This window comes from Caloenas nicobarica, chromosome 1, assembly GCF_036013445.1.
Source record: "Caloenas nicobarica isolate bCalNic1 chromosome 1, bCalNic1.hap1, whole genome shotgun sequence".
In the NCBI taxonomy this organism is placed as follows: domain Eukaryota; kingdom Metazoa; phylum Chordata; class Aves; order Columbiformes; family Columbidae; genus Caloenas; species Caloenas nicobarica.
Genome location: NC_088245.1, coordinates 186,341,833 through 186,413,921, shown reverse-complemented (window position 1 = coordinate 186,413,921; position 72,089 = coordinate 186,341,833). Strand labels below are relative to the sequence as shown.

The window sequence follows — 72,089 nt, the reverse complement described above, 5'->3', positions numbered from 1 at the left end:
TTAGAGTGCCTGTCTTTATCCTTTGACTACAAAGTGAACTTAGAGTGACAGTGTTCCGTACATTGAGTGTGATGACGTCCCTACATTAAACGCCTTAATCTAGCATCAACAGTGCTGATATAAACATTGACCCCCTGAGATCTTTCCTCAAGAATACAGTACCAGCAAGGCCTTCTCTCAAAGTCGGGGTGAGAAACAGGGTTACACATCATCCAGTGTGTCTTTTTTAAAAAAATTATTTTCCTGTCTCACCATTATACCAGTCTTTCCTTGTCTCCCCCATCCACACTCATCTGCAGACACTCGTTGTGGCATTATCTTATGTTCCTTTCAAAGAGGGTTTTTTTAATCTTTATTCATAACTTCCCTTCTTTCAGCTATGGATCGAACAAGCAGATATGAATATTCAGAAGTTCATATAAGGAATATGGAACCCAAGGACCCATTTAAATAAATATTTTTGCCATCATCCATCTACCAGTTACCTTCCCCATTTTCAGTATGAGAAAATCCATCATCAAGATTTGTTCTCAAAGCAAAAGGAGAAAATTTATCTAAATTATGGAGAAACCAGTCCATGTTGAAGCTCAGAGATATGCTTTTACTTTTCTCTTTGTGGAATGAAAGCAGGGAGAGGACAAGATACACAAACAAATGAGCAAACTCAAAACTAACAAACAAAAAATTGAGCAACTTAAGCTTTTATGAATAGATGTTTATGGAAAAAGAAATGCGATACAGCTCTGTTGTTGTTCCTAACAGTTTCTTTTGAAACACCTTGTCCACCTCTCCATGAAGATGACAGTTGTTTGTTAAAATGTCTGGAAAACATTCCAAATGTCCTTCATTCTGCTCCATGAAATCAGTTCTGCATTTGTTGTGTCATAGGGCAGGGACTGGAGATGATGTGTTGCAGCAAGGGTAAGATATGTTTCCTAGAAAGACTTCTGGATGTAGAGAGCTCTTCTCAGATAGCTGGTTATGGTCTTCTCATATTCTGTGGTCAGATGCAACAGCCGAATTCATAGGGAAGCTGATTGTCTGCATCTAAGGCATGGAAACAAGGAAGAGTGTGATGAGAACAAGCCACGGTTGTACCTCAGCCTGTGCAGGAGGCTTTATTCAGGTTTTTATGCTAACCTATTATTGCAGCTTTCCTTTCCAAGTGTCTTGGTATGTTGGGACAAGCATTACTAGATGTGTCTAAAAAATGTTAAGCATTGTTAGCTTGTGTTGCTTCTATCATAGACTAATCAATGGGTTGGGAAGGTGTAAAGGAACAAAATGTGTGCATTGGTAGTGTCATTGATCCATGATTTTATTTAAAGGATACATGAACTGGATGGAGTCCATGCAATGCATGATGTGCTTGTGCTCCACCAAGCTCTGCAGCTTGGCATAACTAGAGTAGTTGAAGATACAACTCCCTGACGTTGCACCTCATGACATAACAAGGGACCTTATCCTGATGAACCAGTGGCACCTGGCAGACACAGAATTTTCAGACCAGATGGAGAGGAAAAAGGAAGAGCTCAGGATCTTTTCCAATAATTTGGAGGCAGAAAAGACAGAGAAGTTGCTATATGCCATGCTAACAAGACACATCAGCTTGAGGAAGCCTAAGGAATCAGCTTAAGGAAGGAAAAAAGGTGGATGTGGGTACTGCAGGTTCCTTTCTTTTTCTCTGCTTATGGTTTCTCTAGTATATCTGGTCTTAAACTTTGCAGTTCCCTTTGTAACAGTGTATTCACCAGAGCAGTCCCAAGATATCCTCTTTCTCCATGCGATGAATTACAACACCCAGAGCATACAAGCATCATCAGGGACCCTTACGGCTGTGATGATGGAGAACAGATGGCTGCAAGAGAAGAACAGGCCTTGCCTGGAAACTTCAGCCATGAGAGTTGCATCATAAATTCCTACCTGAGTACCACTGACACAAAGCTATTCAGAAGAGAACGCTGTTATGAAGAAATAGAAGTAGTCACAGTAGGAAAGAAGGGCATTCGTGGCATGCGTATTGCTTGTTTTCAATCTGGAATATACCAACTGAGCGAAGTCCCATCCAACACTTGCTAAGCAAAAGCTTTTTAGATACTCCAGTTGGAGGTGTCTTTACTTAGCACACATCAGTATAATTCAGCTATCAAACAGAGAAAGATGAGAATCTTTCCTATGCTTAAAGGGAGCTTTTCTTCAGCTATTAAACCAATTAATAGGATTTTGGCAAATTACAGAAGTCAAAGGGTATTACCGACTGAGTCAAATAGAAATAGAAACCTTTATGAAGAAATGTACATCTAAGAGCCGACTTCTTCCTCAGGAGAATTTGATTCCTGCACAGTACTTCTCAATGATATTGTGACATGCACAAATATCCGATCTGCCAGTGAGCCCATCAAACTGAATTCCGTGTATTCCAAGTTGTATTGATTAGGCAATGTCCATAGAATTTATAAAGTGTTTCTATTGCTGTTTTCTTTAGTGGTTTGTGGTTTGTGGTTTTGTTTGTTTGTTTTGGTTTTATTATGAGCTTTCTTCTGTCTAACCAAACAGAACATGGGGTGATCACGGGGAGTGAAACTGGATGAAAATTTGGGGTAGACAGTGTTCTTTCAGAACTTCAATCGTCAGTTCTTGTAAAGTGAGACTCTCTCATTCTTTTCAATGCTTTGAGATAAGAATTTACAGATCTTTTCATTTTCCCTTACACTCGTCCATGTAGAAAAAAGCCAAGCTAAAAATTTGTCACTGAGCAATCCTTGAAATTATAAGATTTTTTTTTCTTATCCATAATAAGGGTCACTATTTATCCTTTCAATGGGTGAACATCTATGCCTTCAACAGAAATGGAAGCACTTAGCACCTCATAAGACTGGGGCATTTCACATCTATGGGAGCTTTTCCTTTGGCTTCAGTGACTTGCAGGAATTGGACATTTTATGACTATAGAATTTTCTACTGTCAGGATGAAACAGGAGGAGATTAATACCTGTTGGGTGGAGGCATCACAGTCCCCATCACTAGCCATGCACTAAGAGGAGCCAATCTTGTGTTTGGTATGGGATTTGCTTTCCAAGAGATCGTAAACCCCATGACTGAGGAGCCCATTCAGGTATGGATGACTGAATTCTTGCTTTGAAATAGATGTTATTTATCAGTAGATATTTAAGCAAGACGTCCTATTTCAGTGAAGGTCAACATACTTACATTTCAGGTTAGTATTCTTGTTAAACACCTTGCTGAATTCAGGCAGTGGGGCTTTAATTTTGCAGAAGGAAGAGTCCAGAACCCAGTAATGCACAAAACCATGCATTTAACAGCAGCCAAGTTGTCCATTCACTGACAATTTAGAGAAACAAGTACTCAGAAACAAACTCTATTGTATTGCTGTTTGTGTTTAGAGATAACCAGAAAGTAATTTAGTAACTCATGAACAGACAAAAATAACTGACATAATGAATTATTTCACACTTGTTCCTTGCTTGTAAGAGCTGCTTCTACAAGGGCAAGTGTTGTTTGTTGAAAATATAGAATTTTACAACTCTTTATTGGCTAGCTCCAAAAACATAATATTAATTGTATATGCATGGAATGCTGAATTTAGGGTGCGGGGTAATGAGGAGAAGAGTCCAGTGGAGAGTTGTCTGAAGTGATGTTTGCCATGGGTACAAGGGAGCTGTAATGCCTTCTTCTCTTCTGCCCCTTGCCATCACCAGTGTGACGGTCACAAGATAGGAAAGTAACTAAAGTGCTCATCATCGTCTTCTTCTTACAAACAGTGCACTCCCTGTCATCAGCCCAAGGCTTTGTCCTTGTTTCTGCAAGCAAATGCACAGGTCCCTGCGGAGGAGTAAACTGTTATTTAGTCCCTAGAATGTGAGGTAAGGAACAGCCTGTTCAAGGTTGTGTATGGCATGCTTGTTCAAGAAGGACTGCTAAATATTCTAGGTAGTGACAATGAGAAGCTGATATGAGGTATCCCAATTCATTTTTGATTCATATTGACCAATAAGAGGTGGGATTCACTCCGGACCAGTGCTGGCTGGAGCTGTTGATGAGAAAATGCCAAAGTATCGCTTGTTTGGAGACACTGTCAACGCAGCTTCATGAACAGAGGGTCACAGTCTTCCCAGAAGGATCCACTTCAGCTCAGTACTTTTCAGTAGGGAAAAGGAAGTGCCAAATGGAACAAGCCAACCTGAGCAGTTTCTTTCGCATCACTTCTGGCTAGAGCAGTCATAAAACAAGGGACATTTTGGTATTATCTACACCAGGCTACTTTGGAGATTTCACTTGCGGGGCGTTTCTAGGATCAGTCAGTTCAATGTGTGAGTCAGTGGAAAAAGGTAGGTGCTTCAGGGGGACAATCCAGCATGTCTAAGAGAGACTTCAAGGGAAGCTGTAAGTGGAAGTGTTAACAGTGCCACCCACAGACACACATTATGTCAACAGAATTATTTTCACATTACTTAATATTTCCATCCAACACCTAAAATCCAGGTACTTAGATGGAAGAACAAGATTCTCCTAACCCTCACCTTGTAAAAATCCTAGCAAATATTTCACTGACACAAGAGTCAACTGTTGGCAGGCAGATCCAGGCCTCACGGCAGTAGCGTGCTTCCCTGTCTGGACAGGTTTCCATGGGCTCAAGGCCTCTCAGAGTAACAGGCTGTACTGAGTGAAGTAATAACTTGGAAAGGGTATAACATCCACTGCCTTCTGTGTTTGGACTTCTTTGCTGGCAGGCTTTTCTCCTCTTTCTGTTAAGGCTTTTACCTGGAGAAAGTTGAGCTGCAGAGGTGCAGATGTTCTACAGAGTCCTTGAGTATCTCAGTCTTGTCCTTTCTAGTGCAGCTTGGAAGGAGTTCTGCAAGATCGGTGCATTACAGCAGTGCTAAATGTGGGATGAATAAGCTGGAATCAGGCTTTCTGTGGACACACCATAAACTGAGAGCACGGAATAGAGGGGAGAAGAAAGCAAAATACATAGAGAAAGCAGAGAAGTTGCCTGGGCACTCAAACATTATTTTTTTCAGGTACCTATGGATTTTGCAGAATAATTGAGGCAGCCCCTTTGAAAACTTAGGCTTGGTATTTACACTTACCCATACCTGAAGAAGAAAAAGGAATCTATCTCCTAGTAGTCCTGATTCTGGTTTCCTATTTTATACTCAGGTTCTTCAGCAGGGATGTGTCGGCTCTGATTTATGGTTTGCACATTTTTATTGGTCATGGTCTTTCAGAATAATTCACAGCTAAAGCAATTTTTGGGGCATCCAAAAGACCAGTGCTTAAAAATAAAATTTCCATGACCTGCAGTGATTTAGTACCTGGCACGGGTCCTAACCAACCCCAAACTCAGCAATAAATAACTTACAAGAACAGTTTTCTTACTGTGGCATTACTTCCTCCCCTAGCGAACAAATAAAGAGTCCTACTCTGCATTCCATACTCAGGCAAAAGTACTGCTGGTGTTAACAGGACTTTTGCCTCCGTAGTCTAAATTCAGCTCAGCAGTTGCAAGTCACAGTGGTGACACGGTGCATTGAAGTTCATCTGCTCTGCACCCTGTGTACAGCCAAGGTTCTCAGCTGGCTATCTCACCTTCTAATCACTCCGGGCATTTCTTTGTATCGTGCAACCCAGAATGATTCTGGTTTTATTTGCAGGAAAAACCATGCCCAGTTTGTGAGATCAAGACATTTACATGTTGTTATATTATATAAAGCAGGAAAAGTGATTTTGCAATGCATTTTAAGAGTTGAGCACCATGGTCTTTTTGACTTACATTGTGCATTACCGACACATGCTCCCACGAGAACAGACAGAAATACTCATTAAATAGAGTCATGAAATGCCACTTGCTGTGCTCTGCGTATAACACCATCACATATTTCACACCATCAATAACTACCGTAAAGTGCAATAACAAACAGCAAAATAAGTGTGAAATGAAGTCTTAAATGCTTAGAGGAGATTCCTTTCTGAGAAGCCTTGCAAAGCTCTTTTCCGCTCAAAAAAATTGCTAGTAACAAATGATTTTTTATTAGCACTGCAGAACTAATGGAGCTGTAGAAGAGAACTCTGGATTCCTTTCTGATTCATGCCTCGTAGTGGAATTGTTAAGTTCCAGTTGCAGGATTTCTTATTTCTGGTGATGATGCATGAGCCAGAAAAGAGCAGAAGCCAAATGGTTGCAGAGCTAGCACTCACAAAGAAGATTTCCTGGTAAAAACTGAACAAATTGGATCAGAAGCCGTAAGTATGGACCTTCACACTCCTTTTTTTTTTCTTTTTTTTTTTTTCCAGGCGCATTTTTCCTGTTGCCTTGTTTTGTTTTCTGTGTGAAATGTGCATGCTTAAATGAAATCTGCTGAGCTGAGCCCAGATTCTGCAACATTATATGCTTGGGCAAAGTACTACCCCATGTACAGGGAGTGAGGCAGGAGATCTCCATGTGTTTTAGCTGTCTACTCATGTGCTGTACATTATTAACTAGTTTTTTTGGGGGAGGTTCTGTTTTAATTCATTTGTACAGCTATTTACTGTCTAGAGAATCCACGCTTCATCCAGATTTTTTAAATTTTTCTCCTTTCTTAAATAAATGAGCTTTTGATACCTTTTGCAGTCCAGGTAGATACTCGTTAGAAGTAGCAATCTGCTTAGAGGATTGGGGCTGACAATATAAGGCTCTTTTATGTAACGCTATACAAAAAACCATAGTACACAAGGAGCTGTTTACACCCAGAACCGATTACAGCACAGGCAAGCCCACCTAGAACGATAAGCTATTCCTTTGGGTAATGTTGCTCTGGCCATCAAAATGTACCCAGTACAAATGATGCTGTGCTGTCATTTCAGTTTTTAATTTCCTCTTGATAATTCTTGGTCCCATTGTTGCCATTGGCCTCCTTGTCCTAACTTCCACATTTTCTCTTGTGCAGAGCTCTGCCAAATCAAAACTTCAAAATAGATTAAAGAAGAGGAACTAAAGAGGAAGTAAGAAGGTAAAAGGGCCACATGCTTTTTGAGGAAAAATCTGCATGCAGCTGAGGATGAAATCAAAGCCTCGCTGCAGCCTGGCTGAGCAGAAAGGCACATACAGGGGCCTGCTGGCCCAGTGTAAGCAGATAAACCAACATTGCTCTGAATTCTGAGAAAGGTAGCGAGCTCAATTTATTTTGAAGTGTCAAGTAATTTAGCCATTCTTCATTCGAAGCCCAAAGAAGATCCTTCAAGAAATTAGATTTATATCACAGTTCCCAGCTATACCTTCTTTTCTCCTTTCCTGTTGGCTGTCAGTGAGCACACTGAATTATATGAAAATGAGATGGCAGGATGTCTTTTGAAAGTAGGTGGAGAGGAAAATTTAAGCAGTAGACACAGAATTAGATCTATGACTCCCCGTACTTGGGAAACCATACATGTAAAACAGGGAAATACCATCTTGGCCCAAACCAGATAGCAACCAAGCACTTGAAACTGGAGGACACAACACAAAACCTACATGAATAGGATATGAAATGACATAAGAGCTAAAGTTTTCTCTCTCTCAATTACTTCAATATTTTGGAGAGTGTCAGTGGAAGGGGGAAAGGAGAACCAACAAGCACCCAGAGGCAGGAATAGGAGAATATGTCTTGAAACAGTCTGGGCAGACCAGGAGATAGACATGCAGAAGGATGAGGAGAGCATTGCAAGGGGTCAGAAGCACAAATAGAAGCTCTTGCTGGGGTGCAGGAAAGGGAAGTTTGAGGGATGGTTTATGTTTAGAAATATGACTCAAATGGCTGGTTTTCAGCTCCATTTCTGAACAAAATTACCCCAGGACATGGAATATGGGCTGTCCCCCATCTTCACATGTGGCAGCCTATGCTTGCACAGAAAAATGTGTCTCCTTGGGCCATGTACCACCCAACCTTCTGCCAGCAGGACACAGATAAAATCTGTTACTAACATGCCTCTGACCCCAAGAGGAGGGGATTTCACTGCAACATGTGCTTAGCTGCTTGTCTTTGAAATGCCCATGGATGAGGTGTTCACTCCTACCCTGCAGTAAACAACGAAAACAAATGTCAGCAATATACCATGACGTGGCCCCTGAACCTCAGTCCAGATGCAAAAGCTTTGCCTGTTTGTTGACTCATATATCACGCAGGGATGGGGCCTTGCCATAGAGAAAAAGTGAAATACTGACAGAGCGGGAGCATCCGTGGCAGAAAGCAAGTCAGCAGGATCCCACTTCCCATCTAGCGAGACAAAAAGACTATTGTTTCTGGCAAAGACAATGTTTTGAACCTCAGGAGTGTGAAAACAGTAACAGATTTATGAATTCCTCCTGGATGCATGTAGCTGCCAGCCTTCAGCCAGCACACGCTAGGAGTGCAGAGCTTACACGTGCTGGGGATGGTGCTGGGATTGAGGAGCACAGCTAAGCTCATTTCCCATTTTTGTGCCCAAATTACATATGGGAATAACAACATGAAGGTGGAGGAATATGGTCATATCAAAGGTCTGTCTAGCTCAGCATCCTAGCAGGGGCCAGTAGAAAATCCTTAGGGAAGATCCTTAAGAATGGGAAATGCATAGACTGAGGCTCCACTTGGCATCCTCTCCTGGCTTCCAGCAACCAGCAACTTAAAGGGTCTCTAGGCCCAGGGTTGTGTCCAGACCACCAAGTTTAACAGCCAACACAGACTTACCCTCTCTCAATTTGTCTAATCCCTTTTTGGACCCATTACTCCATAGCTCTGTCATAGCTGCACACACAAACGCAGCTTGGCAACAGCACACATCCTTGTGTGGATGGGAGGATCCAAGCAAGCCTGAGCTCATTAAAGGAAAATAAAATGTAGGAAAGCCTGGACCTTAACAGCCTTCTTTCCCTCCCATTACTTTTTTGAATCCTTGATTTCCAGGCTCCTCAGGACATCAGGTATTGTCACCTCTGCCGTCTTCCTCTTCTGACTCCTTCTGGAGGCAGATGCTGTAGGAAGCCTGGCCGGTGAGGTGGTCACTGTTATGGAGTACATTGATGAAGACAGGCAGCTGTTCACCACAAGCAGCACTGCCAGCAGTGAGTACGTCAGACTCGTTTCAAAATGGTCCTGATGTTTTATTTCACAGAAGGGGAGGTGGCTGAAGATCATCCAGGTAAGCCTAGTAAAGCTGGGTCATACCTCATCTGGTTCTCAAGGCAAATAGCACCTTGAGGGACGGATTTTTTTCCACGGCTTTTATGTGCTCCACTCTTCCTAATTACCCTGGGAGTGAGGTAACAAAGTCCCTTTAAAATCTGTCCATTTGGCTTTGCTACTGGAGTCCCCACATCTCTTACAATTTACCTCTGCTTGTTGCTGGCAGATGCTGTGGCTTTATTTGCTGACCTGGCTTTGCACCTGGTCCCTGGCTGTTCCTAGGACAAAGACTTGTGATCGCCAATGTCAATGGAAAGTTATGCTCCAGCCTGATGGACCTGCACAGCAGCAATGGGATTTGGCAGCAGGGATTTATATTAGTGCTAACCCCAACCACAGCTAAAGGGCACCACTACTAGGTTCCCACCACAGCAAACCATGCTAAAATCCAGATTTCATGTTGTACTATGTGGGAACCTTCAACACATGTTGAAGCAGTTTTATAACCTGATTTGGCCTTATTCACTTTGAACATGCTGCCATATAACCCAGTACTAATCTGATCTAGTCACAGCAGAGTTCACAGTTTTATGGGTTGAGGGTGAGTTACAATGAGGGTCATTTACTTCATGTAGAACAAGCCATCACCTCCCAAGCTGTTTTGTCAACCAGTCCTGCTGATGTCAAATCACCTGCCCCTCCAACTGCCATTTGCCCTGCAGGAGCCTCACTTCACAAATCACCTTCATCACTGAGTTTTCAAGAGTGTTTTGGGGGAGTTTGGAATCTCCTAGGGCCATTGTAAAATTGCTATTGGCTTCATGGAGAAATGAAGTTAGATGAGTCAGTACAGCTCCAAGGAACTAAAATGGATATAAAAATGCAGACACCCTGTGCTTCTACAATGCTACTCCTTCAGCCCATCATCCTCACCGCTGGTCTGCTGGGTGACAGTTGCAAAGCAGGAGGGAATGATTGCCAGGACTTTGCACTCCTTTGGTCTGATATGTTCCTTCAAGCCATCTCACATGCATTTTCTGTGCCTAGTTATGCTCCACCCTGCCTGTCTCTGTCTGCCTCTGTCTCCCATAAGCAAATTATAGCACACTTTTGCTCCGAAGATTTTGGTTTTGCTGCTTTTGCTACGTGACCTGTTGAATTTGCGATGTGGCAGATGGTAAAAGAAGTCAGAAGTGAAGCGGTAGCTCTGTCAGACAGAGATGAACGCAATGCACCAGCTCTGCCCAGGAGAACAAGCGAGTCTCATGGGACAGCACAGGCATCTAAGAAGGGGGCTTCCCAAGCTGGCTGGAGTTTTCTCCTGGGGTGGCTAACAAGTTAGATCTCTTCACATTGAGGACTGCTTGGAGATTTTCCTGGCACTTTTTTTTAACACTTCTTTTTGTTCTCACTTGTTATCTGCCAGCAGCTGAAGCCAGTTGGCTTAATGGAGAGTGTACAAAAGGGAACAATGAAGAGTGGCTTTCCAATCAGACAAGGATGCAGCGCTTTAGTAATGGCAACGGACATCCTAGGCTTAGTGTTTTGTCATAATACACGGAAAATGAGGAACAATAAATTGCAGAAATCCTGATATTGAGCACTTTAATGAAAAAAAAGATGAGTTTTAAGTCCAGACTTTAAGAATGCCAATATTTTGTAATAAAAAAGGTAAACAGAAGTGTTCGGTGCTTTTGCTATTGAGTCCCAAAATGAAAAAAAGATGAAGTTTTATTACTTACTTTTTAAAAATCAAATACAGTCTAGAGCCTTTCTCTTTGGCTGCTAATATAAAGATGATGATGAGATATAATGTCATGACACAGTGACTGCCCTTTAAAAGAGGAAAGAGCCCCCAAACTTTGGTTTGCTCATATGCCATTCACTGAGAGGCTATTTTAATAAAAAATATACAGGATGAGGCCAGGTATCTACAAGCTGGGTCTGGAGCCATAATTCAAATTCTCTGCTATACAGAAAATTCAGAGGTAACATTGACCAAGGACTTTGGCTCCCTATGCTTGATTTCATTCACGAGTGAAGCGCAGCACAAAGTTAAGCATGGGGAGCCAGGGATCCAGTAGTAGGTGGCCCATGTAATACTTTGGCTAAGAAACCAAGACTGTGTTGTCCTTTAAGGTCTGGAACAGCAAGTACCTAAGAGTTATTACTTACAGCTATAGCAGATATTTTCAGCCTGGGGTCTCTGTGACCTGTGGAGACCAGGAATGCCTTTTGTTAGTGGACTAAAATTCACTGAACGGCAATGTATCCTGCCCTTAGAAAAATTTACAAGGGTCTGCAAACAGGGAAGAAAAAAATGGGAAACTATAAATTTACAGAATTGAGTAAAGCTGTGATTTCTGGCCCTGACACCTGTTTGATTCTCCTGGTGATGGTCTCTGCCCCTCCTTGATGTCTGCACAGACCCACCTGAATATTCTGCCTGGGATTTCTCCCTTTTCTGCTGCAGGCATTCCCAGAGTCATATCCTATAAACAGCTTATGGTAGCTTGGTTACTCCTTGACACAATTTAGCCCCTTCATTGTAGGAGCACCAGATGCCTCACCAAACTGCAAAAGCACCATTTGATTTCTCTCAAGAGAAAGCAGACACAGAAAGACAACATGACTTGGCAAAGGTCAGGACATGAACAAGAGAAAGCTGGGGCTCTCAGTCTCCACGGTCCTTTCCTTTCTGTTAGGTCATCCATAGAAAAGGTCCCACAAGCAGTCTCAGGCCCATTCCTGGGAGATGTAAGAGCACAAAAGTGCGCATGGCTCCTGCAGAGCTGGCAAGCATTAACTCACACTGTCCTGTCTCCACAAGACCACTTCTGCTCTCCCTGACTGGAAACCAAGTGAAGGCTTTGCTGAGCTGTGGTTGTTATTATGTCCTGGTTTAGCAGGCTGTGTTAACCACATTCACACAACTTCCAGACTTGTGTGCCCCAGCAGTGGTGTGCAGAGCCAGCTGTCCCAGGCCACAACAGGTCACACAGATGTACCCTCATAGATGTCATGGCCTGCACAAGGCATTTACCTTGCCCAGGTGAAGGATATAGAGAATAGGGGACAGAAGGAAAGTCCCAATGTCATCTCATCCCTTCATGCTTCTGGGGGATGCAGAGATGAGCTAAGAGAAGAACAGGACCATTGCGGGAGGGCTTATGGGCTTTGATGGGGCTGGAGAAGCAAGAGACCTGTCAAGAGCGTTACAGTTGATCATAGCAATTCCCATATTATGGACCAGCTCAATGGGACAGGGGAGAAAGGAGTTTGGAAAGAGGCTTTCTGAGATGTCCCATCTGGCCCAGCACAGACAATTTGCTCATTTGTTTGGATTCTTCATGTCTACTTATTTTTGTCACACCTCACATGCTCCCTCTGGAAAGGAACAGCAAATAGGACCAGGTGTGGTTGGGTGGCCACAGCTGTATGACGAATAAACAGTGAGCGACAGGATGGAAGCAATAGACTCTGAGCTTTAGGAAGGAGACATTCCACTCTAGCAGCCAAAAACTTCCAGCTCTTTGTTAGGTTTTATGCCTGGTTGTGCCATTTCACGTATATGTTAAATGAAGCACAAGCATTTGTGTCTTCTGGCATCTGGTGTTAAGACTGCAATACTTTTGAAGGACATTCCAAGGAGGTTCTTCAAGTTCTTCCACGATCTATGAAAAATAGCCTGGCCTCTCATCCTTGGAGGAATATTGTCTGTGTCCAAATGACACAAGGGGAGAAGATGGAGGTTTCATAGTCACTGAAGCATTCACTTCTTCCTGAAGAACTTTCAACCTCAGGACTGAAGAAGGACATCAGTTTTGAATCTTGGGGGTATTTTACCTTATTGGATACCCCATTTCTATTTCCTGCTAATTGTCCTACCAGAAAGTGACACTATGAACAGAGAATTAGTGATTAAATGCTTAGATTATTTATGCTTTTTATAAGAGTGAGCAACTAAGCTGCATCTCCTTGCAGTGTTAAATCACTTGTGATCATGAGCATGAAATCTCTCCCATAGGACACCCAAGTTCCTTCTCCAGTGATCAAAGATAGCTCATCAGATTGTCAGGTGACAGGGCAAAGGCTGCAGCGTTAGACTGCAGGAGGAATCTTTTGGGAGCAGGGGACACACTAACTGGACACCCTTCAGCTGTTCTGTAGCCACCAGGTGACAAGCAAGCTGCTGGCAGACGGAGCCAGCAAGCTGCCCTTTGAAAGAGAGGTCAGGGAGTACTACAGAGTGGAGTTGCAGATGTAGGACTGCAGAATGACAAGGCCCCGAGTGGGAAGCCAGATGTGGCATTTCCCTGCTCAGTAAATGAGATGTGGTACCTGTGCACCCAGCATATGTACTCTTGACCCTTCCGTGATGGTTTTAATCAAACCAGGCCCAGCATGGAGGCAAGGGACTACAAGCCTTCTGAGCAGAACAGAGTCACTTGAGTGCCTTGGGATGTTCTCTCTTCAGGAGAGCAGGACAAACTCCTTCCAGCTATCTCCCTCCTCCATCTTATGGACCATGTCTGATCTTAAAAGGCCTGGTAATGTGCATGCTCTAATTAAGGCCACTGAGAATTATTGATTTTCCATTTGGGGAGGAGACTATGCATTGAACTGAAACAGAAAGAAAAAAATTCCAATATTCAGCAGAATGAAGCAATTAATTCTGGCTGACTGAAGTATTTGAAGTGACCCCAAACAAATGCTTTCCTTCCATTGCCTTGGGGCTTTAAGAAAAGCCAAGAGGCAAAGAAAGAAAGTCAGATCGGGAGGTCAGGTGTCCTAACCAAAGCCATTGAAAGAAATGCTGTCTCTCTCCTCACTTTGTGGCTGAGGGTCTTAAGCAATAGTGAGTGGGGGCTCTTACCTGGGATGTGTACAAACAAGCTTCAGATCTTTGGTGGATCCAGTTCAGACTAACAGACTTGTACTGACATCTTACGAGAGGGTGAAAATATGGACATATGGTCGGGGTGTTGATGTTGTTCCAATTTCTAAAAACGGTAGCTGTGCAGGTAAGAGAAAGTAAACGTGTGATGAGCAGGACTCGAGATTGGAGCTGAAAGAAGTGAGCTCCCACTGTGGGCAGTGAACACATCTTCTTGTGCCTGACATTGAGGATGACCAAAAACCACCAATGAGTCAGGACAGCTTCAACCAGGATGCTGGGCAGAATATCCTGATGGTGGGGAGATCCACTTGAGGAGCCCTCACACAGAGTTGTAAATCAGGAAGCAGGGTTATTTGAACTCAGGTCAAAAGTATTTGAACTGATTGCCTGTGCACTAGGTAGTTAGGAGAACCTCCAAAAACAACCCCTCTTTGTGAAAGAGGCCCAAGTCCCCCTGAAGAACCAGCTCCTCCAGATGGAAACAGTTTATATCAGAAATGTCAGCACCAAGCATAAATAATGCTGGTGGCAACTCAATGTTGGGTTTTGGCAAATTAAAGGTGTGCTCAGCCCCTCATCTCTGAAGATGTTCCTTTTATCAGTATTGCCACAGATACAAAATAAAGGACAAGCATAATATGGGAATTTACTGAGCTTTTGAATACATGGTATGATGGCACATTCATTACCTAGACTCACTGGCTGCTAACTGTGTCATTTACTTGGGTTGCTTGTCCTGCCAAGTCCACATAAGTCATCAGGAGAAATGCAAACACATTTCCAATTTTTTTTACATGAATTAGAGTCACGGCACAGGCTTTCTTATATTTCGCTTCTATGGATTTTTTTTTTTCTTTTTTTTTTTTTGTACCCAGCAGTTTTCCTCCTACACATCATGCAGACAAATCTAGCCAGGGAAGTTAGCAGACTTGATACTGTGCTGTGTCTAACCGAGCCAGTCTTTTACATATGTTATATATTCACCTTTTCTCTGGCATCTGCATTGCACTTGGGAAAACACTCGCACGCAAAGGGATGGGCTCTGGGGAATGGAGAAACATTATCTAGCACGGGAATACTTAATTAATTTTCAGCAAGCAGCTTTTATAATACATAACATACACTTAACATAATACACTTTGGTCTTGTGCCAGAGATTTTAAATGATTAGGCTGTATCAATTTACTCTTGAAACACTGATTAAAATCTCAAAACTTTCATAGCAAATGATGCATGAACCAGAATCTGAAATGTGATGATTGAAATATTGCAATGTCACAGATTCATCACACAGCCTTTCCAAATCCACTCTCGGTTTCAGCTGGCCCCTTAAATGTTCTACTCACACGTCCTAGTGATCAGCTTTTTTCTCCTGCTCCATCTCCCCCTCCCCAATCCTCTGCCTCTTGGAAAGATAATAGCCAGGCCTTAATTGAAGCAAACAGGTCATTAAAATAGTAATTTTGTAGACATTTGCAATGACAGACATTCATTCACTGCCAAAGACAAGCAAAGAACCAGGGACTCAATATTCCACACACATTAATTCTAGTACAGACCAAATCAAAGTTAAACATCCTCCTCCCTTCTTACTGTGAGGAATTTCTACTGGGCACAGAATTTAAACAAAGAAAAAAATGAAAAATAACTATTCAGCTCTTGCCCTGTGAATTGTGCCCTAGCCTTGAAGCAGGTCTTGACAAATGGCATCAAGCAGGTCTTGACAAATGGCATCACACCTTCTCCTGTGAGGAGGACTCTCATCTCCTTTTTCTTGGTGCACAGTCACATCTCATCATTTGATGCAGATAAGAGAGGTCAAATCACTCTGATTACTTTTACAACCTCTCTGTAGGATGACTCTCATCACGGTGTCACTTAAATGCACTTAGTTCTCAGTGGAATCTAGAAACTCCAAGCCAAATTGCCTGCTGTGTGAAGTACATTATCCAAAAAAAGATGACTGACCTAGGACCCATCGTACAAGAGTTTTCTTGAAATGATACTTTAGTGGCAAGCCATTGCTATAAATCTAGTATTGGGTCTCAAAATTCTGTAAAGAGAAGTATGCTTGGCTTTCTTCAAACTGCTAGTTACAGGTCCCTTACGTAGCTGTCAAACTGCAGTGCCTCCAGGGAGAAGCGGTGTGCAATTCAGATAGCCTGCTAGTGAGGATGACCTGACCTGCTCCAGCGAAGGAGAGCAGTCAGTGCCCTGAATATAGGTATCTAAGCCTAGACTCATCTCATTTAACCTCAGGCCAAGCTGAGAGTCTTATTACACTAGGATTTTTTCCCATAGTCTGTAGAGAGAGACACCACCAGACCCTTTGTCAGCACTCAAATGGAGACACGTTTCTGTCTCCAGTGACTCTAGAGGAAACTGCTCCTAACAAAGTATTCAGTAAAATGCCTAAAATGAGGTGACCTGGAACAGACAGTAGCCCCGTGTAGCTGCCTCTGCATGAACTGTCTATGTACTCCATTGCCAAGCCCATTGGCAGGTTAGGACCAATGTGTCTGGCCATGACCGGCATCACATCAGCATCTAAGGATGTTCGGAACTCGAGCCTGGGGAGATGACCTCCGCTCCAAACATTCTAGGGTCCAGGCAAGGGAGGCAGAATTCAGAGGAAAAAGCACATCATCCTTTCAATGTGCAGCGTGGATGCCCTGCTAGAACCAGTGGCAGCTCCCCTGGGGGCCGCCTCCTCCCAGCTGGTGGTGCCCCCCATTGGGCTTTCTGCAGGCTTGAACCCATGTCTGTGAGCTCTCCTGGTCCATCACATGCCACTGTCAGGGGACAACTTCTGTGTTTTTTTCAGAGCTTTTACTCTGCTCTGGCTCAAGCTGGATGTTATGCAAGAAGAAAAAAACAAAACAAAACAAAAACAACAAAAACACACACACAAAAAACTCCAACAAAACAAAACAAAGCAAAACCCAGAACCAACCAAACAAAAAACGCCAAAAAACAACTGAATGAGATCATTTCTCTTCTCATCGCAGACATTCAGCCTGCTATCCAGGGTTACTGAAATAAAGCAGGGAAGCTCTTTTTCCATAGCAAGCCATCTGGTTGACATAGACTCGCACTGATGCTAATCTGTTGGTTTCTTTCTTTTTTTTTTTTTTTTTTTCCTAAGGAACACTTCATTCGCAGCTGTAAATTCAGACTTGCTCCCTCTGTGTGCAGAGCATTCATTTTGCACACATATTTATTACTGCATTATGCCCCATTGTAGGTGTCAGGAAATCATTGTTATCCTTGGTGTGTCTACGTTGTTCTAATGTCAGGGATGTACTTTCAAATGGAAATTAAGCAATTATGTTTCACATGGGGAAACCTGACAGATGCAAAGACTTTTACACCACTGGCAATGTCGCTGTCACAAAAGCAGACATTGTTCTCAGTGGACTGTCAAAGAAATATAATGTATTTCAAGAGCAAAGCGGGGTGAGGGAGGGGACCAAGGAGGGGGAACGTGGGGTATTTAACTATGTGATTTGAGTTCATAGATCATGGAGCTGTGTAACTTCAGAATGCAATCATGACATGACAATGAGGTTACTTAACTCATCCTTGAAAATGAGGTTTTGAGTAGTCCTTTAAAACAGAAATAAATGTGTTCAACCCTATCTTCACCTCCAGCCTGGTTAAACCAGGGTGCTACTATGTCTTTACTATTTGCATTGTTTATTTAGGAATTGGTTTAAGTAGCCACCACAAGTGCAGCAGGACCAAAGAGCCATGGTGGATCACAGTTTATTAAACATCAACCTTCTAGCCACGCTGTCCGTGGGCTGTCCTTGGAGCAGGGAGCTGGGGAATCCTTTGCCTGGTGAGAACCATGTGCCACATGATATAGGGATGGGGACCTTTCGCTTGTCCCCTGTGGCTCCATCGTTGTAATGCAGGATACGGCACTGGACTAGAGCCTCGTGCAGCACAACTCACCTTCCCGCCGTCTTGGCCTCCCCCCAGTTATTTTTGGTTTGTTACAGGCTTTATTCAGCCGTCTTTTGTGTAACTCTTCTCTGCCCTTGGTCATCACCTCGATACGACTCCCCCAGGTGTCAGAGACCCACACCAGCCCAAAGCCAGCAGCCAGGGAGCACAAGCAAAGGGCTGCACTTGTGCCCACTTGAAATCAACAGGAACCAGAGGCCTAAGGAAGAGAAAATCTTAAAAAATTATGTATTTTTAAAATGTTTCAATCAAATATTCACCAGTGAACACAGATGTTTTACAGCAAGGGCTCTAAAGAAGTACAGTGGTGCACATCGAAAACTAAGCATGCGGTGAAATGGCTTTCTAGGCAAGATCAAAAAGCACTTTGTGCCATTCAGGGAGAATTTATTTGTTTAATAGGTATTTTAGATGGGAAAATCCTGTAGCCTTCACTAAGGCAAAGTTCTTACAACTGAGGTTACAGAGGGACAACTGAAGATCAGGACTCCTGTAAGTGAAGAGCTGCATGGACACGGCTGAGGAAGTGGGCGTCCCCTCAAGGAGCTTGCATTAAAAATACAAGAAATCACAAAAGCACTGATGGGGAAAAATCAGAGATTTCTATCCTTCCTTCTCTCCATGAGCCAAAAAAAAGGTACATGTATCACCTCAGGTCTCAGTAGACTTTTGGAGCAAACCAAGAACTGAACCCAGACCATTCAAATATGAGTGTGGGATTTCAAGCTCCTCCTCTGGTCAGTCGGGTCACCTTTACCTTTGTGAGCTGGGAATAAAACCCACAGATGCTGGTTTGGGTCCAGCTGGGTGCAGGTCTCCAGGATCTGCTGCTCCTAGAGATGCAGAGCAGAAGCATTTGTTGGCACCTGGCTGCATCCACCAAGCATGAGGAGACCCTACCCCAGCTGCACAGCCCAAGGAGCCTCACTGGGAAATTGTGCCTACTGCCACCCATAGGTCTCAGGCTGGAAGCCAATGTTGATGACATTGGCTTCAGCACACAAACCCTTGTGTCCCTATCTTCTGCAGCTCCCTGCTCACTTTTCCTACCTACTCACCAACCCTTGTTGCAGGTTCTGGTTTTAATTCTTTTCCTGGTCCCCCAGGGAAGGCATCACATGTTGATTAAGATGCCTCCCTCCTGATCCTTCCTCCTGTCTCGTTTATTTCATTTTCTGCAAACTTGATGAGAACACACTCCTGACCTCATCCAGGTCACTGATAAAGCCGTTAAACAGGACAGATTCCAGGATAGACCTACGATACCCCACTAGTCCCATGTGTCCTGGTAGGCTCTGACCAGTAATCATGGCCCTTCGAGCTTGGCCATCCAACCAGGCTTTCACCCACTTGGTTGGCCCACCCATCCAGACCATAATGTCCAAAGCTGCGTACAAGAATACTACAGGAAAATGTGCCAAAAGCCTTACTAAAATCAGTGCAAATAACATCCACTGCTCTTGCCTCAACCAAAAATCCATTCATTTTATCATAGAAACCTATCAAGTAGGTCAGGTGCGATCTACCTTTTCCTTCATCTGCCTGAAAATGTGTTCCAAAAGGACTTGTTCCATGCTTTTCTCAGGGACTGTAGTGAGGCCAACTGTCCTTTAGTTCCCTAGATCACTCTTTTGGCTTTTTTTTGCAGATGGGTGTAACGTTCACCTTTCTCTAGTCATCAGAGACCTCTCTCAGTCTCCACAATCTTTCAAAAATGATAGACAGCAACCTAGCAAGGGTGTCGGCCTGAACCCTCATCAGCCTTGGATACAGCCTGTCAGTCCCATGGACTTGTACAGGTTGAATTCACTCAGGTAGTCCCTGACTCAGTCCTTCACTGCTGGTCATTCTCCTTGAACCCTTTTAATGCACACAGAGGTCTAGGACACCTTTTTGGCAAAGACTGAAGGAAAAGGAAGCGTTGAGCACCTCAGCCCTGTAGGCGCCCACTGTCAATATGTCTCCTGCCCTATATATTTCTTTTTCAGCCTATTATGACTAATGTAGAAGCCCTTCATGTTGTCCTTCGTGTCCCTTGCAAACCTCAGCTCCAGTTGTGCTTCAGGTTTCCTGATACCATCCCTTCACGCCTGGGAAATGTCTCTAAATTCCTGGCTGTGCTTCCACCTCCTGTATGCTGCCATTTTGCAATGGACCTCTACTGTGAGTCCTCTGCTTTACCAAGCTGGTCTCCTGGTCTGCTTGTTTTCATGAATTTTGGGATAACCTGTTCTTGTGCTTGGAGGATGGTGTCTTTACAGACATGCCAGCTTTTATGAGGTCGTTTCCCCTCCAGAGCAGCCACCATGGGATCCCATCTACCAGTTCCTTGACTAAGCTGAATCCTGCTCACCTGAAGTCCAGGGTCTGCATTCTGCTGCTCTCCTTCCTCGTTCCCATCAGGATCTTAAACTCCATTGTTTCATGGCCATTATAGCTAAGGCTGCCATTATCACATCCCCAAACAGTTCTTCCTTGTTAGAGAATAACATATCCAGCTAAGCATCACTCCTGGTTGGTGTGTCCAGCTGCCTGAGCAAAGGAATTATCTCTGACACCATACAGAAATCTTCTTGACTGCTTGTGACCAGCTGAGTTGCCCTTCCAGCAGATGTTAGGTAGGCTAAAATTCCCTGTCAGAACCAGGGCCTCTGGTTCAGAGACTTCCTCAAACTGTTCAAAGATTTCATACACTTCCTCACCCTGGTCTGCGACACAATTGCACCATGATGTCACTCTCACTGTCTTCTCTTCTGGTGCCATTCCACAAGCCCTCAATCAGGCTGTTGTTGGCCCTGTAGAGGAGCTCCGTACATCAAAACTGCTCCTTCAGGTAGACAATAGCCCCTCTCTTCATCTTCCCTTCTTCTTTCCTGAGCCTGTGTCAGTCCATCACAACTCTCCACTTGAGCAAACTGCCCCAGTATGTCTGTTATTCCCACGGTGTTGTAGTGTTGTGGCTGCATGCAGAGCTCCATTTCTCCTGCCTGTTTCCCAGACTGACTGTTATACTTGAGGCAAGTGTCCCTTTGCCCTGCTTTAGCATTTATGAAGTCTTTCTTTCATTCAACATGCTGTAGCCTTTTATTTTGACCTTGTACACAGCTACCTAACTTAACTGAGTCATCATCACCATCTCCCTCCTTTGTCCTTCCTAGGGAGGTGTCAGTCAGCCTATTGGCAAAGATACTTTTGCTTCACTTTGCCAGGTGGATCCCACCTCTCCCTAGCAGACCTCAATCCTCAGAGTGGGTCCCATGGTTGTAAATGCCCGATTCCTGTTGATACCAGGTGTGCAACCAGGTGTTGACCTACTGGACCTACCTGTTCCTCCCCAAGCCCTTCCCTTCACTCATGTGAGCATAACGGCTTAGGCTCTGCCAGCCTATAAACATTAGCATGTTAGTACTCACTGTTCTTTTAAATTCAAGGCTTCCAAACCCCAGGGCAGAATTTAGCTACACAACTCCCATTCTGCCCAACAGGATTTGTGTGGTTACACTTTGGCATAGTTGAAAATACTCACACATAGAGCAGAACACATGGACACAAGTCTGAGGACATCTGAGAATGTCACTGTTGGTAGTTATTCTGCAAGTCCTCCGGGACAGATACCTCATCTCTCAGTGGTCTTCAAAGCCAAGTAGGCCTTTTTTTGTACACTGTAAATATAAACAGTCTTCTATAAAGAACTGCTGAAAAAGGCTCTGGAAAACTCTGGACCCAGAGTCTCTCTGATCCTTGTAAGTGCTGCTGACAAATTCATTTCTGTGGTGGTTTTCTCTTAAAAAGGTCCAGTAATGTTTTCTTCTTGCCATGGAGTAGCATGTCCATTCAAATGAGTTACTGCTTTTTAGTAGTTGCCTGCTACGTAGTGGTTTTCACATACCACTGGCACAAGTAAAGAACATTTACTGCACAACTCTCAGACAAAATGAGAGGATGGAAAAGTGCTGAACCATGGTCCTCTTTGCTCCTCTGTGATGTCCAAGCTGTCCTCTCTGCACTTCCTACCTCTGCTCCTTTATTTCTTGTTTCAATTCTTCAAGAAAAATAGTCTGATCCCTGTAGGAGATCATTTGGCCCATGCTGCTGGTTACTAAGCAGCAGCCCTGGAAGGCAAATGTCAATCTCTTCAAGCCTGACACATGCACACAGGGACAACTTGCCTTGGAAATAAAAAACACAGCAGAAAATCCTCCCTGAAGGTCTCCCCTCTGCCAAAACTGCACTCTAACCAACTGGCTAGGAAAAAAGGACATAGTACACTCGCTGCAGTTTTGTGGCAGCACATCCATTATGGATTTCATAGAATTATAGAACAGCCCAGCTTGGAAGGAACCTCAAAAGATCATCTAGTCCAACCTTTGTGGGAAAGGAAGCCTAGACAAGATTGTCTAGCACCCTGTCCAATCACATCTTGAAGCTCTGCCACATCCCTGGAGAACTTTTTCCAGTTAATGAAGGTTCCTACTGTAAAAAATTTCTTTCGTATGTCAAGATAAAACCTCTCCTGGTGCAACTGATACCTGTTGCCCCCTTGTCTTCTCCATGTGACTCCTCATGAAGAGAGAGACTCATTTCTCTTTGTAGCTGCCATTTAACCACTGGAACACTGTGATGAGGTCCTCCTCTGAGCCTTCTGTTCTCCGGGAAGAAAAGACCTAACTCCTTCAGTCTTTCTTAATAGGTCGGGTTCTTTCAATCTTTCAAAGCCTTTCAATCATCTTTGTGGCCCTTGTTGGGAGCCTCTCCAGTCTGTCCACATCTTTCTTGAATTGTGCGGACAGAGTTCTCCAGGTGCATCCTGACAAATGCTGAGCAGAGTGGGATGATCACGTCTCTCTCTCTTCTGGATTTCCCCACCACATTCAAACTTATTTCCTTATTTCAATCTCATTCCAGTTCTGCCCCTGCTCTCTCTACTCAGAGCTGGAGCAGAGCACGTGCTGATGCCTGCGCTGGGTGTGGAGCACTTGCAAAGGTCAAAATCCTGTCCTGCCTGGGAGGAGTGTGCATGGGGAATCTCTCCTTGTCTTCATAGATCTTGCAGGTTGCCCAAATAACTTGTCATTCAATAAGTAATCCCGCGAGCAATGATCCTACTAAAACCCCACAAACATGTTTTGGTTTGTTTTTTGGTTTGTTTTTCTTTTGCTAGTCTTACGGTATAACCAGACTACAGGAAGGACAGAAGTTACAATTTGTACTTACTAAGGCCAAAATCATACCAAAGCAGCACAGAAAGCATAGGAACTTCGGTTTGTGTGAAAGAATGGCAACATGAAGCCCTCCATAAAGCTTCCATTCCACAGAGCCCAGCCTAAACCAACAACTCATGACCTGGATCTAGAGAAAAACTTCCCTCCATCAATATTTGGGAGCCTGGGTCAGGGCGCAGTTACTCTGCAGCAGGTTGTCTGCCTCACACCATGTTACGAACTAAGTGGTAATCCCACATTGCTTTTCCTGAAATCGGAACAAATCAGTGTCTCTGTGTAGCTCTGGTCTCCAAGGAGGTGTTCCTGCTTGCGGTAGGCACGTGGGAATTCAAAGAAGTTCAGGTCGAGTTCACCGGATTCAGTTTTAAATGTATTTTTATTTAAACTGTAATCCAGCGAGCTAGTAACTGTCACAACTTACTGTGATGAGGCAGGGAGACATAATTCACAGTTTATAGGTTGAAGGCCGAGGGACAGAGAGTTGAAGTACACTTGGATATACTCTTTCAGTTGAGCCTTAACAGCTTAAACAGTTACGACCCTCTGGCTGTTGGTTGCTGTTTTAATTCACACTGAAAGCCTGAATGTGCCTCGCACAATAAGCCTCGGCATCGCAGCCAAAGGGGCAGGGGGCAGTTAACAGCTGAGAAACAATAACTGGAAATTAAGGGGCTAAAAGTCCTTTAAAATCAGTCACAAGAGTACATCTGGAAAGGAAGGGGAGAGGCCCAGATCAACTTACCTACCTTCCCCGCTTGCAGCTAATGCAGATAGTTTCACCCCATTCCTCAGTGCTTCCTTGCAGGCTGACGGGAATGTTTCAGACATCAGAGAGTGGAGTGCAAAATTATTACAAACAAATTTTGCCCTTTCAAACACAGAACAGTAATTTGGGGGGAGGGAGTAATAGGGCAAAATTTCAGGGATTGTTTTAGTGGGCTGTAAGAGAAAACTATATGGTAACACTGCAGAATATAACCTGTAAGGTAGAGAGGAGTTCTCCCAACAGAACAGGGTAAAAAATAAGTTTATTATATATTTATAAAATGAGGAGAGAGAGGAAAGAGAGAGAGAAACAATACTTAATGGAAAGCTAAAGAGATCTTAAGAAGCTGACCTACCCTGTCTAGCCTGGAGGCTAAATTCAAATACAGGATTGCCTCCAAATCTTGAAGGCACTATAGCCATATTGAAGACAGCCATCTACAAATTACATATGTAGGCACACACAATGTCTGGGCTGATCTTATTTTGCATGGGAGAAGGCCCCAGCTCCAGTGGATTCTTCCTAGAATACAAAGCTCACCTTTTCTTCAGGATGCTCTATACTAATAACAGAGAAGATGTGTAGAGGTGAGTAGAGACCTAAATTTCAGGTGGATAAAATGAGGCGGAGTGACTCCTTAATGACCTCCTTCAAGGAAGCTTCAGTTATCCTCAGCTATCAGCCTCTGTAAACCTTCTGCTCAGTTGCTCTGAAATATGACTGACTACAAGATCAGAAGGTATATCAGCTATTTTTCACTTTCACCCCTACTATATCAAGTTTGAACAGCGTATGAAGAACCTCCAGCAATGCCAACTGCACCGGGAAGGTGCTGGTGGTTCCATTCACAGCCAGGACCAGCTTCACTCATTCGTAGGGCTACAGAAAACTTTGATTTTTGGCAATCTTCACGTGGGTTCCCATTCTGAAACAGTTTGCTTGGTTGGCATGAGTCAAGGGGAGGTGGGGCTGTACCAGGTGAGCATCTTTTGAAACCAAATCAGGCCCTCAGGGTGAAAAAACAAAGGGTGAACACAACAATTAACATAACCCCAAATCTGAAGCCAGATTTAAAAGCACAGATTTTCACTTTTCTTTTAGCTTCCCTTTTTTAAAATTGATGAGACACACTGGTGGGCCGTTAAAATATTTTTTAACCTGTTTTACCTGTGATAACATTGCTCACTTGGCTACTATCTCAGGGTACCAAATGCATTTTAAAAGGGAGCTTTGGAAAAATTTAGGCAATTTTCAATGTGACAGACTCCAAGAAATGTAACAGTTGTGCACACAGCGGGTACTACAGAGCAAAGCTTAAGACACTTGAGCTACGGCGGTTCTTTAAAGATGTAAAGCATTGTGCCATTTTCTTCAGTCTTTGCCTTATTTGCAAATTGGAGCTAGGCAGCGTAAATGCTGTTTCATATTTAAATAGGAGCTGCTGTATTGCTTTATCCTCAGCACTGGTAATTCTGTTTTCACAAGTAAGTGCTGGTGAGTGATGGGTTTATGAAATTGTACAAATCTTACTGATTTTCTTACTTGGTTCTGATTAATACCAATACACCAACTTGACTAAAAAAACAAAACACCACCTTTGATTTGCCCTTGCTTTCTGGATTTTACAAATGAAATGGCAATAACTCTCCTAACAGCCTCGGAGCCTCATATCAGCACTTAGCACAGTATCATGGTGATACCAGGATGTTTTGGCAGAGGAAAAGCTTTTCCCTTGTGTTTGATTAATTGTCTGCTACAAAAAACAACAACAACAAAAAAACCACCACCACCCCCCCCCCAAAACAAAACAAAACAAAAACCCCAAAACCAAACCATGGAAAAGAATTGTCTATCCATTCTGTGAAAGTCTGTGATGGAGCACCTATATGTCAAATAAAAGAATGTCAAATAAAAAACAACATGAATATCACATCCCTCTCTTCACCTCCCCTTTCCTTATCCCACTAGAGATTCACTGCCATGTTCATAAAAATCAAAATATCCAGAGTACTTAGGCCAAGAACTCTTATGTAGACGGATTTGGTTTTCAGTAGAGAATATAAAGCTATTGGAGAGTCCAGAGTAGGGCCACAAAGTTGGTGAAGAATTTGGGGAGGAAGCCATATGGGGAGTGGCTAAAGTCACTTGGTGTGTTCAGCCTGGAGGAGACTGAGGGGAGACCTCATGGGGCTGCAGCTTCCTCACAAGGGGAGGAGGAGGGGCAGGCGCTGAGCTCTTCTCTTTAGTGACCAGTGACAGAACCCGAGGGAATGGCAGGAAGATGTGCCAGGGGAGGTTCAGGTTGGACATTAGGAAAAGGTTCTTCCCCCAGAGGGTGGTGGACACTGGAACAGGCTCCCCAGGGAGGTGTCACGGCCCCAAACCTGACAGTGTTCAAGAAGAGACTGGACAACACCCTCAGACACATGGTGTGGACTGTGGGGTTGTCCTGTGCAGGGACAGGAGCTGGACTCAATGACCCTTGTGGGTCCCTTCCAACTCAGGACATTCTGTGATTCTATGATCTGTACAGTAAGGTTCTCAAGGATTCGCCTAATTGCTTCACTGAATCTGTCTGAATCAACTTTTAGACTCGTATCTATCTCAGGATTCATTATTTCCTTCAACTCAGTCTACGAATTACTGACTACCTTGTGGAGGCTGCCAGTAGTAGTAGTCTGATTGCACTGCATTTTTTTAATTTCTCTCTGAAATTAATGAAGTCATAATTAACAAATCATTCCAAAAGTATTTATTTCTTTCTTGTACATGAATTAAAAATAAAATCTTACTAAAAAATGGAACCACACTTTATTGAAATATATAATCTTATTAATACATGAAGCATTTTTTTAAATGTAAGCTAGAAAAATAGAAATTTTATCTTGGACCCATATAATATTCTTGCAGTAATGCCTAGAAAACCATGTTAAAATAAATATTTTTTCCTTGAAAAAGGACAATGCACATTGCTTAACCAGACAAGCATAAAAGTAACAAAAATGATTCAGTGCAAATTTCTAAAATAAGCATTCAGATTACATTTCCTTTCATACATGATTTCTAAATGATTAACAGTTCAAGATCTTCATATTCTGAAAGAGAGTTGATCAGAATCAGTTCAAAAGAAAGTTGAATAAGCTATTGCCTCTTTGTCTTGGAATTTAGTTTTCATCAATGTCCTAATAAACTCTTCGTGGAGCTCTTGTTTGACTTTAAATTAGGCAGAATTTGACAGAGTGGAAGTAATTTTTTTTTTTACTTGTTATCTAGAATGCTTTAAATACATTCAAGCTTTACAGAACATTTTGGCCATTTGCTGTAGGTGTCTGAACTTGGGGCACAGTTAAAATTTACACACGTACACACTCATTATACTTAAAATCCCGTCAATTATTACTTTTGTAGCCAAGAGTTAGATATCAATGGTAGTTTGATAAAAAGGTATTTAAGCTAAAAATATCAGACTGCATCTGACACAGATCACTTAAGGATCTCATTAGCATCCATCTTCTGCATGTTTTATGTAGACTCAAGTTGACATTTTGGTTGAAGTTCACCCCACAGAAAGTATTTCTTACATGATTAAAAAAATAATAAATAAATAGGTCTCTCTTTTTTTTTTAACCTGGAGGATTATCTAGATTTTGGTTTAGGTCTCAAGACAAAATGCACGTTATTTTATACAGTTCTAAGTATTCAATCCCTTAGAGAAAAAGAAGTAAAATAAAAATACAGCTTCTCCATCTGCCCTTCTGAACATACATCCTACCTCAAGCTTTAGCACTTCAAGAGTCAGACTGTCTGCACAACCAGAGCTGGGTGACATGTTCTAGGTAATCAGTCAGGGTTGGATAAAACCATTTAAATCAAACTCGGTGAAAAAAAAAATACATGTAAAAGTCCCACAAAATAGAGTTAACTTTTTTTTTCATTTCAGATGATTTTAAGTCTCAACATTGGACTTCTAGTCCAAAAAGGCCATCTTGCCAAATTTGGCTACATTTTGAATAAGAAAGGAGAAAATTGTATACAACATGTTTTGCTACGCAGCTTCTAAAACTTGTAATTATGGCCACTAAAATAATATACTCTGTTAAAAAGCAACGAGTACAAAAAAAGAAAATTTGTACAAACCCAGGTAATTATTTAAGACTTGCTCAAGGATGCTGTTGGCCTGACCTTGCTAAATACTTAGGCAGGTGCTTAATTTTAAGCATGCGAGTCACTGTGCCAAGAGAGATTTTATGGTGAACACTAATGCACAAATATTAGTTAGACCGGTTCTTCCACTTCAAGATAAGCGTGGACCTAAGTGCTTTGCTGGATATGGATCAGGATGCTCAGCACCTAACAGGACTTTAGGCGCTGATCCAGCAAAGCACTTACCCACACGAACAACACTGCTGACTTGGAGATCACTGCTCATGTGCTTAACATTAGGCATGCTCGTAAGTGCTTTCCTGGAAGGGCCCGATAGACCAATAGTGTATAAGCTATAAAATTTGAAGCAGTGTATGTTTAACACACCGCATATTTAACAATGTTAATCTGCTGAGATTTGCTTTTTCTTGGAACAGGGCACGTCTAACTTCAAGCATTTATTTTCAGAAAGTGCGTAAAAAAAGCCTTTAAAAGCTGCTTTGAGATTATGGCAAATTAAAATAATATTAGGGAGTCTCCTTACGCTCCTTTCATTTCTTGTTTGCATGTCTTCGCACAGGCATCTATAAAGGAAAGAGAAAACCCTAGTCATAAACATTAATCTATCCAAATAAGCATCCACGCATTTAGTTTCCCTCTAAAAACCATTGTCAGATACAAGTGAACACCTGAAAACGAGCATCATTGAACTCTTCAAAATTTCACATCTGAATGTAAATTCTGCCAACTGTGCCACCTTTTCCACCGAAAATATTCAAATCAACAGTTGTCGCTTCCATGAATAGAACTAACTTTATTACTTAAGACTGAAAATGATGTGCAAGTCCAACCCTGACATATCCCTAAGTCAGTGCTAGTATTTCCATATTAAGTTCTCCATATCAACTGATGTCAGTCCATTTGCAATGTGAAATTGAAAGAAGTGGAAATCTAAGAGCTGCTTAATCCCCAAACAAAAACTATAAAAGCATCACAACTCATCAGATATTTACACGAACATGTAGAGATGGCATATTAAACCAGAAAAAGAAATTAAGCAAGACCACATCTCTGTAATGCTGCTGGCACATTGTTTCATACTAAGCTACCCAAGAAAGAAACGGCAAAGCAGCACTTCATAATGACCTCCTGCTACTGCTGGCCAGGCAGACTAAATATATTTAAATCCTCATTGTGGTAGGAAATATTGTTTTATGTATTTGGCACCACGTACTCTTCATAACTTCTTACAGCTACATGTTGAGGAAGTTTCAAAGTTACTAAACGTATTTCATCCTTTCCTAAAGGGAAAAGAGTTTTTGTTTTCACATGAGAGCTCTGATGGCTTTTGGAAATGGCTTCTTTTTTTTTTTTTTTTTTTGTCATGCACAAATTCCTGTTCAAGCAAAAGCAGTCACTAATAAAATTACTATTGTTGGAAGTTATGGCACAGCTGACAGCTCAAGTTGAGCTGTGACACACTAAAGCACAATGGCCCTGCACACAGAGAAAGAACTCCAGACTTAGTCCTCGAGTGCAGCGGCAGATGTGAAAGTCATGCACAGTAAAGAAAAAAATTGGTACCCCAGATCAGAAGTCAGCACAAAGGCCTCCTACCTCTATCAGAACTGTCCTTCTATTTTAAATTCTGAACAGAGAAACTGGGACTTTTTCTTAGAAGAAAGGTTCTTGAATTGTTCGAGTTGATGAAAAGATGCATTTCCCAAATCTATTTCACAAAGCTTTTGAACTATTAAAAACCAAACTCCTAAAATTTGCAGATTTAAATATCCAGAAGAGCTTTTACCACGTATCTGTTCTACCTCGCTGTTCCTGTTTCTAAGGTAACTCCCTTTCTTGGTTTTCCACTCAAACATCCATCCCACGTTTGTCTGCTCTCTTAACATCTTCTACTGCTCAGAACTGGCTTTCCATTAATAAACACACAATTCCTTTCCTCTCATTTACCAAAATACTGTCTGAGATGTTGCTTACTTCACAAAACGACTCCATTAACATGACAGTATGTGCCTGTTCTTTTTCCCCTTTTTTCCCCATAACATTATCCTGCACTTTTGAGTGGTGGTTTTCAGAAGTTGTCATAGCTGGTGCATCCTTCCTCATACTGATATGAAGTCAGGGGCATTTATTTGACTGTCAGTTAAACTCCTGGGCTAGGCTGAATGTTTTTCAAAATCTAACCCTTCCAGCTCATGATCACAATTGCTCATTCTGGGCTCACCAAATGCCAGTTCTCTCCAGTCACAGCAAGGACCCATTGGCTAAACCAACAGATGCTGCTACAGAACTGGTCTTACAGCCTAGACAAGTGAGGCAGGAAAAAAGCAAGGTGGCAATTCTAAAGGTGGTGCACACAGAAATTGTCACATGCATTGACACCTACTTTTAAACTTGTCTGACAGTTAATATCAGAAAATGACATTTTTCTGATAGGGTTAGCGAAATTCTGCTGCAGACAGCTGAACAACATGGCAGTGTGGTACAACAGCAATTTCTCTATGGCTCCACGTAGCAATTCCTGAGGTTTTTTTGTGTCCCCTACTGCTCCTCACCCCCTTATATTTTTTTCAGAAAGTTGACATTCATGACTGGAATTTTATTAAAGCACCAAAGTGCTTGAGATAATGATTCTAACTGAAAAATCAATAAAGACTCTGCATCTGAACCACAAAATTCTCAACCTACATTCAAACACTAATACTACGGGCTGATTTTCAGAGATAAGGAAGACTTATAGTAGTGATTCCTTAGTATGCCTGAGAAGCATTTTTTTCCTAAGGAAATTCATTTTGAGTCTAGATAATCCACTTCAGACGAACATTTTTAAAACTGAGAACATTACACCACTGAGAGGGTATGCACATTTCTTAAATAAATTTCTCTGAAATCAGAGATGATAATTCCATAGATTTCTAAATATTTTCCTCTATCTGGAATTCCAACTACATTGACTTCCCCATTTACAAACTATATCTGAAACACTGAAAAACCCGCTGGTTTGAAAGGCGTACAACCCCCAGCAACAATCGCAAACCTGCACAGAATGCACAGCAAGGTTTCTCACTCATTTCTGGTTGGAAGAGAATGCCACAGAGCTCTTCAACCCAACAGACACCACTGTAGTCCAAGTAAATGGCAGCAAGTTAAGTCTGAAGTGGAAAAATGGCATAGTTACTACAAACGAAGAAACTTTGAGTTGCTTTGAAACTCCCCATTGTCAAGGGATACAGGCAGATTCTCTGCTGAGCTGACGTAGCAAAGAACAACGTATTTTAAGAGTGTCTTTCTACAACACACATTGCAGCAGATCCACAGTAATGGCTCAGTGCAAGGACTGGTGGATCCAACTCTGAGCGTTGTGCAGAACTGACTAGACTTGAACAAATGATCCCAGTGACTCCACCTCAATTCTGTGAATCAGGCGAGTTGCAACACAGCAGAAGGCTGTCCCTCCATTATATACGGGAATACTTTGTAACGAGGAAAGAACACACCCAAGAGTGAGTAGTGCATTTTAAGTAATAGCCCTACCTTGTGCAAAACTTTGTAAAACTAAACCTTATCTAAACCACTCATACTTAAGCTTTTGAATTATGCATCCAGCTCCAAATAGGCCTCTTTAAAAACCCATTTTGCCTTCAAATAAATATTTCCCTAATTATTTTTTAGGACTTATTGACCTTGGAACCAAACATAAAAATACCCCTATATTGCCATGTGTTACAGATTTATCATGTAAGCCCAAAGCGATGTTGAAATTCTTTAAGGATTAAAATTTATAGACAGGAAAATATGAAAACCCCTTAAAAAATGTCCTGAAGCCCAACCTATCTCTTGAAACATACAACAAATACAACAAGCACAAATTTATTACACAAAACACTTTATTGCATTACATGCGCATTGACATTTATTGCAATTTCTTTCTAGCGTGTTCAAAACAACCAAAATCCCAATATAGACGCTATCTTTGCCTTGATAAATTGCCACCAACGGCAATGTTTCCATCAGCAGTTAGATGGTTAGGGTCAACATAAAAAACTAACGATGCCATTGTACTCTGGTTTTACACTGGGTAAAAATTTCCAGAAATTCTCAAAAAATAATGCCCCTAATGAATGAAAAAACTGTTATTGAAAACTCAAAGGAGGGCATGTTTCCAGCCCAGATTGGAGTGCAACGAAGAAAACTGCGGTGGCCTTGACCAAGCTTGCTATAGAACAAGCAGCAGCACAGTGTGGTACCACACTTAACCTTGCTTCTCAGCTCACAGGACGATGCTAATGCAGCTTGGCTGCCTTTCTGAGCCGGGCTGGAGTATCTGCACGGTACCACCCTGCCCTGCTGAGGCGTAACAGCTCTGTCTCACATCAGCTCACAGATCTCTTCATCACACTCCACCCTGCATGCCCCGCATACACTATACTAACAAAAAAAACCCGGGAAACATTTTTAGATTAACATAAAAATAACCACTGTACAAAACTCTTTCAAGAGTAAGTCTTTATTTTGATGCTTTAGGTTTGGAGCTGAAGAAAGAAGAAATGGATTTCATTCCTCTCTTATCAACTTTGGCCAGGGCCTTCTGTGCTGCAGACATCTTGCTGTTTGCCTGTTAGTGAAATGATAAACAGAAAAAAGTTAAGCAGCACCTCTGTAGGAGGGGAGTATAAGCTAAAAACTCCTAAATACAGAAGTCAAGCAAGAAGGTGAATTGCTTTTTTAGTATACAGAAGTAAATATAATATTATGCAGGTTTTAAATTGTAGGAGAAAAACCTTACTAAACAAATTTGAGGTTATTCAAACAGAAAAATACTTGTCATGAATTACTTAACCTCAGACAAAGACAGAGAAGCAGTTACAAGGACAAGGAGGTGAAACATCTTTCCTTTCTGCAGAATGAGGTATCCCAACTCAAACGTCTACTTTGGGATAATCCCTGACTGTACATTAAGAGGAATAATGCATGCAATACAACAGATGCATACTGTACCCTCCGACTCAATCTCATGATTATGCTGTCAGCAGGCTGAATTACAGCCTTGCGTTACAGATGATGAATAATTCACACTGATTTGTTATCAAAGACTCTCTTGCACAGTGGAGTAAAGGGAAAAGAAATGGAAGAACTAAGAATTAAGAAGGTAATGAACATTTGCAAAGCACTTCGAGGCCACTGGGACAACTTCCCAGACTTTTACACCTAAAACACATTTTATGAGCCACGTTTTATAGAGCTGACCTCTTTTCTTTCTTATTTAAAAATGTTATGTTTTAAATCCCTAGCTGTTTTCCCTATTAAGTAAACTTTGCATTGACCTTTCTTTATGATATTCCTCAGTCTGCAGGACTTCACAATTACAGTACTTGGGATCAGCTAGAAGGTTATAGATAGGCAACAACAGCGCGATCGTCTGTGTTACTATACAAACAAAAACACTGCCAAAGTATTTTAAAAAAATAGAGTAGTATACTGTACAGAGTCCAAGAGCTATCTTTTCTTTCCTAGATTCTCTCATCAATGTGCTTCATTATTTCAGAAGTAAATCACATTTAAAGTTCAAATGAATTATCTCTCCTCAGACTACTCATATCTTTATGCTTGGTTCAAAAGCTATAGGAACGTAATGGGGGAAGGAGGGAAACAAGTACATTTTAAACTATTTATGACCTTCACTTAGGGGGCAATTCTCTTCTTACTTCAAAACTAGCATGTGCCCTGAACACAAAAAATTCTGGGAGTTTTGGAGGGAAGAAGGACTGCATCTGTCACCAGCTGCTTGTCTTTGCAAAGGGATAAAGAGTAGTCAACATTGGTCTGAAGGTCACAAGACCAGCACGGGGGGCCTTTTTGGTTCCCGATGTATTGGAGAAGGATTAATTTTCTTTCAATGTTCTGAGAAATAAGCCAGTGCAAGCCTCACAACTTGGGAACACACAGACAGAATCTATTTCTTTTCACATCTCTGTTGCTCTCCTAGGAACAGTACAGTGGCAGGCGCCACTGGACTCAGATTTGAAATGGCCTCCAAACTTGCGTTGGAGCTGGCGATCGGCAAGCTCTGTGTTGATTCAGCTTCATTAAGCTGACATAAGTAAGTGCACAAGCAATATTTCTAGGCCAAAATAAAGCCTTTCTTAGCATCCCTTGGAATGTAAGTGAATGCTGCCATCTTTGTTTCTTTTTCAAATAACTGAAATTTAACAGTTGCTATCACTAAGCGACATGATTTCTCATTTAAAGATCTCAAAAAGCTTTGCAACCATCAGCAGAGCACCTTAATACATGTCAACGTCTGTGAGGTTCACTGGAATGTCCATTGATAAAATACAGTCAAACAGTAACAGCATAGAAGAGTTCAGAATGGGACATTAAGACTTTCAAAGTAAATTAAATCTGATTTAAAAGTTCAAGGAGATAGACACATCTGCCATTTCGTATTTGTTTTTGTGATGTGTTCAGAGGTGAAAAACAAGCACCCTGTGCTAATGCTGGATATTAATATATGCTTCAGCAAAACATGAATGAATGCAAGGCTTGCTTACCTTTTTGGTTTTCATATTGTTGCTGTTGAACTTAGTACTGTCTTCTTCTGCTTCCACAGGGTCATCTGATAATTTCATTTTCTGAAATGTTAGAGTGAGGAAGTTGCTCTATGAACCACTTTTATGATGTACGCACATGGAAGTTTAAAGTTTTGGCTTTAAAAGGTAACCATAGCACCAAAATAGGGTTGCCAATCAACTGAAGAAACTGCAGTAACAGTGGAAGATTTCTCTTTGTCATTCTTGTCTTCACATGTGAACATATACCATCCCTACAGTATTCAGAAGAGATCATTCACTCTGCCATTTTCTTCTCCCTAGCCTTCTGAAGAATGACTTCTAGAAATCATTTTAATCCCGTTTTTAATTTCCGTGATTGTGATTTTGGTGTCAGAGTCTATTTAGAGAATCTTTACAGAGCAGTTGTTGAAAGTTAGTGCCTAACAGCCAGGGAACCGAGACTCTGGTCCCCATGGTCTCATGGAACTGTGCAGCAGCTCCAGGGTTATTGCTATCTGCCAGCATGAGTGGATCATCATCTAGTCTATTATCTGTTTGTGCACCACCTTTAGAAGTAATTAGTTTTTACAGTTTGGCAACAGTGAAAATCTGACATAGTTCAGTTGACTGCTTCATCACTTGAATCTAACAGTATATTAAGCAGCTTGACGCTGCATGTGCTGGGTGCCTTCTAACTTCAGAAATAATGGAAGTGAATGGTTCTCGGCACTTCACATGATCAGGCTGTAAGAATGAATATTTCTTTCCATAAACTGTGAGCATGTGTTTAGTTTAAAGGTGAAAACTTCCTGGTATGTTTCCAAAAGGAAAAAAAAAAAAAAAGAAGTATATAGTATTTTACAACGCTGTGTTTTTATTATTATTATATATCTGATATTACTACCCTGTCCTTAATATCCTGTGAAATCTAAACTGTGGCCTTCCCATTTTTGTGCCAAAGAGAGTGATTTTGCAAGCGACTTGGATGGTGCCATACATTTCAAGATCCTGTTTTATTCATTTTGTTTATGGTGCTTGTGATCTGTCTCCCCCCACTCCTTTGGCACAGAAGCCAGGTCTGCAGCTTAGATTTCTCAGCTCTTAGAACCAAATCCAACAGCAGCCTTTTCTTTTGATTTCAATGGGATCTGGATCAGTTTCTCTAGGAGGCTGTTTACTGTGCTGTGATTACATTTTCAAATGACAATCTAATGAATAATGACTAGTCTCCTCTTTTTGAAATCTGATATTAAGTTTTTAAAACTTATAACAAAATGTTTGCATTTCAGCAAAATATTTGCTGTTTAGCTGTAGCAAAGGCTACATATTTTTTGTAAATGTCTGTCATCATCTGCCAAGGGCCAGACTCCCTACGCTGACAAACTGGACAGTATGATGATTACAACACAAGATCAATGGCTAACAATGAATACAAAGAACATGTAATTTTGATTTATTCATTAAATCACAGAGTCCAGACTGTGCCCAGTTTAGTCTTGTACTACAAGAGAGAGAATCTGTCATAGCTTTTCTGTTAACAGCTGAAGTTTCTAAATCTCTCTTCCCTTCAGAATTTATCTTAAGGTCATTTCTAAACATGTGATTATTTTACCAATGTTAGAGCCTTCTTTATTTGCAATAATCCTACACTATGTCTGTTAATGCAAATACACCTTGTCCTCATGAGGAGAAATATCAATGCAAGTGAATAAAAACGGTCAAAGGAGACTAAAGGTTCCAATGTACAAGCCCGATTTGCTCCTCTGAGGTTGTGAAATAAAGGAGAGTTTTAATCTCTGAAGCTGCAAAGATTTAAACACAGAAGCATCATACACACCCTGGTCAGTGCTCTGGAAATTAATCAGATCCTCAGCAAGATTTCACTGCCGAACAACTGAACAGTTCTAAGTCTCACTTGCTCTGTAACCAAACTGCTGAAATAAAACTATTTTTAAAAATAGATTCTCAGAACTATCCCAATGGTATAAAGCTATTTGTACAAAGTATGTAATGTACATCACTTGTAGTTTAATATAGTCATCTTATATTCATTAGCTTATATGGCTAATGAATATCAGTTGGCTCCTGATGTGTGTTTAATATTTCTTACAATGCATAAAGATAATTCCTAACTGAATCAAAGGGCCAAGTAACTGTGCAGCCAGAACAACTGTCCAACCACATGGAAAAAACTTATATCCATGGATATACATTGGAGAACAAATGCTATTAATAACAGTAGGGCCCAATTATTCCTCCATGTGCTAGCTGACATACTGCTTAACAGAACAGTCATGGAACCAGCCAGAAATGAGGTTATTTTAGACTGTTTTTGTAAGTAGCAGGGACAATGCAGGAAAGGTCGGTATAGTAAGTAACCTAGTTTCAGTAGACATAGGGTGCCTCAGTTTAAATTAAATGGAAAGGATAATCAAAAGTGGGGTTCTTGATTCTAGAGGGGCAAACTATGCAAACTATATGCCTTACTTCTCTAAATCAAAGCAAAAGGACTTATGCGTGAGGACGACACTTGGAACGTAAAAGAAAAAGATAGAATAAGTGATTTTGGATCTTTTTCTTCAAACAAGGTGAAAAATCTTGAAGGAAAAAGCTTCTCAGATTAAACTATATGAATGCTCCCCCTTGCTCACACAGATGCACACATATCCCGCCCCCCTCCAAAAAAAAAGGGTACTAGGAGTAAGCAGAATTTTACAACGACAGGCAAAAAAAGACTGCCAAAAAAAAAAAAGTTGTAGGGGTCAGGTAATACTGGGATAAAGTGAGAACTGCCAAAAAGTCAAGCTGAGTTAGACCCTGGAAAGGAAATTAAAACAAATAGTAGGTTGTTTAGGCACAGAGGCAAAAAGGGAATAAAAAAAGGAAAAAGTGAGGCTGCTATACAGTAATGAGTGGATAGATTTTAAAGCTAATCTATGTGTAGCCCCAAAATGGAACATATCTTTTTGCCTCTGTAAATTATTTTAAATAAAGATGAAGAGGTTAAACACAGAGGCAGAAGTGAGAACAGAAATCACACTATTCAAGATAGAAGTAAAACTCAATATGCTGACACTGTTGGGAGACTGTCTCAGAAATCACTAGTCCAAAGGCAAAACCTGGCAACTGTTCTATCAGGTAGGGGCTGTATTGCTGCAGAACAGCCAAACACCCATCTGTGTGTCAGGAGGAGTAAAAAGTGATAGCAGGCGTCAGGAGAATGGAGCAGGGAGAAAAAGGGAAAAAGGAAGAATAATTAGAGATACAGAGTAAAAAAAAACTAAACATAAGTAATGCCTACCGACATCTTTGTTTCTCAAAGATAACACATGGTTACAGCAAATGTGAAGGATTGCCAGCAGACTTGACATGGTGCCACTTAAGCAACTGAAATTATAGAAAACCAAGACTGCATGAGAATTTTAAGGTAGGTAAGAAACTAGGTGAAAGGGAAACAAAGGCCAGTAATGCAGAAAGGGATGTCATTGGATCGGATGGAGACTACTAGTGGAGTGCCATGAATAATATCTACTCAGAATGTTCATTAATTGTTAATTAAAGGTAACAGCATGCTACCATTTTCTGCATTATGAATACCTAAAGAGCTTTTAACACGGTGAAAGAAAAGCCAGAGAACCTTCAAGACTGGAAATATTAAAACCGGATGAAATGTATAGAAGTATAAGTCATGTACACAGCAGCTAAATGCATGAATTTCTCATAAATCTGAATGCTGATCAACTAAAAATTGCAGTGGAGAAGAAAACCCAATTGTGTGTCTTAAGTGTTCACAGTAAGACTCTGAGCTATCTGCTACATCACACAGTAATAAAGGCAAGTGGGATTCTAAGATGTAATGAGAGAAAGTACTTCCAGTAAAGAGAAGAAGGGAAGAATGCCATCATACTGTACCAGGAAAGGTTTTATAATGAATAATTATATACGATTCTGGTCACCTGCTTTAAAACAATTGAGTTCATCTTGGAATAGGTGTAAAGAAATGTTCCTGCAATTATGAGGGAATGGAGAACCTATCTTACACAACCAGGTTTGGCTTCACAAAATGAAAACAGAAAGGATGTAAGTTTTCCCTTTACACATTGAGAGAACTAATGTTAGGCAGGGAAAAGAGCCATTTCAATCAAAAAAACCCAATGATACTGTTAGCACAAAAGCGCAGGGGAATAAATTGGCCCTGAATAAATTCAAGGTGGAATTTACAAGAAGGTTTCTGAGCATCAGAGAATGAGGTTATACAACAGTCTTCCAAGAGAAGTAATGGAAATAAAAAATCCTAATGAGACTTACAGTGAACAATGGTCAGTGCATGAGAGATTATCCAACATGGTTGTCTGGGAATCATGACCCAGGAGGTCCCTTTCAGGGTCCTCATAAATTACATATGAAAGAAAACTTATGAGGTCATATTGTCCCATCAACCTCAATAAAACAAATAAGCAAAATATGTATGAAAAGACTGCTGACCAAAACCATAAAATATGTCTCTCTTTCCCCCTCCCCATTTTTTAAACAGGAAAACCAACCAAAATATGAAGTACCTGGTAAATTTCTTGTGTTATTTCAGACTGGCTTTTCACAAGGCCAACTCACTTATTGTATTGTACCCCGTGCTTGGCCTAGTCTAATTTTAATAATAATTCCGAGAAATTAGTTTAGAACGTAATTTATCTATCCATATCTTAATGTTCTCCTACCTTCAATGGTGGCTCTGGTGCTGGGCTTTTAAGTTCTGGGAGCCTGTAGAACAAAAGATTCTAAGTTACAAATTAAGACAGCTGGCTTGCACAACCTAAAGCTTATAATTCCTTCCCCACAAAGGCTGCTTTGGTTATCCGCTGCTCACACATGGCATGCGTGTGCAAAAAAAGCAGCTCATGGACTCTGTATTTCTGACTTAGATAACTAAAACAGGGCCAGGCACCACACAGAAACACGGGCCCTTTAAGAAGTTCTTAGATCTGGCAACCAAAACAAGAGAACTCCACCTTACTCTTGAAAACCTTGGCTATTAGTAAGATAATATTATTAAGTATACAACATCTCTTCAATGAAACTGTTAAGCTATGAGACTTCAAGCTGCAAATTGCACATTTTTCCGTAGGCCACCGTAGCAGAACCCTTTGATCAGAACTGAACTGAGGCGCAGGTGCAGGGTCCCAACGATGCTCCAAGCAAAGTCTGCTGCTGGCAGGGAACACCAGGATCAGGATGCTGGCTCACCTTCCACATGTAAATATCAGCTAACACAGGTTAGATATGTGAAGTCAAACCCCAGCAGTACTGAGTGCGTAGAGAAAAGAGGAGTGGGGATGAGGATTCTGCTCCTGGGTCTGCTGCTCGTACTTGACAATTCTGGACAAAATGCTTTAACTCTTTGCATTTCCTTCCCTGCCTTGCTTTAGAATGGGATACATTGCTCAGGGTTTCATGATGCAACTGTGATAACAGACACATCAGACACACATTACACCTCTCTTCCAGCCCATGGTCCTGAGCATTGAAAAATATCACATTTAAAGAGTGGCAAATATAATCTCATTGTGTCATTCACTGCAACCTTGATGAACAAATCTCAGTATTCAACAGAAATGACCAAGAGGATAATAATGCATGCTATATTAAACTAGCAGCTAGCTGGAACAATACTTACCCCAAGTATTTTAACAACTCCTTACTCAGATCTTCAGGAATATATTCTGATATTAGCCCATGGGCATACCGTAAATAGTCTTCAGGAACAGGGCAGGGAGTGGGAAGGGGAAGAAAAAGAACATTCATATTATATAGTCACGTTGCCTTGGCCATGTTGCATGCGCTACCATAAATCATAAGGTTGAATGAATAGTAAGAGACTTCTAATGGATACACTGTGATGGTTCTCTGTGTTGAGTAGTTTATGTTATATGACACTTGTAGGTTTATTTAAAAAGTAAAGACTTACTACACTCACTTTGTCAGCACATGTTATTAATATCTGCTGTATGCACTTCACAAAAGCTGTTCACTTTCTGAGAATACTAGATATCATGTATTTTTCCGAAGAAATTAAATTTTAAAAACCTGCAAAAGTAAAAAGCTGACTCAACAGAACACGCAATCATTAATTTTAAAGCATCTGGATCTTACAATTATTTGGCAAGGGCTTCAGTACTAAAGTACATTTTCTGGCTTCAACTGAAAACAATTAGATGAGACAATGAGTCTATTTCAAAGTCTTGTACTTAATTTCAGTACTTTATGGAAAATGCCAAGGCCTATCTAAACATCACTGGCAAGACGGGATAATTATCTGTGGAAATATGAACTACTAGAAGCTGTTTTCAGTACAGGGCACTTCTGCTATAAATGTTTTTCTGAGAGACTGGAAAAAAAAGTGACCCTTTTATAATATGAAGTCCTAAACCAGATCTTTTCTGGTCACATTCTACACAAGCGCTTACTGATCCCGGGCTGAATCCTTAAAACTTGCTGTTGTTGGGGCTGCTAGGGAGTAACTGCACCCATGTACAGGAAGTATTTGCCAGAAGTATTTGCCAGACAGACATCAAGCTAAAATCTTGCCTCTGAATTCCATCCACAACAGGCCAGCTCTATCTGCTTATATCCCTACACACTTAAGAGAGTTCAAATGCACACGGTAAACTAGCATCAGGGTGGTAAAGAACTAATTCTTCTGTGCCAGAGATGGTTTCCTCTTTTTTTTTTTTTTTTTGTTTTTAATCTAAAAAGCCCAATGCGAACTGGCATTGAAGCAGAAAGCACTAACAAACTGACACCAGCATACACATTTCAACTATAGTGACATCAAATTCTTACTGTCTCCTATCCGCACTTCTTCCTTCGCCACCTAGATTCATCAAGAATTTGTCACTCCCTAAACCCACTTTAGGGCCAGGAGAGAACAAGAAATAATTCTAATTCAAGACAATTTCATCTCAGCACTTAATATGTCCAATTTATCGCTTAAGAAAAATATTCTCATCATTTCACTCACTGCATTATGACACTGAATGGTGAGGCCAAGTCAACTACTATTATTTTGTACTAAATACAAAACCTATTCTCTTTGGATTTCTGCCTTGAAGCAATCTTCATTAACTTCCCTTACCAATTTTAAAATACCACTGTTTGCCTTCTAGGAAGTGTGTGTTCTCACCCTAGCCTTGCTTTGTCATTAACCTCCTGTCAAACATCAGGAATATTTGTGCACCTCCCTTCTTTGTCTTCCAAATGAAATATTCAGGTCTCACATGTTAAATCTCCCCTCCTTCCTCATTTGCACTCATTATACCCTCCCAGATTTTTGCCCTACATCTGTGGATGCTAACTACATATACCCAGCCATTTAAAAGGTACTGAAATTTCATAATGCCCCTATGAAAGCAATTCTCTACAGAAATAAATTGCACTGTCATGGCAGTGAAAGGATCAGACAAGAAAATTAGGCTTATTAAAAATAAGTGTTGAGTAAGGTCCATTTGACTTCCTGTCATTCACCTTGCTACATACAGTGGGACTGTCTCCAAAACTTACCTACTTTTAACCCCCAGTATTCCCTATTTCAGTGCTGCTCTTTTAAATCTAAAAAAGGTTTTTTAAAAGACTATTATATCCATGTTACTATAAGTAAGGAGGAAGGTGGAAAAACTGCAGATGAGCTATTTAATTACAAATATCAGAGATTAAGTATTTAAGTATAGTCAAGATAGTTGCTGCCAGACAGTTTTCCCTTTCTTTAAAAAATGGGGTAAGGAAAGGATGAAAAGCTACTGTAAAGTTGAAGTCACAAGTTTTGCAGCTTTGCCTCTTTTTAAAAACCATATATTACCATCCCTTTTCTATAAAACTGTCTAGTTGCCTCTTAAATCTCATTTATGTTGTTTCCTTTGATATCATTACTTGGTAACTCACTTTCCACTTCGTCAGCAAGTTGCTTTGTTTCTCCTTATTTTTCAACAGCACGCAGACTTCAGAATGTCTTTGTAATAAGAAACAATTTGCTTTTGTTTGTCTTGTTATAAACTTTTCATTTTTTTTTCATTAACATTCAAAGAATTTACTCTGACTCCATTTTCAGGTTTTTCTACACAAGTTCATATCCCAGCAATATTCATGACACTGCCCTCCCCAGGGAAAAGGTAACTAGAAGCAAACAGGATCACTCCAGACTTTTTGGTACCAGGATTGCCAATTTCAGGGCATTTAATACACATATTAGGAGTTTTTGCCCTTAATAAGCACACACTAGTGTATTGTATACACTTGTCGCATAAAGTAATGTTTGGACCAGGAGCTTCTAATCTGTGACTATGTCTTCCTAAGATCTCTTCCCTTTTTGGAGAATTCATTAAGATAATTTGCGTGCTAATAAAGATAATAATAAAAAAGTCTGTTCTAACACAGAGACAGTTATTGGGTGGACATATAAGCATGTGTCCTATTGTTCAAGACTATCTCTGTTCAGCAAAGCACTCCAGCGTATATTTCACTGAGAAAAACTTATTGAACTAAGGAGAAGCTAAAAGAACCTCACTTGACACCTACTGTTAATTACAATGCCATCTGATGAAGATATCAAAGAACTCAGAAAAGTCAAGGCACAGAATCACGACATGTATGGAATTTTCTGTACAAAGAATAAATTTACTGCAAAGGCCTACTTCAATACATTTCAGATTCTAATCATGGGTTTTAGCTCCACGTATGTGATTTCACAAAAATGGAATTCATTACAATGGTTAGTTTTCTTACCTTCTTCAGTATCTGTGATCTGTTTAATGCTGGCAAATGCAGGCTCAAGTACCCTTTCACCTACACATACATTGTTGCTTTTAAGCGCTTTCACTGTTTGATTTACCTATAGAAAACCACAGAATGAAATGTCTGTATCAGTGTTGTTATGCACATGTTAATGCAGTGACAAAGCTCTTGTAATTTTGTTTCAAGCATATAAAACACTCAAGTTATGGACTGTGGTGAAATTTAATATACATTTGTAATGACTAGCATATGAGCTCAAAAAACGCAAAGAAACCAGCATGTCTTTGAACATGTTGCCTTGGCAACACAGCACCAGTTTTGCAGCACCCTAAGATGAGCTGAGCTACTCAGATGCAACAGCCATGATTCCACAGGTGAGAAAGGCACCTGCCTGGAGAACAGAGGATGCCTGAGCTCGGCCAGATTGCAAAGGCAGTCCTGATGGAAATCAAAGGTTAAGGACTTCGCAGGGTACTCCTACACGGGATCTAACAGACAAGTAACTGGCAGAAGAACATATTTTCAACAACACAAACAGGTACCTGTTCAAATGTAAATATTCAGCTATTCATTGCAAAATAGATACCTCCATGCCTCATCACTGCAGAAAGTAGACCAGATTTTGTGCTTGTATTGACTAATTTAAATGACAAGGCTTCCTTGTATCACATGATGCATACAATCTTTTTCCACAAAGATGCATCATAGTAGAGGCATATGTGCTTGTGTAAAATGAGATTTGCCTTCTTCATACCAAAACACAGACCACATCAAGCTCAGCTTTAACGCCAGTTTATTTTCTGCATAGTCTACAGACCTCTTGAACAGCATGGCTGGATGAGGACAGCAGCAACCATACTAGGACCACTCTGAAAGACTCTGCCAGGGCTTTGCAAGGAAACCCATTTGTAGCACAAACCCAAAGCATTTCTGTCCAGCTTTAGAGCATGGCAGAATTTAAAAGCTGCAACAGTCAAAGCTCTCCTCTAGCTTATTTGTGAAGTGCACAAAGCAAACAACAAGCCCTCACCTTACACAAAGCCTACAGAACACAGTGAGAAGCTGAACTTCAGCTTCTTCTGCCTCCCCACACTTCACGAATCCCTTTCATGCTAGCCTCCTCCAAAAGAGAAACGTAACAAACTTCTCACATTTCCGAGTGCAACAACTTTACTGTGGTATCTGTCCTTCTAGGATAGGACACGTACCTTGAACTGAGGTACACCACATGGCTCAAACACAAATATGGACAAGCTGATAAGCATTTTCATTTTAAATATAAAGCAATTTTGAAAGCAAAAGAGAAACACAATACCTTTTTCTTTAACCACTTCAGTGTCTTCTCTTGGCTGTATTTGTGGAATTTCTGACTGCCAATCTCTAAGAAAAAATAAGTAAGGGGAAGAAAGTCATGACTAGTTTGGACTGTATTTTCAATACATTTAAAATCTTTTAACTTGTAGATACAGCATGAAAGTTAATTTGCGGCTTGCACGTATTTGGTATCAGGGCAATAAGTTTCAAAAATTTTGGAAATGTGGAAAAATAAAGACTGAGCTGATATGCACAAGTCAGAACAATTTTATAATTCTTTAATTAAGCCCTAATCCAGCCAAGCACATATTTTATTTATTCATGTGTAATCTTGAGCTGCCTGAATTCAGTAAGACTCTTCTCAAGCCCTTGTAGTTTGCCAAATCTGTCGTGTGTCACCAGACTCTTAATTTTAACTAAACAGTTGACAACACAAAATGTTGGTTCCACAACTGCTATATATATATAGGTTTGTTTTTTTAAATAAACAGCATCATGTCTTAAATCTTTACTTATTGAATTCCAGCACCTAGTAAGGGGCCAGGACAGAGATTTGGTTAGTGAAGACAAACCATCCACTCTTTCAATAAACCCTTTTCCCATCAGTTCTCGCCTCTCACTTCACAGACTGACTAAAAGCTTTACTTCTATCCCTCTTTTATGTAGTTTGATATATTGTCAAAAGAAAATACAGAATCCAAAATAGTAAAATACACTCTCTGTGGGAGGAAGTACAATTCATTTATGATTTATTGAGCAACATAAATTAACTCAATGATGTAAGAATTCCAGAAAGTGTTTTCCCTGTGATAACTAGGGTACCATGAACACTTGCTATTCACATGTGATCAGTTATCTGGAGATACACGAGTTCACTATGCTGAGGCAAAGGAAAGAGAAAATTACAAAGGCTCATGGAAATTTCAGTATAAAAATTCAGTATTAATTCACAGAAAGCTACATTTTGGAAATGGAATAAGACTACACAGGAGATTTTAGAGCCCACTGTGTTTCAGTCTTCAGCGGGTATTTCAATAACTTTTACTCTCCTGTACACCATTACCCTAAATACCTACATCTGTTTCATGTCATTTACTGATCCAGTATCATATTCTAACACCCAGTTCATGGAGTTTCCTTCTCCTTTTGCAAACAACAACATATTATCTGTATTTCCTTCAGTATTTCTCCCTTTGGGGTTTATCTTGGCTCTTTCAAATTGCATACAAACAGCTATTATGTGCTCTTTGTGTATGCATGGTAGGAGGTATGGAGAAGCTGAGGAAAGCTGTTTACAAGATAAAGTTCAAGTCTATCTCAACAGTTGTAGAAGAGTAAAATCCAAAAATCCTTCAGAGCAAAAAAGGAAAAAAAAACCCCACTAATATACACTTTGCTTCCTGACATTGATGAGTTGCAGGTAAAGCAATTAGCTGTGACACTGCTGGCTACAGCCTTTAAGACTTAGAAGCTTCTAAATGTCTCTGAAAGAAAAAAAGCAGAAAATGGGGGAGACGCTCTGGATACTTGAACCTGTTTCTCAAAGAGCTAACATGGTTTGGGTCCAAGTACAGTGAATACAATTCATGGATTCCTCTCTTATCTAAGAAAGTTCGAGGAAGGGACATCCTCTGGCCACCATCCCCCAACTCATGTTGAAAAGTAATTCTAGTCTGGATTCCCAGGCAGACTCCCCCACAACAGCATGAATCAGAGTGACTCAGTTAGGGAAAGGAAACATGCAACTGTGAAGCCATTTTCATTAAAACGTGAAAAAAAATTACACCAAACCCTTCAGAGATCACTTTGTTTGAAAATATTTTGTGTGCTTGACAGTTTTGACTATTAAACTTTAGAAACTGAAAATATTTGAGACCTCTGAAGAATTAAAGTGAGTTATGAAAGTCACAAACTGCTGACAAAAGGATTCAATATTGGAACGTGGATTTAGCATGTGATGCACATTTGATATTGGTGAGAGTTAGCGACTATGTTTGATAATACGAGTATATATTGGAAAGCCTTTTGTTCCCTAATGTGTCTGGTGCCTATAAAACTGGTCTGAGACATCTGGAAAGATTGGGTTTGAGAAATACAGATGGAATATAAGTGGTTCTACAATTAAATAATATGTTCAGCGATCGGGTAATCGCTATGTAGACTTGGAAGTTTCCCTGATGTATTGTTGAGCAAACTGCCTAAAGCACATTTTAACATCCATTTTCTCAGTGTTTTCCATAGCTCTGAAACTCATATGGCCCCTTTTTTCCCACCTTCTGGGAATACAAGCTTGGCAATATTACTTAGTTATTCTAATCAGGTAAGTTTTCTTGGCTCTTCATGTTAATCACATCAGACAAGATCACAGTGCAGTTTTTGCCTTGCAAAATGAAACAAAGAATAATACTCTAGAACTGGAATTCATAACCCTTTCTTAAAACCCCTCTATTGTACTTTCTATGTGATGTTTGAATTTATTAGCAAACAACCTGCATCACCTGGATTTAGCAAGCTGCAACACACCTTTTCCCAAACTACTAAAGCAGGTAACTGGGAATTTAATCCAGCAAAATGAATTTTCAGTGCCCTTCAACACAGGCCAGGGGAGGTGGACTTCCTGCTAATTCAGTAAGCGCAAACTGTGAATGCTCTAGGGTAAGAATTTGTTACACAGATGTTAAATGCCTTAAGACTAAATTAAGACTGAAATAATTATGTTGTTAGGTTCTTCCAAACAGATCTAGAGCTGCAGAAGACTCAACACAACAGCTACTTCTTGCCCTAAAGCCCCACTCGTTAAATGAGAAAGGTTACAAAGTGGACAACAGGTCTTAGAGATGGAAAAGAGTACCTTAGTCATAATATTGGTATTTATTACAGGCAATAAAAGACACGAGAATATGAAACACATAGAAGTGGACTGAACAGAAAGGTGATCTGCGCATGACAGACAAGCGCCAATGTGGTTGTTGCATAACAATATGCTCGATATCCTAAAAAAAGAAAGAAATCCTAAGAACAAGCCACACTGTCACCTTCCACCTAACCCAAACCTGAAAAAAAAAAAGCAGCAGCAGGTACATGCAGATATATATATGTCCAGGGACATCCAAGGACACCACATACAGCTGGCATATGCATGTGTGTACAGCTTTAATGACAAAATCAATTTCTACCTTACATTTCAAAACAAAAACCAGGAAAACATGACTTTTTTAACAGTTAGCATCATTTGCTGGCAAAATGACACAAGCTTATAGGTGCACATAATACGTTATTAAAAATACCAATGCAAAAAAACAAGCAGTAAAGCACCTTCACTACTGTCTAACAAAACACAGTTTATCAGGGGATGCTATGGTGGACAACAACTGCAAATATGATTTCAGAATGGATGCAGAGGTTAGACCAAGATATCAGACCTTGTCTATAGCAAATAATTTTTTTTACGTTTTCATTTTCCTGTTAAGAAGGGAACAGAAATACTGCCCAAAGGCAGCACTGTTGTTTGGAGAAAGTGCCTCTTCAGAAAAATAATCCAGACCTTGTCCTACTTTCCTGCACAGATTTCTTAGTTTGACAGCCAAGTGGATCTGGCACATTTTTTCACCTTTTTAGATGGGTGCACAGAAATTTAGTACCCCTTCTCTCATCATTAGCTCCTCAGCCAGTGTTAGACCATTTGAATGGCACAGCAATTGCCTAAAAGCGTAATAATAGTTTTTACTGGAAGTATTTTATCACTTAATGGGAAGGCAAAAGCAGTTTTGCAGTTCCAATACATATCTGAAAGAAGTCTTCACGAAGTCAGAACTCACCCAAAGAAAAATGTGGCCTGCTCCCAATGAAACTGAATGTAACTAAATGTTTTTCAAAGGTTCTTCTGGAAATCCAGGAGTATCGAATCAGCACATAATTCCAACTACACCAGTCCCAGCAAGAATGTAACAATAGTCTTGCTGCCCAGATTTCCCATTCTCTTGTTGAAGTGGTAATTTTCAATGGAAACATGTCCTGACCTAAAGTTTGAGCTGATTTTCTGGGGGAAGCAACTGCTCTCCATTATTGCATATGCACCATATCATACAGGAAATACTTAAATTAGTGCATCTAAGTCTTTCATGAAAAACTCACAGCCCCCCTTACCCCCTCGATGTTCTGTGCAGCAATAAAGAGGTCTGGTATTTTACCTCTGAGCAGGGTTTTCATTCTTCCACCACCTTTTCTTAGCCACTTTCCAATTATGTCTAGATAACCTAAATATTTTTATATATATATATATATCTCAACAACAAGGGCAGAGTGCTTCAGAAAAGCAAATTCCTAATATTTGTGGCTTTTAATCTGTGTACCTCAACTTCTTGGAGGAGCTCTACATGCATAAGGGTCAGCTGTTTTGCACTTGGTGGTAGATTCCATGTTCTCAGACTCTCTACCTCCTCCTATAGCTCCCCAACTGCATGTAGCTAAAACTCCATTCACCATCAGGAAGTCAGCAAGCATAAGGAGAATAGTCTTTAAAGGACTGAATATTAAAAACTGAGGTCTTGCATCTTTTGCAGATCTGCCAAGCTGTGAAAATTATGTAATGCTCCTTCCTCTTCCCTAGAGAGCATATATTGTTCTCAAACAAAAGACCTCGTATCAAAGAGAATTCTGGGCAAAGGTTGACAACACTACATACAGAATTGACACTTTGCTACTTTTCCACTTAGGTTTTCTCGCTCATACACTTATGCATCCCAATCAAGGTTTCTACTTAAAAAAAAAGTAAGTGAACTTAAACCCATAACACTAAATTATGCAAAGCTAGAGAAAGTGTGTTCTCCTTTCTCAGCAGCATATTCTCTCCTCTCCAGCTTTTTCCTAGTTCTCATTTGAACACATTGTGACAATGGAAGAAAAAAAGCCAAATGGACAACAGTCAACTTCTTTCACACCAGACCATCCTACACTAAATTAAAAAAATAGAGATGTAAAACTTTTATCAAAAGGCAATGAAAGTTCACAACACATACAATAACGTCAAGAAGCCAGCTCTGATCAGTTCATCATTTTTATGACACTTAGCAACAAGACTGCACAAGTATTTGAGTTAAAGCAGATAATCCGAGATCCACACATTACTACTCACAACATTGCAATGACGATTTCTAAGCCTAAACTTCTGGTTTTAAAGTACAGCTTCATCCAGCACCTTGGGTATTTGGTAAAGCAAAAAACAATATTTCAATCTATCTTGTCATGAAGCTGCACTAATAAATTCAGTCTTTTTTTTTTTTTTTGCCTCCCAGACCCTTTTTTTACCTTTTTCGTCTGTTACATGATGTATGTACTGTTTAACACCTGCACACTTCAGCAGCAATGGGCAATTAGGGTATTCTGAGTCTAGTACAACTTGATCAAGTGGCTGGAACTTTCCTTGCTGCTGAAAATACATCGAAGGGATTATAAAAGCATTATTATAATGTTAAAACACATATACACACTACACATATATAGAAATACATATGTATGCAATGGCCATAGCTTTAAAATAAAGGATTTAAAGAAGATTGTATTTTGAACAGTAACACATGACACATTCAGAAACTGATTACAAAGCAAACTATAAATATTTATTTCAAACCAGTAAACACCTGCAAAATACTGAACTCTTCAATTACTGCACTTAAAAGACAAAATTTAAAACAACATGGGGAGAAACTAATGCGAAGTACAGAGGGATATTTTGGATGATGACATAAGACACAATAGTCAGTATATGCCAGTAGTGGTTTAGACCAAAACCTGTTGGATTAAACCCAGTGTCATAACTTCCATTCAAATTTTGCTTTTCCTTCCATAAAGATAAATCTCAAAGGAACAGGGCAGCTTCTGGAACACAGAATTAACCTTTCACCTCTGCAAAGTCAATTCCAGTTTGGCCAGAATATGTACATAAAGTGATTTTGGCACAACTTAAATAGCCCCACACATGACAGACCCATCAAACGAATTTTGCCGTTGCCAAACAATGCATAATCATTCAGCACTGTCTGGCACAACTGACAACCTTCCCTTTGGAAAGATCCTTTAGCGCATCAGTACAAATGCTGAGGGAGTTCTCCATCCCTAGACAGTACATGGTCTCAGGAGCCAAAGCTGAAGTCATTATACTGGTCAGCATGAAAAAAAGCACTTGGGTATAGTGCTTTCATTATTAATAAATCCTCTTGCTAGACAGTCAGGGGCTTAGTAACCATTCATTGTTAAATCACAATAAAAACACACACACAAAACCCCCCAAACAAACCCCACAACCAAAAAAACCTTTGAAGTTTCTTCTCTCCTGAAAAAGAAAAGGCGCAATAACAATGGCAAAAATAAGGTTGTAAGAGGTAGAAATAAAGCTGCAATAAACTGTTTCCTATAGATAATTTACCTGCACAAATCAGCTTGTGTCCTGAAGCAAGACTGCTACATTTACATAGTGCAGGGGCACACAGCCTAAGCCAAGAAAGTCTGCTGGAGAGGAGATGGCTCTCCTCAGAAGACACATTAAGCAACTTTGTATCATACCATCAAAACCAAAGGATGGTGCAAAGGATGATCCTAAGATACCCAGTGGGTACCTTGATAGTCATTAGGTCAAGCTAGAAGTGATAGTGCTGCATTCAAGCTGGCCTTGCATGAGGTATCTGCAGCACAATCCTCAAGACTTCCCTTTCCTGAGGAATACGTTAATTTGGGCAGGGCATGGCAGGGACACAGAGAGAACAGCTCTGTGCATTCATCTGGCACCATGCCTGGCCTAGAAAACCTAGAAAACAACAGATTGAGAAAGTAAAGGGCAGTACAGGATTCCTTCCATGCACAGAAACAGCAGCAATAGTCCTTTATTCAGAATACCTCAATACTCTACCACATAGGCAGAGGAGATTTACTGTTTCCCTAATTTAAGTTTGGTATAAAGCTTTGAAAGAGATGCTGAATTCAAACAAAGCACAGTGCCTAGAGAACAAGTTGAACTATTCCTTGTGAATTGAATTCTTCTGATGGGCCACCCTGGAGCAAGAACAGACCATAGAAATACAGAATATATTTGAATATCTTATAACATAAACAATTTTAAAATAATTACATAAGAATACGTTATTATTACAAATGTCTAGTAGGACTTTATTTCTTCACCATACAAAAATTGTTCTTCTGCATTCTCCACTTGCAATATAAAGCAGAAAATAGCAAGCAACCTCATAGGAAATGATCTTAAGAGCAAAAACTCTCAGGATGCATAAAATTAAATTATTGCCTCCATGAAACAAAAAACAAGGATCAACATTCACACTATATGCTCTTTTTTCCACAGGCAGATTATAAACTATAAATCAATAACTTTGCCTACGCCATTTGATACACTTCGGAAATTTAAGTGAGGTTTTGCCACATCCATGATAAATCAATTGAGCCATTTATTAATTACCCAGCTTTTGGACACTTGATCATCCCTTTGCTGTTCTATGATACAGCATCTCTGTGAATACTGCTTCTAAAAAGGCAATGTTTTCTTTGAAGTTCAATCTGTCACAAAAATGTTTCTTCTTCCTCCCCCATAACATCCAAATTCTTCTTTCTTTTTCCCTTATTTCCCAAAATGACTCATCTACTGATGCCTGAGAAAGGACACTAGTTTGTTTTACTCTGATGACACCTCATTTTAAATTCAATAATTCTGAGATAGGCTCTCACAAAAGGACAAAAGAAATTCTCTGCTTCTCTTAAAAAGGAGGTGATTAGGGTTTGTGGAGATTGCAAGCTGACTCCTGGAATATACTTCAGTGAGCAAAAAACTTGATGCAAACAAAAAGGCTACTAGGGTGGACATCTCTGCTCTAAACGCAACTTAAATTTCCATTATCATGGAAGACCCTCTTTGTAAAATTAATGTAACTTCTGCAGAAAATGAAGTCAGAAATAGTGCTTTCTTCTGAGAATTCCAGTGAAAAAATAAAGCAGGCTTACCTCCTTGTCTGCCTTTATGAGGTAGTAAAGTATCAGAAATAAAGGGTCCATCGGTGTAACAAACAGCAGGCGCCCATCTAAGTGACAGATATGTAAAAGTAAACTTAGTACCAAGAGGCACATTATACTGAACTTTTTGGGTTTTAGGACATTTTTCAGGAGTGTGGGCAAGGAGAGGAGAATTATTTTTTTTCAGTAAGTATCCCACTATTTTAATAAAATGGGCAAACAGTATTCGTGATTTTATATTAAAAATACAGAGAGAACTCAATTCTCAACCCTGTCAAACCAAAGCACAAGATTCACTGCAGGTCTGCTGGCTTCTAGCACTTACTTTTGCCTTTTTCTGGACTATATTAAGAACAGCAGAATTGAAGCTGCCCTCTGTTGGCAGATTTAGGTGTAACAGAAACTTGTTTTGGGATACCAGATATATCTAGTCTACTCCACCTCAAACACTGGGCAAGGCAACACTGCTGGCATGAGAGACAGGCAGGGCAAGAAAGAATTTCAAGAGCTAGTTAAGTTAGAGCTGCCTCTCATTTATAAGGTGAGAATCTGCATGTAGTCTCCTAATAGAACCAAATAAACTTAAATAGATCACAAAATATGGCTCACTATGTTGTATTCGAAGTTACACAAAGAACTTGGTCTCCCATTGAAACAGACACCTCTGCCCATCTGGAGCTCATTGCAGGACAATGGCTTAGTCAGGCTTTTTGTTTAATTGTAGATAATTGGAAGCGATATGACATCAAGGAAATTCACTAATGAGACCAAATAATTGGTGACAATTTGACATTCATTAGCAAACCAGAAGGAAATAAATATTTTTGTTTGTTTGTTTTAACTCACATGATTAACATAACTAAAGGAAATCCTATTGTGATGGCCCTAAAACTAACAAAAGATCAGGTGGGAAGAACGTGGTTTGGACAAAGCTGATACCCAATGTAACATCTGTATTACTAACATGTTGCATTGCGTAAGGCAAAGCAAGCACCAGGACTACTTACAAACGTGACAGCTTTGATAATAAAACTGGAGAGAAAAAAAAGACTAGCCACTTTCTCAAAGCTTCCATTTAAATGCTTTCCACTGCATCTCCAATAAGAGGTATTTTTATTTTTTCTAAAGAGTTCACACTCACTATAGGTGTATAAAAGCCATTGTCCTTCTCTGCAGATAACACTAGATAATTTGCTTTAACTGCAAACACACAGCTTTTTTGTGTTTTTCTTCCCCTGACCATTTCAGAAATGAAGCAGCCCTAACATTCAGGAACAATTTTTCACCCTGTATCTTTTAAAGAAAACTGACGTGATGATTCCTTAAGGCAACTGTTTCCCAAGGGCCAAAATAGACGTTAGAAAGGGAGGGGGATAATACAATGTGGACGTAATTGGGAGCAGGGAGCAGACCTAGCCTTTTGGCTCACCCCCAGATGGAGCACGGAAAATCTCAGAGACATACTGCTTACATTGCTATATGCACCTGCAGAGGATGTTTAAAGTTAACACACGCTTTGGGATATTACCATTAAAGAAGGCATATGTCTGGCGGGGTTGCTTTTATTTATTACTATAAATGGTCTTTTTCTCTAGTTAAAAAGGACAAAACAAATATACCTTCATCTCCTGAATTAATAATTATTGCTTGGTCTATGGACATGCTGGCACAGAAACACTGCTCCAATGACACCCTTACTGACAAAGGATTGTTAAAGCTGTCAGAAACAGTTACCTAAGTTTCCTCCTCATTTTCAGGAACACAAGCTAGGATCAGAGAATGCTTGGGATGGTACAGCCAAGCTCACTTCAGACAAAACACTGAAATGGCACCTTCAGACAGCAGGACTATCCTGAGATCCCAGCACTCACAGAGGGAACTACAGAGGTAATTAAAAGAAAGCAAGGCCATATGTCCCAGCACTTAGAGCTCTAACACACCACTCTGCTTGGCTAGCTAAGGCCTTCCAGCCCTTTTTCCCCTTCTGTAAGACAACACATATTTTACTTACATTGACAACTTTCTGGTCTGATTGACAAGGCAAGCTAAGCACTTCAGTTTAAATACAATTGAATGACTTCTCCCCCCTCTGCCCCCATTCCTCAAAGACAAACGAACATCTGTCTAATTGAGGCTGCCAAAGGCAGCCTTTTAAAGAAAGACCACAAAGCCCCCAGCCCTGGTTAAATCCAGATGGCGAACGAGTGCGTCATAAGGTGGGGATGTGATGCAGCATGCCTCAAACAACTAGGAAAAACACCTGTAAATTTACTATAAAAGAGAGGGAAGGTCTGTGTATGAACATTACTTACAGTTGGGGGTAGGCTACATTATATTACTCACCTTGTTGAACAGTCTGACCTATAAACCAGGAACGATATTCCTCATGAAAAGCTTTTACTTCAAACAGCTGCTGTGCACCACTATTGAATAAGTAAAGGGTTGCTTCCCCTGTTGAAAAGAAATCTGGTTTGTGTTTGTAAGCTTTCACAAAAATCAAAAGAATACCCAATACTTCTGAAGAATGTGCCTTATATGCATACAGACACACAAACATACATTCTACATAAACTCACTACAAAGAAAACCCAGACAAAGAAAACTATTATATACAGATGTTCATTTACCAGCTCTATAAACCAAACTGAATTTGAATCAATAAATAAGATGTGTGAATAGTTCATCTTGCAACATAAAGCCTTTGATCCAACCCCAAATCAAAATCACTCAAGAAATCAGCTTTTGTCTGTACTGAAGGGGGAAGGTGGAAAACAAGAAAATTCCCTCTCTTTCCATCATGTTTGTCTCCAAGATATCAGACTCTGGGTTAGGGGAACCAAAGTTTTAAACCTTTGAGTGACAAATTGGAATCATTTTTTTGTGTGCATCAAAATAGATTGCCAATGACTCAGTAGGGGTAGACATATAAGGTGAGCAAGGAAGCTAAAAGAAGTTGCTTTGAAGTGCCCATCAGGATCTTGATAGTTTGGAAAGGAAAAGGAAAGCCATATTTTAGGCCACCCCATAGAACAGCTCTGCTGTTTCATGTTAGTTCTGGGTTATAATGAAGGGCTAACAAATATGCTGCAAACAGGGCTGGCACTTTCCACATCGGAAACAGGAAGTTGACAGAACTACAGGAGGGGCCACTGAAATTTGGACAGCTGAGTCTGTTGGCTGGACTGGTCCTGTCTTGGTTATTCATCCATCTTCAAGAGACAAGAGCAACTACAACATGGCAGTCCTGCTCAAAACACATAAATTGCAAAGCTGCACTGACTGGGATGGATCAAAAAAGTCTCAATATAAGCTCCTGCAAGCTGACATCAGCACTGCTGTTCTCAGCCTGCAGATCCCTAGGTGCAGAGGGAGGTCAGCTAAAATGGGCAGACACATCTCTTCCCAAAAATGACTGATAACGCGTTTTTTCCCCCTTTACCCAGAAGGCTGACCAGATGTTTAACCTCACCTAAGGATATGCTTTCAATTCTCTGATAATAATTTTTCTTTTCGGGACGGGAGGAGTGTATAGGGGGGAGCGTAGGTTTCAACATCATCATGTGCTTCTCAACAAGGGCCTACACCACAGTTGTAGCAGCGCCAGACATCAAACTATTCACAGAAGTGCTCACTGAACAACTTAAGGACTCCTACCAGTGAGTGCGCTGGCCAGTGTGGTGGTAAGCCAGGAAATCTTGGGTAAGGGACCACTCCTATTGCCTAACTCCGGCTCCTTAATTTGTTTGCTTATGTTAGAAGGACAGTTACCACAGGTTCCCAAGAGTATCATTAGACAGAAACTCCAAGGGATGGAGAGAGAACCTAGGCAGATTTGCTCACAACTTGACCACTTCACTTAGCTGCTTAAATCTTGCGGCATGGCTGTTTCCCTTCTTTAGTTCAGCACTTTGAAAAATGCTTCTTGTGGTACTTCTGAATCGCAAATGGAATACTAGTTTATAGCCTTTGTAAGGGATAGAAATTTCGTCCTTTTCACCTGTCTATAAAAAGGACCATGCGTACTTTATTTAATAAAATGGTTAGCTTGAATTCTGTAGCGTGCAGAGTTCTTCAATGTGCATTTATACAATATCTGGCACCAACAATTCATCTGTTAGACCCAAACATATGGAAAATATATTAATAGGGTGTTCTGAGTCCTTCCATTTTCAGATCCTTTACTTATAATAGGCTACGAAACTGAAAGTTTATGCAGGTCTGTTAATAAACTCCTGTAAATTCTGAAGGAACACACCCAGGCAATCATTGTACTTTAGGTTTTACCAGAAACCTTTCCCAAGATCTCTGATTCTACAAGGTAAATAGATCTCTTCTACTGCAGAGAAAAGCAAAGAAACATCTACACTTTAAAAAACAACAAATTAGAAAGAAAATACAATACAGCAGGTGTAAAATATCCATGGCTATATATTACCACTATAAATCAGAACAATCAAAAAACAAGTATGAAAACTGACTTCCGGTTCTGTATGTCTTGTTTTCAACTGGTTTCTTCTTTCAAGAACAAGTAGCAGTTACTATATTGTGACATTGTGACTGAAGACTTCAGGTACAAACATATAAACATGAGCAGTGAATTTCAAACCAAAAACATAAAACTTAAACCTATAGAAAAAAAAAAAATGAGCTTATGAAAAGAGAAACAAACAGCATGAAAGGTGTTTTTCAAACAAAATAATGTTAATCCTAACCAAGGCTATTGCATGTTTCTGTTGCAGTGTCTCATATTCCAATTATCACAATAGTAACAATTCTCTGACAAAAAGAACAATCTGACTAGAAGAAAGTAACTGTGGGACGGTGATGTCATTATATCGCCTGCATTTGCTAGTCTTTGCAATATATTTTGAATTCATTCTTAGTGCCTCATTATCTATGAAGGAGAAAAGAGATGCCACCACTTGGACCAGGGAAAGAAGAAAATTAAAAATGAAAAGACTCAAAAAGCTTGGTAAGTATAACTGGATCACTTCTAACTCTGACTATTTATTTTATAGCATAAGATGAATGCTATGAAGCCTAAATTTGGGTTAAAAAACCCCACAGGCTCAACACCCAACACTGTAAGCTCCCCAAAACTAATGCACTTAAAAACAAAAGTTAAATTACATCTCTTTTTTGTGCTGCCAATTTTCCTGACGAATAAACAGTTCAACCAATTAAAAGTATAAAAGAAATCCTAAATGTTTGCACAGCATTAACAATCTGGCATCGCCAGCAGTATCTTTGGCACTTAAGACTTACACTATCATCATTATTTCAGCTTGCAAAATATGAATCTTTTGGTGGTGGAGGAAATCAACCAGAACCTTAACAAGCTCATGTCAGTTCCAAAACTTGCCTGTACTTGGATTGCGTAGTTTTGTAAACAAAGGTTCGCTGTCAGATGTCTTAGGGGGGTCAGTAGCAGCCTCTGTAGGGGGAGAGGAAAAAGTTATGAACTTGTAAATTGAGAAGTATTTCACGTTCTGCCATGCTTCTCCAAGACATTGGATTGACCCTTTTGGAAAACTCATATATTTTCTGACTAAAAGTTATATGCTTCAGCCCAAATTCACCTTAACTGATCAAGGCACCTAAGTTATGTATGATTCCAGACTTTCTGGCACTCTCTATCTGCTGCAGGAAAGATATACACCTGGGGATGATTTAAATTTTGAAATTCACTTCGCCCTTGAGAGCCTGAGGGAAGAGAGCTCCTAAGTTTGACATTTTGGTTAAGTGAGATGAACTGATACGCTGCCCCGATTAGTCACAAAGACAACGAGAATGCTTTGGTAAGTCAGGCCAAGCACAGAGCAGACTTTAAAAAGTTAAAAGTGCAAAAGGTAAAATATTTGTGGGAAGAAACAGTGTTCCTCTAAAGCTTTCAGGAAGTCAGGAATACCAGGCAGGAATTGTCTGAGTCGTCGTTACTTCTGTGAAAAATAAGCACACTTATCTGTTATGTATAATCTTGAAAAATAAAGAGTGCATTTAATTCCCCCCACAGGAAAAAGAAGCTGAGAGAATACAGCACCTCTGGCTTACGCCTTTGACACTTGTTCTCTTTTCTGTGCATTTAAGCAAAATAAAGACAAAAAGCAGAGCCACAAAAGTACAATTTCTCTGTGAAATTTTAAAAAAATAGAAAGGAAACAGCCCCCACAAGGATGCTGATTCAACCCTGAAAAAACATCTACAAGGATCCCCAGTTAATTACCAATATATTCTATACAAATTCTCTTTGTAGGGAAAGTCTAACTTATATTTATGAAAACGACTTCCCACATCTGACTGAAGAGCAACATGACAGCATCATCTTTCTTAGCTTGCACACTGCGAGTTCTGTCCCAATTCCTTTCACATAGGCATCCATCAGAGCAAGGAAAATTACTAAAGCATTTCACATACACAACCAGTATCCAGACCCCAGAGAATGGACTGACAGCGATCAGGCTGATGTTTGTGTTACAGTCCTCCTGAGGAGCACACAGAGGAGCAGCAGAGGTGGGCTGCACAGCTATTCACAAGGGAGGCTGTTGGAAGGAACAGAAAGTGCCACATCGTCCTTCCCCTTTCTCAGTTGTGCCACAAACAGAAATTGCCCAGATAAAGACATAAGCAGGGATTAAAAAGTATGTCCTGTAGTAAAGTATAGGAGGATAATAGTTCTCAGAGCTGTTCAGAGAATTTACAGTCATTTTATTCCTCTGAATTTTTTAGCTGAGTCTTCAGGTGGCTTGAAAAGTGCTTTAAAACGTTTCAATATATATTGGGGGTTTTTAATGGAAAAAGTCTGTATTCGCTAACCAGACTTGCTTCATATGCTGATACATAAACACACACGGTTGTCAAGCTACATTTGTCCTGGCAGAAGCAAACTTCAAATTTCTAGAGCTGTATATATTTCAATTCTTTACCACAGTTTAACATTAGTGTATTTTTTGTTACTTTTTAAAACACTAAAGTGATTAATGACAGTGAAAGAAACACACTGCATGTGTTTACTTTGATGTGTTTCACATGAACATGTTAAAATACACACACTAAATGTGAGTTTCAAAACTTAAAACAAAAAGCAAAACAAAAAAAACCCAAAGGAACTTTTAGCACTCACTTGCTCTGCTTTCTTCATGCATAGATTTATGAGCACTGGGAACAAGTCCAGCTGAGCCTTAAGTTGCATCTTGTATAACGTGAACAATTAAGTAGATAATCCTTCCTAATGTGGCTGCTTTTAATGAAGTTCATATATTTATTTAGTTGATAAATTCTTTTCCTAACCTTCTAGTAACACAGTGAATTTATCCATCCCTGCTAAGTCTGGGAGACACCTGCACTTAGGCAGCACTCAGTGTAACAAATCCAAGGGATACAGTGTCCCATCTCTTCCTGACCAATCCTCTGCCTACCAGACCCACATAACACCTTCCACCACTAAGGCCTGTCTCATGTATCCCAGGCGCAGCACCCTCTCCGCTGCCTCATTTAGTTCTTTGGTCCTGCCCAAGCTCCATGGGGTTCATCACTGCGGAGAGGACAGCAGTGATCACACCCTAAACAACAATCTGAACTGCAGCCTTCAGTTCCAATATCTCATGCTGATGAGATCAGAGTATAGGTCACATTCTCCACACAGCTGCCACTGGAGATGGTTTACCAGAAGGGACACAAGAAGAAGGGAATGAGTGGGCAAGGGCAAAAGTAGTTTCTTTGAGTTCCTTTTACCTTTGGTTTCCTCAAAATGTAGGCAACACCCTGCTTCATTTCCAGGGGTATCTGCAGTATATTTTTGTTACAGATTGGCTCTAACAGATGTCAAGTCGGAAGAGAAAAAGGGGCAATTGGGAGAATGCCTGCTTGGAAAACGGGATGCAATATCAGAGTGCCCTTAAGGGTGAAGAAGGCCCTCTTTATCTGAATGCAAACACTTTGTGACTAGGAAAACGCTGAGCAAGGGATTTCTGAAGTTAGGTTTTCAAACCTAACTTGTGTGTGTTCTGGCCTTTAGCCAGGAAAGGTAACTGGATTTCTTTAATGTCATTACATTTATCAGCCCTTGTATTTAGGCAAGGTTCTCTTACAGCTAAATAGAGTCTTCTTAAAAAGCAGTACTGTAGCAATTTTCTAGCAAAACTGAGAGTTAAACTAGGTCTTTTTTGTTTAAGATTCACATCCAGATAAGAAATAATCTTCTAGAAAATAAGCAAACAAAGGGACATTACAGGAAGAGCTTTTCTTGTTAAATCCTAAAGGAAAATCTCAGATGATTGCCACTACGCTTACTACAATGGTTTCCATAGCTCAGCCCTGAGAAACTTGTTCATCTACAAAAATGTAAATGTAGGAGTAATAAATGTAGGAGTAGCTACATGAATACAGTCCTAAAATTACATTCAGCCCTTGGAAGGCAACCATGAGGCTGATGTGGCCCCTGGTGAAGATGAGTTTGACACTCTTGATCTACAGGAATAAAAATGAGAGAGGTGAGACCTTTCTGATTGAATATCGTACTCTCTACTAACTGTCTTGCTGCTATAAGCTGCAAGTAACACACAGTCAGTACAGGTCAGCTTACTAACAGATGTGCCAGTACAGCATGCTACTCTCCTACAACAACATTCATTACAAGGATACAAAAACCAGATACAAGGGTAGGCAGGGGCGCAATCCTGTCCCCTGTCTCAATTAGCAAGCCATTCTCTAAATTGACAGGGAAGACAGACGACAGGCACTCACAGGAGACAGCCAAACCCACCCTAAAGTACCAACCCTGGAGGTGTTTAAAAGACACGTAGATGAGGTTCTTAGGGACATGGTTCAGAGGTGGACTTGGCAGTGACAGGTTAATGGCTCGACTCAATGATCTCACAGGTCTCTTCCAACCAAAAGCATTCTATGACTCCATATGCCTCTGTCTTCATTGAACTTACGGACACCTCTAGCAACGCAGAATGCATCCTCTGGTACAGCTGTACCAGAGGAGGGACTTCTGAGGTAAGCACAATGCAGGAGAATTAAACACCAACACTAGGCTGATATGTCTATTAACACCTTGCTTAAGTCATAGTCTACTGTTTATCCACTATTAATCAAATCACACAAAGCCCATCTGAAAATGTGGGTGATATATTCATCAGTTGTACTGGAGTCTAGGAACCTCAGAATCCTGAAGCTGAGCACAAGAGACTATAAAAGCTTAAACAAAGCTTTCCATTACAGAAAAGGAGAAAAGCCTATCATATTTCATGGAGGTCAGACACACAACCAGGCAAATTCTATAAAATATATAAACAGAACAAAGTGAAAATGAACCAGCTGTCAAAGGATTTCTGGCAATAATTTCTTTCACAATGGATAGATATGAAACACTAATGAATTTGGCCATTAAAAAAAAGTGTTAGCTGGTAGAACAACATTAATAAATTGGAAAAGAGCATAAAACTCCCACTAAGATCTATGAAACTGTTATGGATGATGCAAGGTCTATTCACCTTTATTGAAAAAAAAAAAGTTGCTTATAGACTACTATATATAACAGACTAATATCAAGTTACATGGAACTCCCATGTAAAAAGCTGCCAGCCAAGCAAGCAAAAAGGCTGTAAATATCTGTCAATTGCGTAAGAGGAAAAAGCCCTGACAGCACAAATCTCCCTACCACCATCTCCCTAAAAAAAAAAAAAAAGAAAAAAAAAAGGAAAAAGAAAAGAGGATTATTTAAAAGTCTGGAAATATAAAGTTAAGATTTCATTTAAAAACAGATATTAAACCATACGTCAGCTACACAAGACTTTTCCATTCCCTTCTTAACTTCTAACCATGCCTGAAAGGTGTGTCAGATGGAGACGTTATGATGCAGCCCATTAAATGGACATTTTATGGAAGACTTTAACTATGTAGCCTAAGGGTACAGATATGTTAGATCTAATAATAATTTTATTCATGTTGTTTCTAGAATCAGTCAACCTTGAAGAGTAAATGGTTTTAATTCAGTGCCTGTATCCTCTGCCCTCCAGCATGCCCTGAATAAAGCCCAGTGAAAATGAATTAATAAATCCAGCACGTAGTACCACCCGAACTTTTGACAATTTTTATAAGTTACGAGGTAATTAACTATTAGCATAATGACTGAATTGAGGTGTGCACAGACTGAGGATACAGTTTCATGAGTGGCTTCAAAGGACCAAAGATCACAGGCCATTGAAAAGCACAGACCTGGGGTCCTCACCTCAGCTCCTTCCCTGATAACAACATGGTTATCTGTTTGGTAATCACAGCTTTTATTATTTGGAGCCCTACAGAAATAACATGTAGTGTGACATAATTTACACCTTAAACTCTTTCTGGCTCCCGTGTCACCTAGAAATCCTACGATAAAACACAATGATATCTAAAAATGGCACTGTTTTCTATCTTGAGCAAAACCGCACATGGAAATGCTACTAGATGGTTTGAGTGGTCTCCTGTTCCAGTACGCGGGTATGCAATACAGCTAAATGTTAAGACTTCTGCCTGAGAGCATCTTTTGGCTTCCTCTCATGCTGGCACACTTCACCTCTTAGGCCAAAAAAACCATGTTCATGGCCTCACTGGCAGCCATGGACAGTACTAATTCATCCATTACTGAAATCTAGGGGCTAGGTAGATGAAGGAGAGGTCAATCTTGAGAAGTTCAAGAAGAGGTTATCACTTGAAAGGATAAAAACTTCAGACTTCTCACTATTTATAGGGTCAACACTGGTGCAGCTGTATTACTGGCTGAATCAGCCCTATTCTCATGTGCAGAGAGGCCTAAATTGGCATAAGTTGGTCTCTTCCAAGCCAGATGGCAGAAAGAAGAAGTAGGAGATGGTGTTACATATGAAAACATCTCTTTTCAGTTGTTTTATTTGCTGTGCTTCCTTCTAGCTCCTTAGCTTGCCAGTTAGATCTGCTTTATACACAGCTGAGCTCGGTATGCCTTTTAAGAGATGACATATAAAAAATGGTGCAAATTACCTGCAGGCAAAAGGCTTTGTTCAGGAGATGCAAATGCCAATTTAGGGAGAGGTTAAGTAAAATATGCCCAGACTGCTAATTTCTAAAATAAGTGTATTCACATTCACCTTATTAAGAAGGTATATAAATATGTGCACATATTTTATATAATCTTTCTCATGTTTTAAGTCAGCTGCTAAGAAACATACATATTTGTTCATTGTAAAAATTATTTCCAAGTTCATCTAAATGATTCTGGAAGTATTAATGTTCAAGTATCCTGCTCAATTTTGACATTTATTACAACTTCTGAATCAAGCTTCCTAACAGCCCAGCAGTGCGGTCTATTTTGTAGCAGATAAATTGAATTGTTTTTCAGATGCTAAACAGAAGCATGTATCAAAGCATGTTTTAAGTGCAAGGTGCAAGAATAAAAAAACAAAACAAAAAACAAACAAACAAAACCAGAACCAAAAAAACCCCCAACCTGCCTACTTTAGTTTTTTAAGCAAACTACTTTCATGCATTAAGTATTCCACAGCTTCTTTTGCTATGACATCTTCTTTCAATATGACTCAAAATTTTCAAGACAAATGCTTCCTCTGTTGTTGCACAGAGACAAAAGTTCCTTAGTCTCATTTGAAAGAACGAAGGATTAATTTAACGTGTGCTGATGCCCCACAGTTTGGCATGACAGTTCATTTATTTCTGTCTCCATCTGACTTCTGGCATATACGAGATTTGTTCAAAAAACTTGCCAAGTCTAATATGAAACTGCTCCTTTTATTTTTAAAGAAGTAATTCCTAAAAATAATAGGATTGTTACATTTCCCTTCCCCTTGCAGTCCTTCCAGTGCTATTCATACGGCAGCTCCCATAAAATAAAAAAGCTGATCACTTTATTGTTTAAGAAAACAGCAGACTGAAAAAATGTACTCATCTAAACTTGTGTAGTTCAGAAAAATAAAGGTTGAAAATAATTTTCAGCTTGCAGCTAACCCCTACTTCTTTTCCTAATACGGACAAACACAGAACAGCAGTCTTAACTTTAAGCATACAGTCAAACACCAGGCTTGGAAAACTGTTGTCAATTCCTGACCTCTTTGCTAAAACCAGTGAAGGATATAAATAATTCCAGTTCTGACATAACACCTATCCCGGAGAAAGTGTACTGAAAAGAGACTGCCCTTCACATCCATTTTGTTAAGCAAGTAGTGTGATTTTGGTTGTAAGACCAGTTTGAAGTCATTACATAAAATGGTTTATTTGTTATATAGAGCCCAGATGAGATCTATGCCACATACAGCAACTTTATTGCACTGTTTCAGGGTTAGGTGGGATCTCAGTATTATTCCTCTATCTAGAAAATAATTTCTAGTTCTGATTATTTTCAGAGAAAACATTAAAAATGGTAGCTCCATGGACCAAACTCACAAAGCAAGTAGAATCTTCCTATATGCACATGAAAAAAAAACCAACAAAAACCAAAACTCATTGGTTCAGGTAGTGAGATTTTTTTAAAAAATGTACATGAATACTCAGTAAACACAGACAGAATCTCTCCTACTAAAGCACATAACTAGCAACCTTCTAGCTCTGAGATGGCCCCATTTTAATCATTAGGAGCTACTTCTTTTCCCTTGTACCTGTTCAATAGCTATACCAATAGAACAGGAAGCCTGTATAGGAAGCTCTGCACTCTCAAGGGTAAAGAGAGGCTCAGATACATGGATAATATAACATCCCTGATTATCCAGCTACTACAAGAAATGCAGAAAAGCACAATCTGGAAACTCGGCCACCCACCAATGAAATCCATGTGGGTCCTTCAGGACTTATTAACACTTTGGTGTCTCTGTACCGTGATTCCTCCAGAACTCCAGATTCAGGAGGTCTTCTTAACCACCAACGTCAACTACCCAGGCTCAAAGCAAGCTCAGGTTCGGATTTCCAGCCAAGCTAATAAAATCCCCTGGAACATGGAGCAGAGCACAGAAACACCCAAGTGGGTCTGCACCGAGCCAGCTTGGGTCCATCAGGACTTATTAGTTCAGACACTGTCTGAAAGCAGCTGTACTGCAAAGCTGGCCCTGGAAACAGCAGAGATGTTAACATGGCACAGCACTTGAACAAATAAACTGTTAGTGCTGAGCTGAGTCTGCTCTAGGCCAAATTTGGTGCCTGTGTATCCACAGAACAGTTAATCTGCAACTGGAGAAACTGCCTGAAGAGTTGACTGAGCCCAGCATGCACAGCTCTACCACTACGCACATGCCCAAGTTTTCTGTCCTCACCAAGTTTTTCGTCCTCACCACCTTCCTCCATATGTTCAGTTCCTCCATGTACCCTCTTCCTGTTTGTTCATCATTTTTCCTCTTGAATGTTCACATCCATTTCTCAACCTTCCTCTAAAAGTCCATGATAAGGCTGCTCAATGCACACTAGTAGCTTTCAGCCTTTCAGGAGTGATTAACACGGTTGCTATCCTCTCCTCATAGTATTTTCCACCAGATCAATGTTTCCTAACTCCTCTCCCCTAAACTCCCAACCCAAAGCTTCCTGCTTTGTCCTGCCCTTGGTGTTTCAATCCCTAACATAGGAACAATTACGCTTACAAAAACGAAACAAAAAGATTATTGTATTTGCATATCGAATCATTCCGCCTCTGTGGAAAAAAGTATCAGCAGAAACAGCACCACAAGAGCTCTCACCAGGACAAGGGCAGGCTACCATTTCTAGAAGTAAAATTTGCTACCTCACCTAGAAGTTGCTTACCAGCCTGCCCAGATTCGACTGTCTGAGGCTCTCCTTTCCCTTCCATATTCAGACTTCCCTTGTGTGACCGTCCCATGTCAAGCTTGACTGTCTTGGTAAAGCAAAGGGCTGGTGAGAGCAAACAGTGTCATCAGGCTGCTAGTGATAAGAACAGCGTATGAGGCTCTTTCATTGCAATAGGAAAGAACAAGGGCAGGCAAAGACTGATTGAAATGAAGCACAGGGTGACTGGCCTGCTGATAGAAACATCAGCTCTGCCTCTCAACTCAAGCAACTCTGTTCCTCCTTCCCACTTTCACCCACTTCTATAATCCATGCAAAGTACCTGCTGACCTGTGTAGTTTGTAGCTCTGTCCTATGATGGGCAGCCATGAGATGGACACTAACAATCAAAGTTTTACAGTACTGGAAATATAATGATGAAGTCAACCCCTTGCAACAGAAAATGACAGAGTCTTGCTCTCTAGAACAACTTAAGAGGGCTGGGTTAACACACATCATTGGTAAAATGGCCACTCCAACTGCCTTATTCCTCTAGCCATGATCAGGATTTCAACAAAGAACATGGGTAGTTCTACCCAACACAGGAGATTCTTTGTTTCTCAGCTGTTTCTGGAACACTGAAGTAAACATAAAAATTAAGAAATCAGAAACAAAATTGCAATTTATCTCCTCAGTCATCAAATGTGCTCTGAACAGCAGAGCAGCAATTTATTGTCTATGCAACATAACACAGGGTATAAAAGTGTACCTTACAGGCTGTTCCAAGAGGCAGACTACCCAGATGAGTAGTTCAAACTAACTTAAGCACTTAAAACCAGGACCTTAGAAAGTGTTTTTATTACAAGAAAAATTTTGGAACTTCTTGCACAGCATTAAAACACATCTTGGCCCATCATCCCATTATGCACAGGATAATGGCCACAGATACAATAACATAAAAGAGGCTATTTACACCTGTGAGCTGTTGGTAGATTTATTAACAAATGGTATTAAACTCACATCCAAAACTAGATCCTGCAACTATTTACACCAATTGTTTTTATGCATGTATGTAGCATAATGACATGTGTATACTATGAAGACATGGATTGCCATCTGAATAAAATTTAGCGTAGTCAAAGAAAAAGCATTTCTGTTATAAGTCTACCTGCATCCACCTTCATTCCTAAGAGTAATCAGGCCTTCCTACTACAGATTCTGCTAAATAATGGCCAATGAAGAACTTCTGAGATCCATCCAACGAAGCCACTAAGAAATGTAAAACTTTGAGAGAAGTGATAGATGTTAACTTTAAAAATCTCTTTGCTGAAAAAAACATCTTAAAACCAAACTGAAATCATTCCACCTATTTCATTTCAGCAGTCCTATTCATGATTAGCAAGTCTCATCAGTTGTGGAGTTCTGAAATTATCAGCCACGGACTTTTAAAAAAATCAGTATGTGTACTGAGGTTCTACTAAGGTTTAATAAACTTTGTTACAGGTCTGGAGTACTATATAAATCTTGTCAGAGCTGTGCTGGCATAATTGGTAATACAAACTGTCTGGCTTCATGAAAGTTACAAGCTCTGGCTGCAATCCTGCAAACACTTACTGAAGAATTTAACTAACTGCACAGAACTGACTACTCATGCATAAGTTAAGCATATTTGTAAATATTTGCACAGTATGGACATCTGTTGGCATAACCAGTCATCTGATAGAATATTCAGCTTTAAATCCTAGTCTGCAGAGAGTCAATATTAAAAAAATTAATTCAGCACTTAGAAATTCCTTTCTTAAGCATCAAGCATGTCGGATACCAGAGTGGAATTGAAGAGTTAAAACCAGAGGAAGAGGAATCAGTGAAATCATAACAATTATTTCTGTTTCGCATGTAACTAGAGAAACCTGTTTTTTTATGGATGCATACCTCAAGACTGAGCTTCTGCTTTGTTTTCAGCCTTTGCTGTGCAGCCTTTGTTTTCAGTCTTTGCTTTGCTCTTGCTATAGCTTTCCTTCAGTGGTGCCATTTATAGCATTTCTCACATCATCACAGACATTTTCATAAAGCTCATAAAATTACTCCAAAGAGCTCCTCCTTTTTATCAGGTTTGGTTGAAATTAACACTCAAAAGTTTTGGGAGGCATAAGAAATATGCATAGCACGCAACTGACCCACAGAGAGTGGAAGTTGCATTTCCTTAGGAAATAAAACTAAAAAAAAAGGCACTTATGAAATCCCTCCTTCCTCTTAGTGTTTTGGAGTCTGAGCACACCCTGTTTCATTCATCCTCTTTAACACTTTAAAACCTTTTGTGATCTGTGAATTTAAAATTTTAAAGCATGACACTAGGCAGAAATAAATGTAAACGGCATAGTTGCAGTGGCAAAAGTGGCAGAAACTAAACCCATGCAGTGTTCAAGGCCTCGTGTGTACTGCATCTGCAGAGCTGCCATGCGGAGGGCTGCTTCTTCAGCCTATAGAGAGGCACAGTCGAGATCTCACTCTGGCTTAGGACTTATGGTTTCCAAAGAGTTTGTTTGAAATCTGAGGCTCAGGGCACTAAACCATTTCCTTCAAAAAACGCAGGAAGGCACTAAGGGGACGGAGGGAAAGTGGGCGGCCAGCAGCAGGGAGACCTCGCTGACAAGACCTCTCTCTTCTACAGCTCCTCTCCCCAGGGCTCACAAGGCTGTTGGCAAACCAGGGGCGAGGTGACCTCTGGAAAACCCTAACGACACACACAAATAAAAGGCAGGGATGCAGTACGGGAAACAGTGAGGGTCCCTGGGGAGGAGGAGGGGGCTATTCTGTGGGGCCTTGTGTAAAGGCTGTGTCTCTACACGTCCTTAGCACACCAGGGCTGGGGCAGGTCTCTGGGCTGTTGCGTGCAGCCAGCCCCAGCCCTCGGAGAAACACACCCGCCTCCTGCCCGAGCGAAGGCCCAGCCCCGCCAGGGCCAGTCAGCGGGGCGGGACGGAGAACGAGAGATCGGCGCTGCGGCAGAGCCTGTCCCACCTCGGAGCCCCGCCGGGTTACCTGGTGCAATGAGCACCCACTGGCCAGGGTGCGCGTCCGCGGGACGCTGCTCCGCGCTGTGCATGCTCCGTGCGCCCCAGCCGCCGCCGCCCGCGTTCCCGCCGCCGCTCCCGCTGCCGGCGCAACATGGCGGCCGGGGCGGGGCCGCACGCGGAGGGAGGAGAAGCGCGAAGCGGCGGCCGCGCGCTCCCGCCCGCACGGCAGCCGCGCGCCCCGCGCGTGGCGGCGGGACGGTGCCACCTTTCGGGCGGGAGAGGGGAGCAGGAGGCAGAAGGGCACTGAGATGGCTGGATCTTAACTGCCGCTTCCCCTGGTCTACCCCTCCCGCTTGGAAGGGATGGTGCAAGCCGCCGCGGGCGGGACAGAGAGCGGCAGAGCTTCTCCTCTTCCCCCGCCCCGGCAGCGGCCTGCGGGCCGTTGGGCGGGACGAGGCGGGCGGGGAGTGCCGCGGAGCGTCTCTCCGCGCTCTCGGCCCGGGAGCGGGCGGGCAGTAGGGCTGGTTTCCCGTGCACGTCTTCGCCCTCACACCCTGAGGGCCGGCACGCAAAGGCTTCCCTTGTATCCCCGTCCCACGGCAGGCTGGGAGGTGGCCGCTGCGCAGGGGTCGGTGGCAGGCGCCCGGGCGGCCATGGCGGAGCGGCGCTTGGCGCTGCCCTGTGGCCGCCAAGCCCTGGCAGGAGGCGGCACCTCTGCCGAAGGCTTTGTTTTGGGAGGGGTACAGCTGCTATTAGGCGTGATGAGTTTGGAGCTAAAGGCAGAAATGCAGGTTCGGGGAGGTGGTTAATGGGTTTGAACACCTGGCGTGAGGAAAGGCCAAAAGCTGGGGCTGCTCAGCGCCAAGAAGGGAAGGCCCAGGGGCCGGGATCCTAATTCATGCACATAAATACTTCATGGGAGGAGTAAAGAGGATAGAGCTAAGGCTCTTACTGGTGGTGCCAACTGACAGGGCTCGAGGCAAACACGGGAAATTCCATTTAAACGTGAAAAAATGCCTTTATTGTGCAGGTGTGCGATCGCTGGAGCAGGTCGTATTGAACAACCGTGGAGTATCCGTCTGCAGAAGTGTTAAAAACCCGGCTGGACGTTGCCCTGAGCAGCTGCTGTAGCTGGCCCAGCCCTGGGCAGGCAGCTGGACTAGATCCTCTGCAGAGGCGCCTGCCAGCCCCCCGCATTGTGTGGAACTCTGGTCCTGCAAGGCTGGGCATGGGCACAGCCAGAGTCCCCTCAAAGCAGTCATCCTCTCCGGTGTGTAATATGGCCCTGTTAAATAGGTCCAGGGACCCATAGTCACAAAAGAAGATCCGCACTTAAGCGTGTTTTCATACACACGTACATATGTACATAAACTTAGCTTTACCAACACAGGAATGGGTTGATGGCCACAGTCCCAGAGATTCAGGAGGCAAATATTATATATTATCTAAAGTATTAAAGTATGCATATCAATTATAAATCTCAGAGATATGAAACGAATATTAAAAACATACTGAAATTTACACCCCAAAACATAGCAGAACTAGCCAAGGCCAACATATGCAAAACAGCTGAGTTGATGTAACGCTGAAAAAAATAATCCCAAAATTTGAGCATATACATTCATAACTGAGATTACATTAAGCTAAATTTGTTTTGTTTTAATTGCCTGATTTTTTTTCCCTGCCTGAAGTAGGGCAGGATCTAAGTGCCAAAGACCACATCACACCATGTGTTTTGAAGAAGTCCCCAATGAAATCACTTGCTTTCAAAGTGATTGCAAGTTGCCATAGCATGTGCCTCGATTGCAACATTCACTGACGGGTCTTGTAAAACCCTCCTCAGTACTGGTGTTAGAGAAGGAGGCTCCCGACTGTTCCACTGTAATCCGTACAAGAGCACTAGAAGAGCAGAACAGAGCTGGTTGCTGTGTTTGAAACCTTCCTAGCAGGAAAGCCTTCCATCTGGAGAAAAGGTTTTCCATAAGTAACAACATTGATTTGGCCTCCAGTCCTGAAAATGACAGTGAGTTGCAGGCTGTTGTATGCTGCTGAGCTTAACAAAGCTCTGGAAAAGCCAGGAATCCAAGCCTGCAAGCCTCCAAATGCAGAGTGTGTCAGGGTCAAGTCTAGAGGCATAACCTGCAGTTGTTCCAGACATCCTGTTTCCTCCCTGACTGTGGTGTGTGATGGAAATGTTATAGCAAACATTACTGGACGTTTACAAAACTGATTTATTAAGCTCACATTTTTCAAAGCACTGATCCATCCTTATTAAATAAGGTACCTGGTAAGTAAGCTAATTTTCAGAGGTGCTGAGTAGTCCGAACATCAATTTAACTGAATGGACATTCCAGTTGTTCATTTCTGCTGATTTATGAGCATCTCCCACAATCTCTGAATACATATTTACCCTGGGTTCTATAATGTCCTTTTCCAGGAACTTTCAGATAGAAATGTTTTTCTCAGATACTTCAAAATGCCACAAATGGAAATTCTCAAATAGACCTGAATG

The 72,089-nt window shown here is 40.9% G+C and overlaps 1 protein-coding gene across 3 annotated transcripts; it reads right to left on the bottom strand.

Moving 5' to 3' along the window:
* Positions 1-26,870: 26,870 nt before the first annotated feature.
* RNASEH2B (ribonuclease H2 subunit B) lies at positions 26,871-69,727 on the bottom strand. 3 transcript variants are annotated; one of them, XM_065658493.1, is made up of 11 exons: positions 69,603-69,727; positions 58,183-58,254; positions 55,164-55,271; positions 52,812-52,888; positions 50,115-50,235; positions 44,809-44,873; positions 43,485-43,590; positions 40,384-40,462; positions 39,428-39,470; positions 34,713-34,793; positions 32,031-32,776 (listed from the first exon to the last, which is right to left on the bottom strand). In XM_065658493.1, the coding sequence occupies exons 1-11, from the start codon at positions 69,664-69,666 to the stop codon at positions 32,669-32,671; spliced, it is 924 nt and encodes a 307-aa protein (XP_065514565.1). In that variant the 5' UTR covers positions 69,667-69,727; the 3' UTR covers positions 32,031-32,668. The 3 variants fall into 3 exon arrangements, with proteins under 3 accessions (XP_065514568.1, XP_065514565.1, XP_065514567.1); XM_065658495.1 differs by having other exon boundaries at positions 50,115-50,232; XM_065658496.1 differs by lacking the exons at positions 32,031-32,776; positions 34,713-34,793 and adding an exon at positions 26,871-28,727.
* Positions 69,728-72,089: the final 2,362 nt, after the last annotated feature.

Excerpts from the sequence above, each read along its gene's own strand:
- RNASEH2B (XM_065658493.1), bottom strand. The coding sequence starts at position 69,666 with ATGCACAGCGCGGAGCAGCGTCCCGCGGACGCGCACCCTGGCCAGTGG. Across the intron at positions 58,255-69,602 it reads GTGGGTGCTCATTGCACCAG|AGGCTGCTACTGACCCCCCT; the intron begins GTAACCCGGCGG and ends CTCCCCCTACAG. Across the intron at positions 40,463-43,484 it reads GATCACAGATACTGAAGAAG|ACTATTTACGGTATGCCCAT; the intron begins GTAAGAAAACTA and ends CTGTTCCTGAAG.